Source organism: Corvus cornix, chromosome 13, assembly GCF_000738735.6.
Source record: "Corvus cornix cornix isolate S_Up_H32 chromosome 13, ASM73873v5, whole genome shotgun sequence".
In the NCBI taxonomy this organism is placed as follows: domain Eukaryota; kingdom Metazoa; phylum Chordata; class Aves; order Passeriformes; family Corvidae; genus Corvus; species Corvus cornix.
In genome coordinates this window covers 12,434,093-12,495,040 of record NC_046343.1, presented here as the reverse complement: position 1 = coordinate 12,495,040, position 60,948 = coordinate 12,434,093, and the positions used below count along the sequence as shown (strand labels likewise).

At 51.9% G+C, this 60,948-nt stretch overlaps 2 protein-coding genes across 2 annotated transcripts; one reads left to right on the top strand and one right to left on the bottom strand.

Moving 5' to 3' along the window:
* Window positions 1-3,334: 3,334 nt before the first annotated feature.
* PCDH12 (protocadherin 12) lies at window positions 3,335-13,848 on the top strand. Its single transcript, XM_039559605.1, is given in 6 exon segments — window positions 3,335-6,100; window positions 6,102-6,296; window positions 6,298-6,453; window positions 6,894-6,988; window positions 8,159-8,358; window positions 13,052-13,848. Coding segments are annotated over 6 exon segments (3,564 nt in total). The 5' UTR covers window positions 3,335-3,547; the 3' UTR covers window positions 13,417-13,848.
* Window positions 13,849-16,402: 2,554 nt separating this feature from the next.
* On the bottom strand, window positions 16,403-33,240 carry DELE1 (DAP3 binding cell death enhancer 1; the record flags this gene model as incomplete). The annotated part of the gene is made up of 11 exons (XM_039559855.1): window positions 16,403-16,816; window positions 17,713-17,869; window positions 21,181-21,273; window positions 22,140-22,298; window positions 23,133-23,275; window positions 23,992-24,085; window positions 25,811-25,866; window positions 32,283-32,426; window positions 32,745-32,865; window positions 32,986-33,082; window positions 33,164-33,240. Coding segments are annotated over 11 exons (1,392 nt in total), but the record flags the coding sequence as incomplete, so codon positions are not given.
* Window positions 33,241-60,948: the final 27,708 nt, after the last annotated feature.

The window sequence follows — 60,948 nt, the reverse complement described above, 5'->3', positions numbered from 1 at the left end:
ACCCTCAGACACCATTTCTCACCCCACAGAGCAGCTGTAGAGCAGAGATGAGACCAAATAAGCCCTGAGCACTCCAGTGAGGCCCAACTTTGGTTGGGCACCAGTGGTGCTCATTTTGAACTCTTCTCCTTTTGATGTTTTTTTTGAATCACAGAACCACAGAACGATTTGGGTTGAAAGGGACCTTAAAGCCCATCCAGTGCCACCCCTGCTATGGGCAGGGACACCTCCCACTGTCCCAGGCTGCTCCAAGCCCCAGTGTCCAGCCTGGCCTTGGGCACTGTCAGGGATCCAGGGGCAGCCCCAGCTGCTCTGGGCACCCTGTGCCAGGGCCTGCCCACCCTCCCAGGGAACAATTCCTGCCCAAGATCCCATCCAGCCCTGCCCTCTGGCACTGGGAAGCCATTCCCTGTGTCCTGGCCCTCCATGTCTTGTCCCCAGTCCCTCTCCAGCTCTCCTGGAGCCCCTTTGGGCCCTGCAAGGGGCTCTGAGCTCTCCCTGGAGCCTTCTCTTCTCCAGGTGAGCACCCCCAGCTCTCCCAGCCTGTCTTCATCAGAGAGAATTATTGGATTTGAAGAAGTCTCTTCCCTCTCACTTGAAGCTGCCCTCAGCTCCCTGCTGTGTCATGGCACAGCTCCTGCTCCCAGGCCAGCACCGTGTCAGCCCAAAATGACAAAGTTTGAAGATCTCCAGCTGTGCCGTGGAGCTGGAAATAGCCTGGTGGTGCTGCTCTCTGCCCTGTGATGGACAGGGAGAGCGGTGCCTCCAGCACGGCTCTGCACCCCTGGGAGCTCGGGGTGTGCCCATGTCCTGCTCTGGAGCCTGGGGAGCAGCTGAGCTGCAGAGGAGCCAGGTTTGCACTCCTGGAAATGGCATTTCCAGCTGCTCTGGGCACCGACAGCACCAGGCAGGAGCTGAAGGAAGCACTGCACACAGTGAAGGGAGGAAGCACCGCAGTAACTGAATGTGGCTGAGGCTCTTTCTGAGCTTTAAATGAAAGGGTTCAGGTGCAGCCTAAACCTTGGCGGGGGAATTTTGTGTTCACAGGCACCACATAATCCATGGAGGTCCTGAAGCACGCTGGGAGCCGCCGGGGTGTGAACAGGAAACAGGAGGAGACACGTTTTGTTTTTAGCACCAGATCTCATTTCCCTGCCTGTGCTTCTGGCAAGTCTCAGCTCAACCCCGTTTTTCTTTCCTATTTTCTTGCAGCACTACTTTGTCCATCTCCCTCCCCGGCACTGGTTTGCAGCTCAGCGATGCTTGTGCAGCATCCTCCTGCCAGCTGGGAATGTTCTGATGGCTGGGAGTCACAGGCCTGGCCTGTGGGGATTTATTCCTGAAGAATCATAAATAATTCATGCAGGAGCTCCTCCAGCTCCTCCTGGGCAGGCCAGACCTGTCACCAGTGCTGGGATCTGTACAGCCTGGCTGGGGACAGTGCTCAGGCAGTCACAGCCCGGTGACAGTGGCTTCTTCTCCCAGCCCTTCCCTGAGAAAACTGGTGCTCAAAATCCCACCTGCCTTGGGGAGAAAAAAAAGTGGTTTGGAGGTTTGGAATCCTCCCAGCTGAGGGGTGGGGACGGCAGCAAGCGGGGTCTGGCAGGTGCGTGCTGGTGTGGGGGGAATTCACCTCCTGCGGTGTCAGCGGTGGGCTAAACATGGGGCACTCGGGGACATTGGCTTGTTCTGCAGTGGGAGGTGATGGGAGAAGGAAATCCCACGCAGGGCTCCTCGGGGAACCCCCCCAGCCCCGGGATATCACATTTATTTCCTTTCCCTTGTGATGTTCCAGCGCGGTTCTTCTGTCCCGCTCCACCCCTGGAAAGGAAAAGCATTAAAAAGACGCGAGGCGGAGGGATAACCTTCCCAGCAGAAGGAAGTGGCCTTCCCACCTCCCCTCCCAAAATCGGGGCACGGGCTGGGAGACATCCGGCTCTCCGCCCGCAGCTCCGCGGGTAGCAGGAGCGAGCGGGAGGGAACGGGAGCGAGCGGGAGCATCCCTCCGGGAGAGCCCCGGGCTGCGCGGGAGGAAGCGCGAGCACAAAGCAGGGAAATGACTTGGCAAAGGTCACCTGGAGCTGGGGCCGAGCCCAGGAATAGCACCGGGGCTCCGGCCACCCCCCGCGGCACCGTCCCCTCCTCCCGCTGTGCCGAGCGGTGGCACCGGCCCAGCTGAGGGGACGGCTCGTGGCACTGGGGTGGGGTTGATTTTGTTGCTCTTTGGGGCATCAAAATTCACCAAGACAAAGAAAAGTGATGACAGCAGCGATGCAGGAGCCTCACCTGGGATGGGAATAGGCTGGGGGTACAGCGGGTGCCCATCAAGGCTGGAAAAGCAGGAGGAGAGGGCGAGGTGGGCACAGGACACCAAAGGAGGCTGCCTGGAAGGTGTGGGGACACAAAGGTGACGTGGCTGGTGGGGCTTCAACCACACCTTGAGGATGCTCCACAACGGCCAAGGAAAATTCCACACGACCCTCCCTGTCCGGAATGCCTCCAGTCACCTCGAGAGCAACGTAAACCCAGCCCGGGCTCCGGGGGCTCTGCAGGCTCAGGAGGAATACATGGAACAGCTTTAGGCTGTGTGTGCACAGCTGGCCAGCTGTGGTGATACCGGTGCAACAGCTGGGCAGCCTGAAGGTGGGGGCTGGGGGCTGAATTGAGGCGGTGCAGGAGTAACGGGGGCTGAATTGAGGCGGTGCAGGAATGACGCCAGGGACATCAGTGCTGAGCCAAGCTGGGATGGAGAGCGTGCCAAGACAGGGAGCGGCCGGGGCAGACGGATGCAGGGATGGGGAGAGGCCGGAACGGACACAGGTCGTGTCTGCCAGCGCCTCCCTCCTTCCCCCGTGCCCTCCCGGCCGTGTCTGATGTGGCCACGCTCCCGCTGATTCACCAGCTCGTTTTGGTGCGGCCAGCTGGAATTGGTGACATCATCAAAAGCTTTGTGCTGGGAAAGGTGACTTGGGCACATCGCCCTCCAAAGGCAGAGCAAGGAGCAGGGATTGCCCTTGGATTTAGGCAAAATGGGAATAAGTCAAAGCCTGAGATGTAACAGTGGGGGAACAAGGCTTTGAGTCAAGGCAAGAGCGGGAGTCCATCACCTCTTCCTGAAGCATAAGAGGTTTGTGGTGGGTCAGGGAGTGCAGGAATCACACCTTGTGGGCAGCGTGCTCTGCAGGTGACAGCAGCGACGGTCCCTGCAGGGTGGCAGCGGAGGGCACTTCCACACCCTGTCGCAGCTGGGCCCGTGCCGCCCCACGAGCCGCCACCCCCGCCCCGGCATTGTACCAGCCCGGTCCTCCCTTTTCCTGTAGGTGGGGTTTCCATAGGATGTCGGCCGGTCCATCCCCAGCCCGGCCAGCCGGCCGGTGGCTGCTCCCGGGACGGGCCCTCCGCTCCGGGCTGTCGCAGCCCGGGGAGCACCCGGCTGCCGCGCCGTCCCCGGTGATGGCAGCGCGGGGGACAAAGGCCAGCCCTGCTCGTGATTTCCCCTCTTTTCCAAGCGCTGGCTGGCGCCCACGGCTCTCGGAGATGGGAGAGGATGCCGAGGCCCTGCGGTGGCCGTGAGGACTCTCCGGGGATGCGGTGGCCGGCGGGACAGCCCATGGCAGCGCGGCGGGGCCGCGGGGGCTCGGCCAGCGGCGTGTTCGGGCTGAGCCGCTCGGCGCTGCAGCTGCCGGCGCTGTGGTGGTGGTACCTGTTCCTGAGCGCCGATGCCCAGGAGGTGGCCACGTTCACGGTGCAGTACCGGGTGCTGGAGGAGGTGCCCCCGGGCACTGTCATAGGGAGCCTGGCCGAGCACTTCGAGGGCGGCGAGAGCGGAGAGGCTGCGGAGACGTTCCAGCTGATGGAGACGCCCGGGAGGTTCCCGCTGCACGTGGGCAGCGGGGATGGGGTGCTCAGCACGGCCGGGCGGGTGGACAGGGAGCAGCTGTGCCGGCACAGTGATCCCTGCTGGGTGTCCTTCGACGTGCTGGCCGCCCAGAACCCGGCCCTGATCCACGTGGAGGTTCAGGTGATGGATGTCAACGACAACGCGCCGCGGTTCCCCACGCCCGAGCTGGAGCTGGAGATCTCGGAGAGCGCGTCCCTGCGGACACGGATTCCGCTGGATCGAGCCCTGGATGCTGATGCTGGCCCCAACGCCCGCTGCACCTACGCCCTCTCCCCCAGTGAGCACTTCGCTCTGGATGTCGTCTCCAGCTCCGATGGGACGAGGCACGCGGAGCTCGTCGTGGTGAAGGAGGTGGACCGGGAGCTGCACTCCTCCTTCGACCTCGTGCTGACGGCCACTGATCACGGGGAGCCACCACGATCAGGTACTGCTTTGATTAAAGTCATTGTCCTCGACTCCAACGACAACAGCCCCGTGTTTGCAGAGAGCTCCCTGACGGTGGAGGTTCGGGAGGACGCCCTGCCCGGGACCCTCCTCGTGATGGTCACGGCCACCGACCCTGACCAGGGTCCCAACGGGGAGATCGAGTACAGCCTGAGCAGGCACGCGCCCCCCGAGGTGCTGAGCACCTTCAGCATCGACGCCCGCACGGGCAGCGTCCTCCTGAGGCTCCCTCTGGACTACGAGGAGACCCACGCCTACGAGCTGGATGTGCAAGCGCGGGACCTGGGTGCCAACCCCATCCCGGCACACTGCAAGGTCCTGGTCAAGGTCCTGGACGTCAATGACAACGCTCCCGACGTCCACGTCACCTGGGCCGCGCGGGTGCCCGTGCTCTCCGAGGCCCTCCCCAAGGACAGCTTTGTGGCCCTGGTGACAGCCAGCGACCCCGACTCGGGAAGCAACGGGCAAGTGCTCTGCTCCCTCAGCCAAGGGCACGAGCACTTCAGGCTGAAGAGGACCAACAGCCACAGCTTTGCGCTGCTGACCAACGCCTCGCTGGACCGCGAGCGGCGTGCTGAGTACAACCTGACGCTGGTGGTGCGGGACATGGGGGACCTGTCCCTGGCCGTGCTGAAGCACCTCACCATCTGCATCAGCGACGTCAACGACAACGCCCCAGCCTTCGAGAAGGCCGCCTACGAGGCTGCTGTTGCCGAGAACAGTGAAGCACCTGCCTTCCTGCTCACCGTCCGTGCCACCGACCCCGACCTGGGCTTCAACGGGAAGGTCACCTACAGGATCCTGGACCCCTCTGCTTTGGGGCTGGTCTCAGTCGACCCCACCACTGGGGACGTTTTTGCCCTCCAAGTTTTTGATTATGAGCAGGTGAGGAGCCTGGAGTTCCTGGTGACCGCGGAGGATGGAGGGCATCCCAAGCTGGCATCCAACATCTCCATCAGGCTGGCTGTGCTCGACCAGAACGACAACGCTCCCATCATCACCACGCCAGCGCTGGTGGGAGGGGTGGCCACGCTGTCTGTCCTGGTCAATGCGGACACTGGGTGCTGCTGGGTGGTCCCCGGGAATGGGAGCACCCAGGGAGCTGCAGCAGTGACCAATTCCACACTGGTGTCATGCCCTGGCAGTCCCCTCCTCTTCACCATCGTGGCCAGGGATGTGGACTCCGGCATCAACGGGGCTCTCCGGTATGATCTGGTGGGTGGGGATGATGCCGGGCTCTTCATCCTGGACCCCCTCCTGGGGCAGGTGTCCCTCAACACCAGCAATGCCAGCAGCCTGGCCGGCAGCCTGCGGGAGCTGCTGGTGCGGGTGAGTGACCAGGGGGACACCCCCCTGCACACCCTGGCCCGGCTCCGCTTGCTTTTCCGGCACCACGGGGCTTTCTCCAAGATGTCAGCCCGGGATCCCGGCTGGCCGAGCCTCTCCGTGGTGGTGGTGATCTGCCTGGCCGCTCTCCTGGGCGGGTGCCTGCTGCTGCTGGCGCTGACCCTGTCCCTGCGCAAGAAGGACAAGAAGGACGGCATGGCCTACAACTGCCGGGAGGCGGAGGATGCCCGCAGGCAGCAGCAGCTCAAGAAGCCGCACAGGCAGATCCAGAAGGCCGATATCCACCTGGTCCCGCTGCTCCGGGGCCGCCCCCGGGAGCCCGAGCCCCCCCGGCCCTGCCAGGAGGAGCAGCCTGGCACAGCCACCCCCGCGGCCGGGGGGTCCCCACAGGCTCCGCTCCACCTCACCCCCCACTCTCTACAGGACCCTGAGAAATCAGAGGACACAAAAAGACTCAGAGGAGCAGCAGGGCACCTTCGACCTGCCCATCCTGCAGCGCCGGCCCTGCCAGCCCCACAGACCCAAACACTTGGTGAAGGAGCCTGGGAGCCCCCCGGAGGCACCGCTGCACGGCAAGAGCTTGGTGAAGCCACCCATGGGAGAGCCCCCAGGTGCCACCCGAGCATCCCGTGGGTGCGGGGGGAGCCGGGCAGCCCCAGCCCCACCAGCAGATCCTCAGGAGCCTGGTCCGGCTGTCGCTGGTGGCCCTGGCGGAACAGAGCCCGACCGGGGAGTTCGCGATGGAGTCACCCCCAGTGCAGGTAGGAGCTGCCCCGGGCGTGTGGACACCCCCAATCCTTCCCTGCCCGGGCCTTGCCCACCCTGGGGGGGTGGGAATGTGCACCCTGATGGTCTTCGGTTGGTCTCTTCCCCCAGACTGGGCAGCGATGCCTCAATGGGCTGGGTAGGATGAACAACCCTCCCCGCCCGGCAGGGTCACCCCAGCAGGACACTCGGGAGCGGGGCTGTCACGGGGAGAAGGGACAATCCCGTGGGCAGGGAACAGCGGGAGGGGTGCGGGGGGAGCTCGGGGCCAGGTGGGCTGCCCAGGGCTTGTTTTTCCCCCGGTGTGGGGATGCTGAGCCATCTGCAGGAGGAGGAAACGCTATAAAAAGGCCGGGGGGGGGCTCGGAGGGACGTCCTGGCAGGAAGCAGCTTGAGTGGCCAGCCCGGGGCTCAACAGGCTTTTCCTGCCTTGCAGCAAATCTCCCAGCTGCTCTCCCTGCTGCACCAGGGCCAGTTCCAGCCCAAAACAAACTACAGGGGAAACAAGTACACGGCCAAGAACGGCAGCAGGTAAGGCTGGCTCCCAGCACTTCCCTTCCCCACGCCCCCTTCCCCTGCTCCAGTCCCACCAGTCCAAAACCTCCGAGGGCAGGAGACACCAGGGCAGAGACTCAAGGGAAAGGCTCATCCCCTGGGGTTGGAGGTTGTCTCTTCAGGGGATGGGTCTGCTCCTCTGGTCCTGGCTCCCAGTGGTATCCAGCTGCTCTTTGCCTCCTTCCTGGGGCACCTTTGGCAGGTCCCTCCATACTCACCTGAGCTCCTCCATGGCCATGAACCATCATCCTTTGCCAAGAACTCTGACAGTTTTGGGTGCGCAGGAGCACACAGTGGGCCAGCTCTGGTGGCAGCAGCACAAGGATGAGTGTTCTCATGGCTCTGGGCAATTCTTTAGTGCCTGTCAACATGAGTTTGGGACACCTGAACCTGTGCCAGGGGGCAAAGGAGTGAGGAACTGCAGCAGGGCTGGAAACACTGAGATATCCCAGCTGTGTGCCAAAGATATCCCCAAACTTGATGGTGTTCCCATTAAATGATGCTGCTGACCTCTGGGTGCCCACTCCTGAGGATGCCAAGGCTTCATCCCTGCTTTGCCATGTCCCCCTGTCCCCACCTGCCCAGGCCAGGGGCAGACACAGCTTTCTCCACCTTCCTCACCTGCAGCTGCAGAGGATGGAGAGGGAGGGAGAGCAGCTCCAGGGCTTCTGGGGCAGGGCTGGGCTGCGGTGCTCCTCACCTGGAATGCTGGAGGGAAGCTCCTCTGAATTCATGGGGAGGAGCCAGCAGGTCCCTGTTTGCTCAGGATATGCCCCTGGATCCCTGGAAATGTCCCAGGCCAGGTTGGATAGGGCTTGGAGCAGCCTGGGACAGTGGAAGGTGTCCCTGCCCATGGCAGGGGTGGGATGAGATGGGCTTTAAGGTCCCTTCCAGCCCTTCTGTGGTTCTGTGATCTTGCTGCAGAAGGATAAAAACCCTCTCAGGCAGGAAATGTGGAGCAAAACCGCAAAACTCACTAACTGAGGGGCACTCAAAGGTGCCTTTGGTTCTCAGAGTGATGCATGGGGAGGGTGCCCACAGCCCCTGTCGGGGGCATTTTGGGGGGATAGAGACCCTTCCAAGGGCTCATTGGGGCAGGGCTGTGCTGGGAGCTGGAGTGACCTGGGTGTTGTGACCCCCTGGCAGGGCTGCAGGGCTGGACACGGGGCTGGACACAGGGCTGGACACGGGGCTGGACACGGGGCTGGACACTGACTGCCTGAGCACCAAGGACAGCGGGCACGGCGAGAGCGAGGCCGGGGACCGCGACTGCGACAGCGCCTTCGAGCTCTCGGTGCAGCAGCTCGTGGGAGAGGAGCTGGAGACCCTCCTGGAGCCCCAGGCAGGTGAGGTGACCTCGCTACGGGCACAGGGTGGGGCTGGAGGGGCTCCAGCAGCGGGATCTCCTCAGGTAACACACCCTAACCCCAGCCAGGAGGTGCAGCTGGCTGGAGGGGCACTGGCAGGGGCAGGGCTTGGGGCAGCACGTCTGGACCATCCCAGGCTTTTGGGATCAGGCAAAGGGACTTGCTGAGCTTCACGTTGGAATTTTCCACGTGTTTATGGCTGCTCTTCCCTGCCATGGATGTGTCTGCTGTGGTTTAGGGTTTAGCGATGTGTGAGCTTGACCTCTGTCGTTGCTGAGGGGTGAGGTCCAGTTTCACACTGCAGCTGGGGAACTGCTTCCCACGCTGGCCTGAGCCCTCCCTTCATGGTGTCCTGGTCCATGCAGAGTGAGAAAGGTGGACACTTGTCCTTGTCAAGCCCCTCAGGGTGTTATGTACCCTCAGAGCCCCTCTGGGCTCCTCCTTCCTCTTCATCTCCGGTGACCAACTTAATTTTAGTGTATCCTTTTTGAGATGTGTGACCAGAATTGTGTGCAGTGTTTAGGGTCCACTGGGGATACAAGGAGGTTTTCTGGTTTGTTCCTCATTCCTGTCCTGGCCAAGCTCCACGCTGAGCTCTGTTTGTGGTGACTCCCAAATCCCTCCTCTGTGTGGAGGGAGAGCCATCAACACATGACAGGTTGCTGTTCCCTGGGACAATTATCTGACAGTTGGTGACACAGGAATTCACCAGCCACGTTTTGCTCATGGCACTCAGCATTATCAGGTCCTTCAGCAGGCCTCTGCTTTTGGGTGTTTTAGTGGAGTCAACACCAACATTGTCCCCTTTCCGTGTCATTTATCACTGTGTTGAGCAGATACTCTGGGACTCCACTAATGACCTCCCTTGGTGGGGAAGATTAATTATTCCTACCCTCACTTCCCAGCTTTTAACACATATTAGTCCCTGCAGAACCTGGCTGTAAATTCAGGCACAGCTCAGGTCCCCTGCAAGCCTGGCTGGTGCTGTTCCACCAGCTCAGGTGACCTCTGCCATCACAGAACTGAATCCTGGAATGGTTTGAGCTGGAAGGGACCTTAAAGCCCATCCAGTGCCACCCCTGCCATGGGCAGGGACACTTTCCACTGTCCCAGACTGCTCCCAGCCCCAATGTCCAGCCTGGCCTTGGGCACTGCCAGGGATCCAGGGGCAGCCCCAGCTTCTCTGGGCACCCTGTGCCAGGGCCTGGCACCCTCCCAGGGAGGAATTCCTTCCCAACCTGTCCAGCCCTGTCTGTCAGTGGGAAGCCATTCCCCCTCATCCTTCACTTCAGGCCCTTGTCCAAAGTCATGCAGGACTCTCCATCCAGCCCTTCCAAATTTCCAGAACACAATTCCCCATCTGACAATGTCAGGTGGTTCCTTTGGGAGCAGCAGTTCCGTGGCTCTCTCTGCTAAGCCTTGCACAGAAGGATTTCTCTGACTGCCTGTGCTGGATTCACCTTCACTTAAAAACTCCTGTCACCATTTCCACCTCCCCTCCCTCTGATCCCGCATTCATTTGAAGCAGTAGTTAATGAACAGCAGCTAATAAACCAGGCAATTTCATATCTGAGTTCCTCTGGCACTCCGGGGTGAATGCCATCTGGGCCTGACATTTTCTACATGTTCCTTTTATTGATTTGTTCTAAAAATCTCCTCTCCTGGCATTTCAATTTGAAAGAGTTGGGCTGACTCATGTCCTGTAGCAGAAATTTCATTGTGGAGCCTCTGTGCTCGTCCACAGTCAAGAGAAACTCATTGAGCTTTGCTGCTGGGGTGGTTTGAATTCCAGAGCTGGGCTTTTTTGGTGCTCTTCCTTAAGGACAATACCTGCTGCTTCTCCCCCTTTGCCTTCCTGCTCTTTTATTCCAGTAAGGAGCAAACAAAGGAAAGGCTGAGACCTAAAAGCTTCCTTGGATTCCAAGGTCCTGCAGCCAGGAGCAGGGAGCAGCCAGGAGCCCAGCTCCATCCCAGGTGCACTGGCATGCCCTGATGCCAGGAAAGGAACTGGTGGACCTGCCCAGCAGCTCTGCCTGGATCCAGTCCTGCCAGGACTGGACCTGTCTACTCCAGGGAGCATCCTGGAAAATCTGGGCTATGGTGAGGCTGATCCATGAAGTGCCATCTCCTGTGATTCTTGGATCTAACAGGAAAAAACCCCTTTGGCCAAAGTCCTGGAGTTCCATAGAATCATTAGGGCTGGAAAAGCCCTCTCAGAGCATTGTCCCCTGCACTGCCAGGTCCACCACTGGCCGTGTCCCCAGTGCCACATCCCCATTCCCGGGATGATGATTCCGCCACTTCCCTGGGGCAGCCTGTTCCGTGCCAGCAGGGAATGCTGAGGCTGTGGCTGGGTGGGCTCCTGCTGGCCGTGCCCAAAGAGGCTGCTCTGTTCCAGGGGTGCCAAACCTTCCCCAGGAGCCCAGACCTTCCCGCAAAGGCGGCCGAGCGCAGCCGCCGGAGCTGCCGGGCTCCTTCCTCCTCTCCCAAACACAAACAGAGCCGTGGACTTGCATCCTGAGAGGGAGGAAGGAAGCACTGCTGGTGCTCAGGAGGATCCTAACAGCTGGCTGAGGCTGGCTGGGCCTTTGTGCTGCTCCCAACGGAGGGACTGCAGTCCCAGGCAGCTCTGGGATTGTTGATGCTGCGGGATGAACTCCCAGCACCGTCTGTCAGCGCCGATCCCCCACCAGCCCAGCGCAGCACTCCCAGCAGCAGATGAGAGATAGAACTTTATGGATGATAAAAACAACCCCTGCTCCCCAAACACCATTAAAACAAGGCAGTAAAGAGTTATTGGTCAAATTAAACATACATAATTATGAGGTTTCATGGCCACGGGACTGTCAGCCTGGCTCTCCCTGCAGAGAGCAGACCAGTTGTGCCCTGCTCCAGAGATGAGGCAGCCAAGTACTCAGGGAATGAAGTGGCTTCTTGCAGGCCGGGGAGGAGAACGCTGCATGTTTTACAGCAAAACCTGCAGCACACTCGGGTGATGTCTCCAGGAACAGTCACTGCGACTCAAACACTGAGACTGCAGAGAGAAACCCTGCATGTGAAGCAACACAGAAGAATTTTGGGGCTCCAGCTGAAACAAAAATCTGAGGGCTGTACCTGCCCTTCTCTCCTTACCAGGCTGGAGTCCCAGCTCTTGTCCCCAGCCCATGCCAGGACAGTTGTTTTCCAGGGGAAAGGCCAACTTGCTGCGTGGGCTGAGGAAGGAGCCGTGTCTCAGTCACTGACTGCAGATCCCATGTCCCAGCTGTGGCAGGGTGTTATTGATGACCCTCTGGAACCAGCAGGGTAAGAGCACTGCAATGGGGACCCTCCTTTCAGATGCCACGTCTTGTGTCAGAGCCACACAATTGTTACAGGGACACCAGCCCTCGCTACCCTGCCACTGCTGGGTTTTGTTACCAGGGAGGTTTTGCTGCTCCCAAAACCTTTCCCAAACCCGGCGGTCGCTCCAAACCCCCCCGAGCTTCTGGGATGTGCTTTGGGAAGGAACAATGAGGGGCTGGAATGCAGCCTCTGTGTACCACAGCACGGACTCTTGTTTACCAGCTACCTCAAAAAACAAGAATCCCTGTTTCCCTTCCTGCTGTCTGACAGGGAAGCTATTCCAGGCTCCCTCTGCTATGGGGTCCTTCCTTTATTTTCCAGGAGATGTTTATTCGTGGACAGTTATAATCACTTCTTCTCTTGCCAACACTATTTTAAGCATAAAGATTTCCTCTGCTGGTGCTTATCTCCTCAAAATAATGACAGGTTGCAGTCAGATCCCTGGAGAGCACTCGCTTCCTTAGGAGCAGCCCCCCCCCACCTCTTGGGGTCTCCATTGTGTTAGCCTGGATCACTCCTGGTTTCATCTCCAGAGTTTTCCCTGCTGGTGTCATTTCAGCTCCCGCTCCCGCAGATGGATCATCTGATTTGTGTGTAATTCCCCCAGTCACACCCAGTAACAATCCACCCTGGCTGTGCCTCCCTGCCAGCAGGGAATACCCCAACCAATCCTCTGTGTGATTCCAGTCGCCCATTTTGGGCCACAATCAAATTACTGGTGCACTAACGAGCCTGCCCCAGCCCCCAGCCCAGGCTCCCCCTGCTCCTCAGCTGTTTCCAATCGAGGAACAACTACTTTAGAGCTCAATTGTTCGGTCCCAGTCTCCAACCACCCAGCTGTGCATTTTATAATCCAGAATTTCATTCTGGTATTATTGTTTTCACAATAACCCATTTCTTTTCGGTCTCAATCTGCCTCTTTAACAGCACATTCCCACCCTGGAGTGACCCTGAAGGGAAGTCCACTATCTTTGTGTCCAACACTTCCCTCTGGAAAGCTTTTCATTGTCTGCTCCCCTTCAGCCAGTCCTAAACCCTCCCTCTCTCAGGCTTTGCTAACAATATAGTGAAGTGCCAACTGGGACTGCAACAAATGAGAATGAACAGTGATTCTAATGGTTATTTTATTAAAACAAACCAAACCAAAACCCCCAATAGTTTCAAACCAGTTCTATTGTGTTTGGCTTTGTTAACCTGCTGGTTTGCGTGGTGTCACTGGTGACCTGTTACAATCACTGCTCTCAGCTGATTTTAGATATTTTCATTTATCAATATTTTTATTGATTTATTCCCCTCCCCCCCCCTTCTCTGCTGTGCTGTCCCTCCCCAGAGCTGGCCCTCAAGAGGCTGACAGCTGCAGACCCAGCGTGGGTGGCCCGGCTGTCCCTGCCCCTCACCAGCAGCTACAAGGACAACGTCTTCTCCCCCGACTCGCCGCGCTCCCCCGAGGACGAGGAAGCTGCGAGGCAGGAGAAACCAAGGACCTTTGAGACCTTTGGCAAAGGTGCTGGGGCTGACCCCAGTGGCACTGGGACCAGGCTGGCCAGCACGTTCCTGTCGGAGATGAGCACCCTGTTTGAGATGATCCTGTCCCAGAAGGTGCAGGTGCACAGCGAGACGGGCGCGGGGCTCCTGCGGCAGCTGTCGGCCCGCGGGCAGAGCCTCGGCCTGGGGGACACTGCCCCAGGGCTGTAGCAGCTCGGTGGCTGAGGCAGGGAGAGAACAGTCAGAGATTTGGGGTGCCCAAGGTCGCCCCCAGCTCCAGCAGGGTCACTGTAGGACCGTGTCTAGACAGGTGTATTTCCTCCTTTGCCTCGCCCCATTGAGTTTCTCCACGACTGATTTCACCTTGTTTAGCTCCCCTCTGCCTGCCCGTCCTTGCCTTCCTCCTCTCCCACCCTGCTCTTCCAGTGCTCTCCCAGTGCTCTCCCAGCCTCCCATCCCACCCAGCAGCGGGAGGGCCCTTTCCTCCCAGGACAGGCCCAGGGAGGGGGTTGTGAGAACAACCACAGCACAGTGAGATACATCCATGTGATCACAGACTGTGAAAGTACCTGTCACGGACACTGCTGCAGCTGGACCCCAGGGTATCAGTTATTTAAATAAAACTGTTTTTTTCTAACACTACCCTCTCTGTCAGCAGCGTAGCTGACACAATCTATGTGCAGAAAGCCTGAAGTGGCAGCTGGGGAAGGGGAGATGTGCTTGTCTCCCACTGGTCCTTCCAGCTTCTGTGGTTCTGCCACCGTGAACTTGGCACTTTGTAGAACCCCCCAAAATCAGCCCTGGCATCTCTCCTACAGCTGCTCCAAGTGCCCACCATTTCCTTCTCCATAAGGACTGGATGTGGCACTCAGTGCTCTGGGCTGGGTGACAAGGTAGGGATCAATCACAGGTTGGACTTGAGGATCTCAGAGGTCTTTTCCAACCTCAATGATTCCGTTCTATTCTGTTCTCTCCTTTGAGGCCATTGGGTTTTGGAGCACAGTCCTTATCCAAAAGCAGACACCAGATGGCTGGAGTCTGCCACAGGTAACCTGGGAAAAGGGAAGCGTGAAAACACTGTTTTGAAATATTCAGTCACAAGTTTCACCCTTTTTATGGGTTTTCACTTTGATCCGTCTGTCTGGGAGCTGTAAGACAGTTTTGGGATAACAGCACGGGTGGGAAAAGGAGGATACTGGTGGCAAAGGAGGAGACACACAGGTGTTTGTGCCTCTGCACTCCTGGAGAAGGGAAGGGCAGTGGTGACCCACAGGCTCATGCAGCAGTGTGGGGATGGCAGGTGAGGGCTTCTGGGCTCTCCTGGACCATCTCAAGTGTCCTACCCCTGTTCTTTTCCATGGACCTGGAGGTGACAGTTCCCAGCTTTAGGTGTGTACACACCTGAGCCACAGCACCAGACAACCACACAAGTAATTTAAAGCGGAGTAAATGAGAAAGTTACCCCTTTCTGTTGCTCTTGGGACCCAGTGACAAGAGCAATAGAGTGAGATTTCCCCAGGTGGACTTTTTAATATCCAAAATGTTCTGTTTTATTTGGAGTCTTCAAAATGCTTGCACCGATGAGCCCAGGTCTGGCATCCATCCACAGATGGGTTTGGCCTGGCCTGCTTGTGCTGCTGCTCTGCTAACACAAATCTCTTGCTGGTTTGTTTTACAAACAAAACGAGTTCTTGCACCAAAACAATGTCAGGGAGCCAAATTCTAACTGAGATGCAGCTGTGCAAACCATGAGGGAGGCATTTGTGACTGAGGAGCTGCAGCCCTGTGGGAATTCCTCTGCACCATGGGAGCACAGGCAGAGGGACAAACACCCGGCACAACCTCACATCTCCCTCTGCAAAGTTGCTTTGATGTGCCTGCTAGAGGACAATCCATACACAAAAATACCTTATAACAAGCAGGTTTAAAAGGAGACAAATTCCTCCCTCTTGGTCCTGTTTCCTGATTCTGCAAACTGCTTTCAGCCCCCCCAGCCCCTTTCCCATCCCGAGCACAGCGTAAGCACGCTCTGGATTATCACAGCATAGGAAATCCACCCCAGGAATTTCCTGCTACTTGTATCCTGCTTGATAAAGGAAATGGTCTAAGAAAGTTTGGTCTGAGCAGAAGGAGAGAGCAGACCAGAAGAACAATCAGATGTGTTGAGGGGTGGCTGTGCCCCTCCCTTGCTGCATGGAGAAGTTCAGGATGGGGCCATTGCCTTTGTTTGTGGAGCCTGATCTACGCAGAGCACCAGAGCACCACGGCCACAGGAAGCTGGACAGTTTGCACAGATGCCCTTGAACCAGTTTAAACTGGTGTGAACAAATGCCTTTTTCCGGATTCAGCTGCCCCAGTGGAAGAAATTATCACACCAGCTGCCTGCTGCTGCTGCCTGCCAGTGGTGCCTTCCCGCTGGGAGCATCCCTTATCCACTCTGCTGAAAATGAGCTGGCGTGCTCAGCAAACAGGGACAGGATGAATTTTGAAGCAAACCTTGCTCATTGTGTCTCAGAGAGGTGTGCCCATAGGAGCAGCTCACTGCTAGGGCTGCAGGTGGGGACAGAAGGACACTGGCACGGTGCAGGATGGCCAGGGACAGCTGTCACTCTCGCTGGTACAGGTGGATCCGTCACATCCCATAAAAAACTCTGTCCTAATGATGAGACTTCACTCGCTTGCCCAGGTTTGCAAGCAGATTAAAGTGCCCTAATGGCAACACAGAGCCAGCCCAGACTGTGCTGTAGCAGGGGCACTGTAGGGACTTGCCCTGAAGAGAGCAGACTGCCTCAGAGGGAGAGGGCCAGGCCAATCCCAGGGTAACTTGCTAATGTCCCCATATGGTGGCTCGTAAACCTTCCTGGGGGACCATGAGCAAGACATGCAGGGCTACTGGAATTACAACCCCAGATCACACCACTGTGGTGCAGAACAGGATGGTTTGGGCTGGAAGGACCTTAAAGCCCATCCAGTGCCACCCCTGCTATGGGCAGGGACACCTCCGACTGTCCCAGGCTGCTCCAAGCCCCAATGTCCAGCCTGGCCTTGGGCACTGCCAGGGATCCAGGGGCAGCCCCAGCTGCTCTGGGCACCCTGTGCCAGTGGCATGGTGGGAGTCTGTGCATGGCTCTCATATGGAAATGCAGGTGCAGAAGCAACGTCCCTGTGTGGAAGGTAAGAGGAGCGGAGGACTTGGTGGTGTAGGAGACATGACAACGTTTATTCTCAAACCCCAGGGATTTAAAAATGCCTCCTGTTCCATGAACAGAAAGCTTTCTCTTCCCACTCACTGCCAGCCTGCTGCCATCCACACCAAGGCTGCCTTGCCCTCTGCCTGCTTGTCTCACTTACTGCCTGCTCTACTGGCAGCAGTGCTGGGGCTCCCAGCCCCGCAGCTCCACTGGCACTGTCCTGGCTCCGAAGGCACGGCTCCATCCCGCACTGCTGAGCAGCATCACGTGCAGCCTGTCTGTGCTCCACGAGTGGGGCAGGGGTAGGGCACACTGTCCTGGCTGGGTGCTGTGGAGACCTGCAGGCTCAATAGTCCAGAAATTGGGGCTGGAGGATGAGGCTCTTAATCCCGAAGGGAAGGGATGCTTTGTGTGCCCAGCTGGAAGTAGAGAAAAACAAGGTATTAATGACACTGTCATGGGCTTGATCATTCAACCACAGAATCACAGAATATCCTGAGGTGGAAGGGACCCCTAAGGATCATCGAGTCCAACTCTTGGCCCTGCACAGACACCCCAACAATCCCACCCTCCCTGAGACTGTTGTCCAAACACTTCTTGAACTCAGCTTTGGTGCTGTAACCACTGTGCTGGGAGCCTGTTCCACTGCTCAACCACCCTCTGGCTCAAAAACCTTTTCCTGGTATCCAACCTAAACCAGCCCTGACATGGCTCCAGCCACTCCCTCAGGTCCTGTCCTTGGTTACAGGGAGCAAAGCTTGGAGCTGCTCCCGTGCTGCCCCTCCGGAGAACGCTGAAAACCACAATGAGCTCTGCCCTCAGGCTCCTCTTCTCCAGCAGAACAAACCAAGTGCCCTCAGCTGCTCCTCACAAGGCTTCCCCTCCGGACCCTTCCCCACCCTCGAGGCCTCCTTTGGACACTCTCTAACGGCTTCTTTGTATTGTGGTGCCCAGAACTGCCCCCAGGACTGGAGGTGAGGCTGCCCCAGTGCAGAACAGAGCAGGACAATCCCTCCCTGGCCCGGCTGGTGATGCTGGGCCTGGTGCCCCCCAGGACACGGTTGGTCTTTCCAACAGAAATGATTCTGTGACCCATCATACGATGGGAACCGCTGATCCACTTCAGCAGGACTGGAGAGAGCTGCTAAGAAGTGGAAAGAACTAAGAAGGAAAAGTGGTGCCTTCCCTTCGGTACAAAGAACTCCTTTGTGCCGTGGCCCTGTGCAACCCCTCCTCTGGCAATACAGGCCCCACCTTCACGGGGTCACTCCCCCAGGCAGTCCCGCAGCCCCTGGTGCCCTGCTGCCCCTGGTACCTTGCAGCTCCTGCTCCCACGCCCGCAGTCTCTCCCGGGCCTGCCTGTTCCCAGCAGCTGCCGACTGCCGGTAGTGCCTCAGTGCTTCCGCCAGGTTCTGCTGCACTCCCAGGCCCTGCTCGTAGCAAACGCCCACGTGGTACCTGCTCTGGGCGTCCTGGCACAGCAACCAACACAGGGACAAGTGACAACAGCACAGGGAAGGAAACAGAGAGTCTTTAACACCTTCTTTAGGGTTTACTGCTCTATCCTTGGTCACCTCCTTAAGTTTACCCCTCTATCCCTCAGTTTGTATCTTCAGTAATTCAGCCCCCTGGAGAGAAGCACAATCTCTGACTCTGCTCCTTCCTATCCCTTTCCAATTAAATGCACTGATTTCCCTTCAACACCCAGGGCTGTGTCAGGGGAACAAAGGAGCAGCTGGCTCTGCAGAGCATCCCAGCTGTCTCAGAGGTCAGAGCTGAGGTGTCTTGGGCAGCCCTGACTGCACCACATCCTGATCCCACCCAAACCGAGCACGCCCTGGGACTGCCCTACGACAGTTCAAGCCCAAGTCTTGTAAAAACATCACAACTGGCACAGAGGTACTTGCTGCCAAGGGCTGGGAGATTGCTCTTTAACACAACAGTGCAACACTCTCCTGCTCAGCCCCACCTCATTCTATTCCAGAAGAAATCTCAGGCAGCAGAAATGAGGTAAATGAAGCAAATATGCACTAGAGAAAAAGCACCTGAACCACTCAGACATACGTAACTGCTGGGAATGAAGGGGAAAGCAAAGGTTGTCACTGCAGTGAAGCTAAATCCAAACCCATGACATGTTTATGTGTCAGCTGTGCACTTTATCTCTGAGATCCAATGGGAGGCAAAGGGTCTCAGATAGCAGGAGAGCTCCTGAAGACATTGAAAAGACTGCACAGACTCGTGGTCACACAGACCTTTTCAGCAACAAAGCCAGCAGAACAACCTGAGGAGTGTGACTGCCAGAAACATGATCTAACCAAGGCTTTGCAAAAAACAAAAAAAACAAAGAAGAAAGAAATAGAAAAAAACCCCTCAAGTAAGTATCAAGTTTTAATAAAGCCACGAGAAAAGAACATATTGCAAGTGTTGCTGTCTGGGATGTAGCTGGTAGAGGCAAGTGAAGAACTCAGTGAGTGGGTGCTTTGCAAAATGTTGCAAGTCTGAGTTTATGACAGCAATAAACTCCTTTAGAGATGAGATAAACACATTGAAGGATTGGCACTTCAGCTGTGACAAGAGATAGGGTTCAATCAGAAGTACTGCAGCTCCATCTCTCACAGGATGAGCGCCTCAGAGCCACGACTGCAGCGAGAGGAGATCCCCAAATTAGCACGGCAGAAGTGACTGCGACACCCTTGGAAACCTGGAGGTCAGGCTCAGTTCTCCAAGAAAGCTCTTTAATAGGGGTTTGTATTCTGTGGCTGCACGTCTGAAATAAGGGAGGATAAAAAATGGGAACCAAAGTAGAACACGGTGTTGGAAAAACACTTGTCAGAGTTGCCTGCTTGGCTCTAGCAGAGAGGAACGACCAAAGAAATGCTGAATCCAAGACTTCTTGTGCTGTTTTCCTTTTTTCTGGAGTTGCACTAAACGGTTCTGTCCTTGCCTCATCCATACCCAGCGTTCTTTCAGCCACCTAAACATAAATTCCAACTCCAGGGTAATGGAAGTGAACCTGTCTCTGGAGCCCTTCTCCCAGGAGAATGGGTACATCCCAGGGAGCCCAGGATCAGCCTGCCCTCAAGGCAGCATCCACAGCCAGCATCCACTGAGCAACAGAGATGGGGAAGGATGCCTGGGGTCTGAGAACTGCCATGGCTGGGACCAAAGCATGCCAGGGATGCACCCCAGGACCTGCAGCTACCTGACAGATTTTGTGTTGTTAAGGCATTACCAGTAAATGACAATCATCTATTTAACGGGGTAACTCAGTGTGATACTGTTCAGCATAAACATCTGACTCCAGGCTGGAATAAAGGAGCCAGTGATGCATCTTAGGAGAGACCCTTAGCAGATCTGGAACTAAATACTGTGTATTGTGATGTCTGAGCTGCTGTGGCAAGTCAGGCCCTGTCCCACCAGACTGACAGTGTCTGCATTCTGGAAAGAGGGTGAAAACCCAAGTGGCAAAGTTTACAGTGATGTTATGCCAATCGAAACGGTCAAACTCACTATAAAGAATTAATTAAAGAAGATCTCACATGACTGAGGAGTGGGCAACACAATGACAAAGGAAACAGTATTGCCAAATTGCAAAGCAGTGCTGATAGCAAGAAATTTGGGTATCACACTGTGAGAATTCCCTGAGACCAGCTCATCACCGCTCAGTGTCAGGCACAGGGCAAGCAGCATTAGGAATCATTGGAAGGGAATGCAGAACAAAGCAGAGGATCTCATTATGTGAGATCCATGGCATACATCCATCCCGAGTCCACTTTTAGTCCAAACATCTTAAAATGGTCAAAGGAGAATTAGAAAAATGGAGAGAAGACTGACAAGCAAAGTAGAACAGCTTAACTACACGGAGAGACAAACTAAACCAGCACTGTGCAGCCTGCGAAAGAAATGACTCAGAGAGGACACACTAAAGGGCACCACGACCAGAACTATTAGCCAGCAGAACAGGCAATAGCTATTCATTATTTTCCCTTGCACAAAAGCTGTGGGAACTGAAGTTAAAATGAACAAGTTCTTCAGAAAAAAAGCCCCAGCCATTACAATGCAGCTGAAAACAAGGGGACAATGTCGCAGTGCTGGAAAGAAACAGAACTGTGGGATGCAGAAACCTGGCTGCGAGACATGGGATCCTCCCTTCTGCTCCTCTAAATGCTGGTGGGGGTTCAGGAGAGTGCTGTGCCCACATCGTGGCACTGCCTTTCGAAAAAGAGAAGCCTGGGTCACTTGGAGAAAGTGCAAGCAAGAAGATTCTTGGGGATCTAACACAACCTGTGAAAAGAAACAGCAACAATGGGGAAAGGCTGCACGGAGATTCAAGTGTTGAAATATGTTAAAGGTGCCTGAATTAAAAAATAAATCCAGAAATAGTCTTTTCATCCTCTCTACAGAAGGAAAGAAACAATGGGCCAATTTTGAAGCATAGATTTGAGACAGACACAACAAAGTTCTCAAAGTGATGCAGTAGTGAAAGATTTTGACTGAAGAGGGTGTTGATGCTCCATAATGGGAAACGTGTACAATTCTGGAAGCTGGATACAGGCCCTGGTGCTGTAGGAACTCCTCCAGCCCAACAGGGCTGCCTCTGCCTCTGTGTTCTGTAAGGGTCTGTGCCCAGGGCCTGTCTCCTGTCCAAGAGGCACCAAGGCCACTCCGTCCTTTTCCACTGTGCAGTAAAATCCTGCCACTCGCTCCCATTTCCAAGAAACCCTGAAATCCTCCACCTGCAGATCCCAGTCTGAGGACAATCCCTGGCAGAGGGATTACTCACACCACTGTTTGCTGCCAGCAGCAGGTACTTCAGACCTTTCTTCTCCTGTGGTTGCAGCCCCCTCATGTAGAACACTCCAAGATAAGCCTGTGCCTGCAACAAAACCACATGGTCCAGATCAGCCAGGATTTTAATTACTCCGTTCTTTTACTCATTTTGCAAGCTGCTCAAATGCTGGGGTTACTGTGGCAGTGTGGTAAGGACCCTGCCTGTGCAGGGGCTGCTGGGAGAAGCAGGGCTGCCCTAGGAAAAATCAGCAGGACATGGTAAACACAAAGAAATCACATTTGAGACCCAGAGTATCATTTCAAACTTCCCTGTGGGACTCAGAGCCAGGGAATGGTTCCCACTCATGACCTGTCCCTGAGATCCAGCAGATGCACCACTGGGGCAGTGTGCTCCAGGAGGCACAGGCACTGCCAGCCTGGCATTCCCAGGACAAGATGGCACACGCCTAAATGCATCTCCTGGAGAGGAAAAGGAGGGCAGGATACACAGATCTGCACAGATGAGTCATCTCAGAAAGTCACAGATACAAAATGAGGATCTGTTCTTGCTTCAAGCACTGGAATTTCCTCCAGCACAGCGACCTGCACTCTTGGAATTGAGAGGAGATGAAAACTGAGCTGTGTTTTCAACCACAGGTCAGCTCTCCTAAGCCGCAAGTTTAATGCAAGAGCCACATTAACAACAGTGTGGCACAGTGGCTCCCGTGTGCAGGCAGGGCTGTCTCCCAGACACTGCCAGGAATGTAAACAGAGAATCAGACAATGGCTTGGATCAGAAGGGACCTTAAGGATCCTCTAGTTCCAACCCCCCTGCTGTGAGCAGGGATAAATACATCGGAAAGCTTTTCCTTGCAGTGCCACAGATGCTGCTTTCTAGGCTGTGGCTCCAGCCCATCAGTCAGGGCTCTCTGCTGGCTCTCTCCTCTGCCCTGCCATGCTGTGGACACCAACCTCTGTAACGCCAGCCACCGCTGCTTGCTCCAGGAGTGCCACAGCCTTGTGATGCCCGTCCCAGTGGCTGCCAGGGCCGTGCTGGAGCAGGTACCTGGCGTAGCGGTACTGGGCCATGGGGTGACAGCTGCTGGCTGCCTGGCAGTAATAAAAACCTGCCTGAGAAAGAGAAACTCAGGTAATGCCTGCCCTGAACGTGACGTGGCTCCCTTCAAGCTTCACCTCTCTGTCTAGACCCATCACAAGCTGCATCCCTCCCCAGAGCCCTCCCACAATCAGAATATCAGCTGGGTTAGGTCAGACAGTGGACTGTGACCACCCCAGAGCCCTGGAACCACACTGCCTGCTCCACACAAACTCCCCGAGCTGAAGGGGGGGCACTGGGCCAACAATGACTCAAACCAAGCTACCTTTGCTGCTCTTCCCAGCTCCAGCAGCTGCTGGCCAGCTTGCACTAGGTGGCAGGCTGGAGTTACAGGAGCCAAAGCGGAGATCTGAGAAGCCCTGGGATGTGCAGTGGTGTCTTAAATACAGCAACATGACAGGTTTCTCCTTGGAACCCCGCTGGGTGCTGGTAGCACAGCCTGTGCACCTGGAGAACCCTCGGAGGCTGTGGGAAAGGGGAACTCAGAGCACCTCTCTGAGGGGACTGGTGACACTGAAAGCAGCTCTGCAAAGCTGCAATTTTTATTATTTCCAGCATTTTCTACCCAGTCTTCAGAGCTGGGGCACTGCCCAGGCTCCCCAGGGAATGGTCCCGGCCCCGAGGCTGCCAGAGCTGCAGGAGCGTTTGGACAGCGCTGCCAGGGATGCCCAGGGTGGGGTTGTTGGGGTGTCTGTGCAGGGCCAGGAGCTGGGCTGGATGCTCCCTGTGGGTTCCCTGCAGCTCAGGATATTCCATGACTTTCCCACCCATGTAAAAGAACGAGCACCCAGCACAGAGCCCTCTCCTGGTGTGTGCTCCCCACACCCCACCCCACAGGCCCTGGGTACCTTTTCCAAGTCCTTCTCCGTGCCCCTGCCGTGCTCGTAGCACAGCCCCACGTTGAACTGGGCTTTGCTGTAGCCCCGATCCGCCGCCAGCTTGAAGCAGGTGAAGGCCACCCGGCAGTGCCCCGCCCTCATGCTCTCGATCCCTGAGGAAAACACAGCCTAAAGCCAGGGAAAACAGGGAAAAGCACAGGGCCACAACCCAGCCTCCAATGCAGCAACCTCCCCCACAGCCACTGGGCCTTCCTTGGCTCACGCCAAGCGCTCTGGGCCACTTCCAGCTGGCTCACCAACCCTCACTCCACAGTCTCCATAAGAAAAATGGCAACACTGCATTTTAGGGATTTTTCTAGGCTTGTGGCAGAGAGGGATCACAGGCTAACACAGCGTATGGCTCACACAGAAACAACTTGCTTTTCAGTGCTGCAACTAGTGGTGTATATAGGGCAGGGACTTTTCTTAGATCATTGCATCTTCCTTCTGCTTTTCTTAGAGTTGCAATCCTGCAATTGCTTTTTCAGCTTGCCAGGAAAGCTGTGAGCTCAGACAATAAAAGAAGGATACAAGGATATGACATCTTATGTTGCAAAAAAGACAGAGATGGCTTAATTTCCAACTACAGATGTCAGGACAACAGTGCAGGCTTCAAGCAAGCCTGGATTGAAATATGCTGAGGTAAATCAGGTGGCATGATAGGACAAAGGGCAATAAATCTCTCCAAGCACAGTTAAAATTGCTGAAAGGAGGCTTCAGCTTGGGTATTTGCCATCCCTGCCTTCGCACAAGACCTGCAACCATTTGGAGGTCCTCCAAAATGAGAAACCTGTGGTTTAAGGGCAAAACAAAACCAACTTCCCATTACCGAGGATATTCAATGCAATGGAAATATCAATTCGGAAAATCTGCTGCAATTGGAAAGCGGCTTCCTCTAAATGCCCTCGCTGAGCTGGGTCACCCTGAGGAGTCAAAGAAAACAGCTATTAAAGACAGCTAAGTCATATCAATCCTAGAGGAGATTCTTGCTTGGAAACCAAGCAGTGAGACCTGTTTGTATTGTGGTACAGTCACCAGGAGGGTGATGTCATGTGTCCACACAAAAACCTCCCTGTCCTACACAGCCACCTCGTTGGGGAAGCTGTACAGACACTGGGCTGGCCAGGGAGCTTGGTGCAGCCTCTCAGGCATCATCAGACCTTTCAGAATTCAGCAAATACCTGATCCTACTCAGAGCAGTCTGCAGCTCCTGCCCAGGGCAGCGCAGGGACAGCTCCGAGCTCTGCTCCTGGGCCAGGGACAGCACCCAGGGAGCGGCTGGAGCTGGGGCCAGGGCAGGCTCAGGCTGGAGAGCAGGGAAAGGTTCTTCCCCAGAGGGTGCCGGGCACTGCCCAGGCTCCCCAGGGAATGGGCACGGCCCCGAGGCTGCCAGAGCTGCCAGGGGTGCACAGGGTGGGGTTGCTGGGGTGTCTGTGCAGGGCTGGGACTGATCCTTGTGGATCCCTTACAAATCAGGATATTCCATGATTCTAAGATAACTCCCCCCTCCAAAAATAACATTACCCCTTGTTCCCTGTTCCACATCGTGCCCACACACAAAACACCCTCACACCTTTGCATGTGCTTTACCCAGTTCCGGCTGAGCTCACCCCTCAGCTGGACTGAGCTCTGCCCAGGGCTGCTGAAACCCTGCAGGGCACAGACAATTCCTTTCCTCCTCGTGATGAACAGAGGGGCTCAGCCCAGCCCAGCCCAGCTGCACACCCCGAGTGCCATCGAGTGGCAGCAGAGCTCAGTGCACACGGGGAAGTTGGGAAAATGCCCCTTGGCACACCCAGCTCCACTGCTGAGCTCGGGGCTACTCCCAAGAGGCCAAGACAGGGACCAAGGCCCCTCCTTGAGCTGCTCCATGACCTAGGACCCAGCTCCAGGCCCTTTCTACAGCCCTGCACAAGTGGCACCTCCCAGGATGGGGAGATCCACGCTGAGCCCCCCAGCAGATCAAGCAAATGCCTCCCTGGTGCCCTTTGCAGGAACTCGCGCTGCTAAAAGCTGAATTTGCCTCCTCTCTGCTCACAGTGTCCTTGAGCAATTGCTCAACCGATTTTTTAAAAAGGGAATTATCTACATCTAAGATGTGATTGGAAAGAATTGGCAGGTTTAATCACAACAAGAACAATAATATAATTTATGGCCTTGTGACTCTCGAGCTCATGCACTCTCTTCAAGCCCCAAGTGCTTCCCTCTTTAACAGACAAGAGCCAGCCCTGATTCGCAGCGTTTGGAGGAGTGACACCACCTTCCCCAGTCATGGGTTGTCTGGTAAACACCAAAATAGCAACAGCATGTAATCACCTAGTGAAAGATTGCATCAAAATGCAAATACACAGGAGCACACTGGTGCTGCTGAATTTGTTTTTTTATTTGGTTGCTTGGTTTGGAGTTTTTCCCCATCTTCTTTCAGTGCTTCCCTGCCAGCAGTCCTGTCACACTGATACCTGAAAGGATGGGGATGTCAGTTTGTAAATCCTGGAATTCTGCTCTAAAGCAGATGCCAGTATATCCCATCTCCCTTTTTTTTTTTCCAGTCTTGTGTGTGAGTGTTGCTCAGGCTGTGCTTGGAGCAGCTCTGGGATGAGTTCCTGCAGGGAAGGTGCAGACACAAAGGGTAGAAAATCAAACCATACCTTTGCACTGTGGAGAACTGGCCCCACCCTGGAGCTCACAGGGATTTGGAACTCCCCTGCATTAACAAAAAAACCAACAAAAAAGCAAGGTTAAGCAATGCTGCATCTTTGCCTCTTCCCACCTTCTCTATTCCATAGCTCTTTCCTGAAGGGCTGATCTTCCATCCAGCCAGGGACATCAGGAACAGAAGGAATCCCAACTAATCTGACTTTTGGAGCAAGAGCAAGCACGTGCCCCAGGAATCCAGCCCTGTGGGGCCAGCTCCTCCAGAAAGGCCCCTGGTTTTGATCTGAAGACACTGAAAGTAGAGAATCTCCTGCTTCTCCTAAATGTGTGTTCCAGTAACTCATAATCACTGCTTTAAACCCCTGTGCTTCATTTCAAATTAAAGTACTTCTACTCTGGGTTTCTGCTCACAGGCACTGGCTCTTCTAGGTTTTTTCTTCTTTACTAAAAAGCCAATTCCTGCTTTTGAAAGTCCTGACACGACTAATCAGCCCCTCTTGATTCCTGTCTGTGATTCTAAAAAGACTGCACCATTCAAGTCTTTCAACTGCAGCACTTTTCTGCCAGCCTTGGTTAATTTTATGACTTTTTGCTACTGTTCCTGAATTCCCAACACTGTTCCTGAGGGGCAGCCCCGCTCAGCAGTGTCACAGGAAGGGTGACATTGCCTCCTCATGCCCAGTTTGCCTGGATCAGAATTGTGCTGCAGCTCCCAGCTTGCCCAGAGCATCACACCCGCCCTCAGCTGAGATGCTGCCTCCTTAGCTCCTTCTCCAGGTAATTTCCTTGCAGGGTACAGCTCTGCTTCTGCCAGGGGATGATCAGCCCTGCTATCAGGCTGCATCAGATGCAGGCTTAGGTTATCAGCCCCCTCTGCTCCCCCAGCTCATCCCTGCCTTCTCAGGTACACTGGGACAGCCAGTTCAGCACTGTGTGACCAGTTCCAATCAGAATTATCTGACAGAGCAGCTCCAGCACAAGCTAAGGCACCCTGCTCAGAGCAGAACTGGCAGAGGTTACAGTGGCACTTACTCCAGCCACTCTAAGAGGACAATGACCTCCACGAAGAGAACAGAAAGCCTGAGGCCAAGCATTTTTAACCTGGACCACCACAAGCAGCTGGATCCCATGGGACATTTAACTCCAGGTGCTGGAGCCTGGATCACTGCGAGCCAGAGCTGCTCACAGCAGGAGTAGCTGTGCCCTCCCTCTCAAGCTGTGTGGGAGCCAACACAAGCAAAAAAAAAGTCCTTTTAGGGCCTGATTCCTTGATTCCTGGCACTGTTTGGCCCCACAAGCAGCAGCAATGAGGTGTGCACCAGGCAGGAGTGCTCCTTGCAGTGCCTGACTGTGGCACAGTGTGCAGGAGCTGTGCCCTGTGTGCCAGCTGCAGCCTCATTATTCCCAAACAAACAATTCCCCCCCGGCTGAATGCAAATGTGTGTTATCTGAACAGGCCCCACTCACCCAACGAGCAAGATCACTATGGCAAACATGATTTCTATGCATCATTCCACCAAAAGTAGTATAATCTGTGAATTTATTAGTTGTGCTTTCCATTTCTTTGCAGAGCAGGCGTCAAATTATCTGATATTTCTCACTGTAAGGCTCTATCATGTATCTCCCTCGTGATGTAATTTGGGTTTTTGCCACACATACAACTGCAAATCCCACGGAAAAAATGGGCTGTATTAAGAATTCTCCCACTACTTGTTTAAACAGCATTAGTAAATGCACACTTTCAAGAAACTGTACATTTTGCACAGATGTCTACTCCTAAATCAGAGACTCCTCGTTTACTGTGAAAATGTTGTAATTTGGACAAACCACTGAAGCATGAAAAATAAACAGCCACTAATTCTGAATTCTGCCAGCCTGCAGAAGCACCTTGTGCCCCTCTAGCACTGGAAACCCCTCCTCACTCCAATCTCCCCACATTAGGGTTACCAATCCCAGAGAACACCTGGAAGAAAACCCAGGGATCAACTGATCCCGACACCCAGCCCCAGCTCCTGAAGGATCAGAGAGTCCCAGAATGGTTTGGGCTGGAAGGGACCTTAAAGCTCACCCAGCCCCACCCCTGCCACAGCAGGGACACCTCCCACTGTCCCAGGCTGCTCCCAGCCCCAATGTCCAGCCTGGCCTTGGGCACTGCCAGGGATCCAGGGCAGCCACAGCTGCTCTGGGAGACCTGAATTCCCTCAGAATCACCTTTGAGGCTGGGCAAGCTAAATTATTCTTCAGGTTGCTTAAAAGATGGGAATAACACAGCTGGAATTGTCTACGCAACTTTATTTCTACTTCTTCAAACCCAAGCTATGATGCAACGTGACTGCCCATCCCTTTTTCCATGCAATCCTGCAGCTTTCAGCGTTCTGGATGCCCAATGCTCACATCTTCAGCAGTTAATAAATATTTTTGTCTTTCCCCACTGTTCATCCTGGACTAATCAAGTGTTGCTCACAGCTAGCTCCAAATGAGGAATTAATAATCTTCTCATAGACAGCCTAGATTGCTCATCCCAAAACATCCACAAGAATGAAGTCACAACAAGAGCTGGCCAAAATCCAGCATTTCTGCCTCATGGAAAATTTCACTGTTTCCAATTGGTTTCATTGTGCTTTGAAATGAAAACACACTTTTGCAATGTTTGTGATCTCAGAATTGAAATAACGAATTTTACAGTTCTGCCAGGGGTAAAATACAAGTCCCCAGGGCATCATTCAGCTGCTGTAACACTGAGACTGGCTGTAATCACCTGCTTGCTCACTCTGTGCCTTTAACTTCCAGCAAAAAGCCTCTGAGTGAGGCAGGAATTGCACAGAAAAAAATAAGATGTGAACACAGAGCTGAGGACTTGCTGGTAGCAATATCCAGAATGCTATTGAAGGCAAGTTTTAGGTTAATTTCCTGACGTTTTCCTTTTAAACAAAGGAGATTTTTATCCTATTGTGCTCAGTTAAAGCTGGAATGGCTCCTGTGGAAAGCTGGGATGTTGGGATCCATCACACAGATCTTTGCCACAGCAACAGCAGATTGTCACTGTACAGGGAGACCAGCACCAGCAAGTCTGGCAATGAGCTGAACACCCAGAGAAAGGGTAAGGACATGGAATTCTCTCCAGAAGATCCCTTGCCATTGCTGGCAGCAGCAAACTGGAGCAGGGAAGGTACATTCTGCTCCACTCCGAGGGCTGTTCTCTCATGGCAAGACTTTGCTACCAGATTCCCCTGCATCATCTGCCAGGCGTCTGTCCTTCCCTTCCTTCTGCTCTCCCCAGCTTCCTGCTGCATCCTCATTTTGCCAGCCTCACCCTCCTTCAGTGGCTAAACACCAGGAAAAAAAGAAAAATCCTGTACCTCAGGCAGGTTCTTCTGTGGAAAGCAAAATGTAGCGAAAGAATGGGATCATCAAGCTTCACTCTCCACGGAAAGATTCCCAGGACTTCTCACATGACAAAACCCTGCATTTTGTCAGGCTCTTCAGTGCAAATTACCAAATCTCTTCCCCCTGACTTTTCTCCATAAATTCCCACAAAATGGATGCACAGCATAACGTGGAATGTAACCCGAGGACTTATGTATGGAGCAAAATCAAATTATTTCTGACATATATTATCTCTGACAAGTGACAGTTGGAGATGCTTGGGCAGAAGGGTGAGGAGCAGGGATTATAAAGTCACGCTCTCCCTGGCAGAACTTTCCAGCAATCAGCTGTTCTGTGATCTGAGCAGGAGGCTTGGCTGGACCAATTAAGTCTAATTTCAATGTGTAATTTTACTTTAATCACTTCCTGGAACCCACTTGTACTTCTGGCCTGTAGCAGAGAGTACCACAATTTCCCTGGGCACTGGCCAAACACAAAATGCCTTTTGCTTTTTTCCAAACTTGCTACCTGACCCTTCTGTGCTGCCTCTTAATATGAGGATTATGAAAGAGATGGTCCCCATTCCATTTCTCTCAACACTTTTAGTTTCACAGAGCACCAGCACATTCTCTGTCACTTCTTTTTCTTAAGTTGAAGAGTCAGTCTCTGTTTGGATGTAATTGTCTCCTTGTCATCTTTTCTCTGCAGTTTTGTCCCTGTTTTTCAGACACTGTCTTTTCCTTAAGTGTTGAAGACGTGGCTGCATCCCAGACTCACACGAACCCTCGGCACTGCCTTGTCCTCAGTTCCTTCCTTCACCATAATTAACATTTAATTGGCCTCACTGCTGCCGAGCACTGACTTAACCTTATCAAAAGCACATCCACAGTGACTTTAAATGTTCCCTCTGCAAGACAATTATTAATTTGACACTGCTCATTCTGCATGTGTATTTACAGCCACACTCCCTTGTGTACACTCGCTTAACCCACCTGGGGATTACCCTGGCTTTAGCTCTTGTGCAGTTCTTGCCTGTGACTTTCAGATTTGACTGTCCTGAATAATTTTGTACCATTTGCTGCTTCTCTTGCCTCACTCGTCACCTCTTTTTTCCAAATCACTGCTGACTGTGCCGAACAGAAGAGGTTTAGCAAAGGACAAGGGAATCCTGCAGTAATGGCTCTCCACTGTGGAAACTTTCCTGTGCTTTAAGGAGTTACCAGCCCAAGAGTAACCCCTCCATGTTCCCTCACATCAGCTTTAATTCTTTAGATAGCTTTGGTTTAGGTCCTGTCTGGATGGTTTTCAGAAAGCTAAAAGCTGGATTATCTTGCTCCACATGCCAGTTGACTTCTCCAAAGAAGTCTTAATAGATTTACAACTCTCTCAAGTCTCTGCACAGGAGCAAGCTGGCCTGAGAAATGGCTTCCTAAATCCTTCCAAGACCTTTGATCCCAGCCCACTCATCCCAGCATCTGACACCTCTATCCTGTAGCAGAGTTTCTATCAAATCAGAATCACCTTTTTTGCAGTTCTGTGCCTCAAACAAACACCCACCCACCCCTTTTTAAAAGCCAAGCTGTGCAATCTGTCAGTGCTCATTCCCCTGGTCACAGAGCAGGTTTGAGCATGGGATTACAGACCATCCTTGGAGGCTCAGTGATTTCCCAGCTTCTGAAGAACATCTGAACGAAGACCACGTGGCCTTAGAGACTTGTCACTGTTCAATTTATCAGTTTGCCTAAAAGCTCTTCCTGTTGACTCTCACTGGGAGCTGTTTGTCAGACACACATTCACTCCAGGATGTTCAGCTGTGCCAACTGGAGGCATTGCTGTCTCCACTTCTTCCCACCACTCCTCCCAGAGGTCCGTGTCCAGTCACCTGCCAGTGCTGGAGTGCTTCTTAATGTGCTCCAGGCTAAAGCAGATGGGTTAAACAGCCTGATTGGCAGTTTAGGTAAATTAACCTGGCTGTTTTCCTGGAGTTAATTAGGAGACATGGAAACAAAATGCTCCATTTGCCAACTGATGGGAATGGTAACCTCTGGCAGGAGATGGTTTGATAAGCAGTGATGGGCATGGCTGAAATCAGCACAGAAGGAAGCCAAAATTCTGAAAGCAAGCAAAAAATGGGGAACAGCTCTGACCTTTTATGCAGCACCTTTGTTATTTAAATTCCTCCCTGGGAGGGTGGGCAGGCCCTGGCACAGGGTGCCCAGAGCAGCTGGGGCTGCCCCTGGATCCCTGGCAGTGCCCAAGGCCAGGCTGGACATTGGGGCTGGGAGCAGCCTGGGACAGTGGAAGGTGTCCCTGCCCATTGCAAGGAACAAGATGAGCTTTACGTTCCCTTTCCAACCCAGCCCAGTCTGTGATCCTATGATTTAGCCAACATCTGTGGCTGGTTTCCTTGTGTGCCTCTCTACACCATTACTGAATGCTGTCCCCTTGCCACCTGTTCCAGCAGGCTTCCAACAACTTTCCTGGGGCCATTATCAGTGTTTCTATATCTAGTGACTTTTGGGCTTCATCTGATCCTCCTTGGTGTGACTTTAAATTCCCTATGTAGGACACGCTTTCCTGGGTGAGACTTCAATTTTGTTGGAGTCTATCTTTCTATTTTTATAAAACTCATTTTAATAATGTCTTTGATACCTCCTTCCACTGTCTCATCTATGGCATAAGAGCTCAGCAATGCATCCTCATCTTGCAGGAAGAGAATAATTCCTTTAGTTTCACACCATGTACACCAGTGTCCCAGATCAGTGGTGCAGCATCCTCCTGAATCCTTCTGGCTGCAAACATCTGTCCACAATAAAAGAACAGGACTGGATGCTGTAATCAGTCTGCTAAGGCAGAGCAGGGTTGGGAAGGCCATTGTCACCTGCAGTTACAGCACAGCCTTGTCTCTGCCTTCAGGAGGTTTTTTTTCCTCCTGTCTCTGACTCCCGATTCATCCCCCTAAAATTCTGCCTTTCCACTCTGACCTGCCTCCTCAAGTGTCAATAAATGGCTGCACACTCCCTGGCCCTGAGCTTGCCTTGGGGGAACTCCCAAGTCCTTCTGCCACAAGTATCCTGCCCCGCAGCACATGGCACATACCTGCTTCTGCCCAGGGCTGGCTCTCTCCTTCCCCTGAGGGGATGCCTGAGGATGAATTCTCTGGTACAGCCTCTGGACTTGCTTTCTGCAGGAACTGGGAGCCCAGCTGCTCGCTGGGACAGCTGGTTGAGGCTTCAGTCACCACTGTAATATAGAGCACAAAAACTCTGTCGGCTTCGGGGGACAAGGGCAGTCTGTGGACGTACCCAGTGTCCTCTGACCACACAGACAAGCAGAACAAAAGTTCGTGCAGCAGAATTCAGAATGGAAAACAAAGGTAAGGGCACACAAAGTGGGATTGCACCAAGCCGTTTAAAAGCAGAGACTGTCCTGACACTCTTCCCAGGGCCCGAGAGCGGCTCTCAGCCTCTCCCAGCTCTCTTCCAGGCTCAGTTAACACACCACAGGCAGGAATCCCACCCGGCAGCCCCGCACCGCCCTGCCCAGGCCACAGCCGCTGACCTGTGGGCTGGGTGGGCAGCGAGGAGAGCCGGGGAAGCCTTCTCTCTGTCCTGGCGTCCGGCAGCGACCTGAGCCACGCGATCTGCCTGAGCAGCTGCAGCAGCAGCGCGCCCACGGCTCCCTGCGGAGAGGGGGCACAGTCAGCGAGAGCAGCCCCGCTGCCTCTTCCCGCTCCCATCCGGCCCCTGGCCCCGGCTCTGTTCGGGGACGCGCCCGAGGTGTCCCCGGCGCCGCTCCTCACCCAGGTGACGGCCTCCCGCACGGAGTAGCGGGGCACCAGGCCGGGCAGCGGCTGCCGCCGTCCTCCTCGCTCCGGGCCATCCTGACACGCGGCCGCCCTGCAACAACCACACACACGCGCCCCGTGAGGCCGGGCCGCGGCGCGGCCCCGGGGCGGGGGACACCCGAGCCGCACTCACCGCTCGGGGCTGTGGCCGCGGCCGCCGCCCAGCCCGGGGGCACAGGCGGGGCGGGCGGGGTGGGCGCGCAGCGGCCCCGGCCCAGCAGCAGCCGCCACATCCCGCCCGCCCCGCCAGCAGCGCCGGGGGCATAGAGACGGGCGGGCGGCGGCACGGCGGGCAGGCGGCGCCGCGCGGCGGGGCGCGGCGGGCGCGGGCGCGGGGCCCGGGGCTGCGGGGACAGCGAGGACAGACGGGACAACGGGAACAAGGGCGGCTACAGGCGGCCGGGGCCGGGCGGGCGGCGCAGGCGGAGCGGCACCATCGCCGCGGAGCGGGCACACAGCGGCGCGGTCGCCATGGAGCGCGGACGGAGCGGCGGCAGCGCCATAGAGCGCGGCTGGAGCGGCCCGCCGCCACGGAGCGCGCAGAGAGCGCCGCCCGCCGCGGGAGGTCCCGTGTGGGCACGGCCGGGGCTGAGGGGGCACCGAGGGCCCGAGGGGGTCGTGGTTTGCAAAATGTGGAATACGGGAAACATTTCGGAGGAAAGCGTGTTCACTGGTGTTTGATCTTGGTATAGTTTCCAGCCTAGTCAAAAAGAAGGGGGGTTTTATGCGTGAAGCAGCAGCTCACAAGCTCTATGTGATGTCCAGGTGTTCGGAAGTCCGATTACTTGTTGGTGGAATCACCTTGCTGATGATGCTGATATTTCAAGAGTCAGAAAGAGTTAACAGTTTGTCCAGAGTGTAACAGGGAATGAGAAGGGGATTATGAAACAGGACGCTGCCTTATTGTTGTAAAATGTGGAATAAATTAAAATTACGAAAGGATGTTCTTTGTGTGCTTTCAAGCCACACCAACAAGAAGGGAGATTTAATCCCTGGAACAAATAGCACCTAAAAAGCTCCAAGTGATGTCCAAGTGTTAGAAGGACAAATAACTTGGAATGGCCTTGCGAAGGTTTAGGGCTGGACATGTTTTGATGATCTCAGACCCCAGGGAGGTTGAAGAAGCTTGGGAAGAAGGGTGTACCACTGATGGTGGACACAATGCAGGATTTATAGACCACAAGGACATTCGGCAGGACCCACGAGATAAGGAAGAAACTGATAAAGCCAACTCAGCAACTGGGCTGAAATCAGCTCCAATTGGGTAGAAGGTAATTCCAGCAGGGGCAAGTCACAACCACTGACCCATGGCCCAGGAAACCACTGACCCAAAAGAAGAGAAGGACTGAGAGTGGGACTAATTAGCATGAGAAGCGAGAGACTCATTAACCAATAGAAGATAGAATACTAATTAATAAGAGAACTAGGTGACATGCAGCCAGTGAGCACGGATGCCTTTGTTTGCTAAAACGTATAAACAGTGACAAGTTTTGGTTGTGGCTGTGCTGGCTTTGGGGATTTGCCACCAGCCCCCTTCTCTGCACAGAACTGTCAGGAAATCAAACACCTCGACTCTGTGTGGATCAGCCCCTTGCACACCAGGGAAAGAACCTGTTTTGGGAGAACAGGGAGAGTCCCTGGGGATTGCTGTACTTCGGCGTGGGGGGATAATTCCTCCTGGGGAACATGGATAGGGACACACCCCAGACTGGTCATACCCAGGTTGTTCCTGCAGCTTTGGGGTGTCTGTGAGTGTTCCCTGAGCCCTGGGGGTGACAAAATGTAAGAACCACGTTAATAGTGGGGAGTGCTGAAGGATTTCTGTGGTTGCATTATAGATGGAATTAAGTGCCTTTTCTTCACCCAGAGCTGCACCCCACAGGGGCCACGCCATGCCAGCCTGAGGAAAAATCATCTTCATGTCCTCCTCACCCTGGGTTTCCATGAGGAGTGGGATTACTGCCCTGCTCATTCCAGCTGAACACTCTCTTGTTTATTCCTTTGCTCCATAGGCACAGAAATTCTTGGCCATTGCAGCAATTGTCTCTCTTTCTGGAATATGGTGTTTTCTGTGCTGGTAATTCCTGTTATGAGCTCAGAGTTCTTGTTCAGTATTAGCTGTGGTTTATGCTTGAATGGCTGCTAGTTTAATTCCAGGTATGGCTTTCCACAAGATCCATAATCACTCTCCCTCATCAGCCTAAACACTTGCTTTAAACTATAAAATTTCTCTTGGTGTTCCACAGCTTGTATTTTTTTTTCCTTTGGTAGTGTCATATGGGACACAAATCCTTTATCCTTTTCACCCCAGATTTGGCTTAATAGTGTAATTACAAAGTCATTTAGTTGCCTGTTTCACTAAATGTGTCTGTAATTGTCTCATGTTAGTAGACTGGTGTTTGCTAAGCTACTACAGTTTGTTTGGGGATGAAAATTACATGCAAAATAGAAATATCAGCATCTCCACTCTATAATCTTGCCTTAATTTTCTTGCTCATCAGGTTGATACCACTAATTAATGCTCCAAAAAATGAACCTGCGTTTGTTGGTAGTGGTTCATCCAAGGTCTTCTCAGCTGATCACTGAATTTTTAATGCTTTGGTCCTGGTTTCCTTTGAAGTCCCCAGCCAGGTGGTGAGTGATACTCTGTCTTTTCTGTGACTGGCAAGGCAAGAGCAGAGCTGGTGTGTTTGGATTCCTGTTGAGGGGATTCCCCAGCAGCTGCACGGTGTCCATGCTGCAGTTATGTGCCTGTGTCTTTGACATTGGAGAAGGAAAACCACTGGATGGAGGTGAGGGGATGCTGAGAGATGAGAAAGCAGCTCTGGACGGAAGGACCAAGTGGCCAGGGAGGCCAGTGGGATCGTGGGGTGCTTTTCCAGCAGGTCAGGGAGGGATCCTGTCCCTGTGCCCAGCCCTGGGGCACCTCTGGGGTGCCGTGCCCAGCTCTGGCTCCTCAGCCCAGCAGGGCCAGGGAGCTCCTGGAGCGGGGCCGGCGGAGGCTGCGCAGCTGAGGAAGGGCCTGGAGCAGCTCCGTGCCCAGGACAGGCTGAGGGAGCCGGGGCTGCTCAGCCTCGAGAGGAGCCCCAGCTGAGAGGGGCCCTCAGCCCTGGGTGTCCCTGGCTGCAGGGAGGGCTCAGGGCAGGGCCCGGGCTCTGCTCCGGGGCCCAGCAGCGGCCCCAGAGCACCGGGCAGGGCCTGAGCCAGCAATTCCCCCGCCCAGGAGGCAGAACTGCTGCCCTGGGCAGGGCCCGGCCCCGAGCAGATTGTGCAGAGAGGCTGTGCAGTGTCCCTCGCTGGGGATATTGCAGAGCTGTGTGGGCACACTGCTGTGCCCTGGGCTCTGCCATGGCCCTGCTGGGGCAGGGAGGTGCCGCCGGCTGAGCCCCTGTGGGCCCTTCAGCCTCACCCACTCTGGGGTTCTGGGAAGGGAACTGACAGAGCAACACAAAGCTGAGCTGGCGAAGCTGTGCAGGAATGTGGCTGAAGGAGGGAATGTTGAAGAGAGAATGGCTCAGGTGGAGGCAGAAGGATGTTCAGAATGTTCCATATGAGGTTCTGCTGCTGGGGTTGTCCAGCTCAGCCAGTTTGTGTCCTTGCAGCTTGAAGGCAGAGTGGAAAGGACGTTGAGAAGGAGGAGGCCATCAGCTCTGAGGAATTGCTGCAGGTGCAGTGTCTTGCTTCAGCTTTTCTGCCTGCTGGTGCTGGGACTGTGTTCCCTGCACCCAGGGGTGGTGGGGGAAGTGGCCAATGTCACTGCAGGGTCCCTTTGCAAGGTCACAGCAATCAGGAGAGGATTCTGCTGACTGAGAAAGGACAAACATCATACAGTCAGTGAAGAATTGTTCCCTGAGAGTGGGCAGGCCCTGGCACAGGGTGCCCAGAGCAGCTGGGGCTGCCCCTGGATCCCTGGCAGTGCCCAAGGCCAGGCTGGACACTGGGGCTTGGAGCAGCCTGGGACAGTGGGAGGTGTCCCTGCCATGGCAGGGGTGGGACTGAGGAGCTTTAAGGTTTTTTCCAACCCAAACCATTCTGGGATTTTATGAGAAGGGTAAGAAGAAGGATTGGACAATTCTAAAACATTCAATTTAACCTGACTCTGGAAGGTGTTGGGGAGCTTTCTCCTGGAAACTGTTCTACACAAGATGGTGATTGGGAGCAGCCAGCATGGATTTAAGGACAATTATGCCAAAGGAACCTGATTGCCTCTGTGATGAGACTGGCTCAGAGGGGAGAGCAATGGGTGGTGTTTACTGGACTCTAGCACAAAGGCACCCCTGGTGTCATTCTATGAGCCTGGTGGGTGAGGTGTGGAGTGGGTAAATGGGCCATAAATTGGATGGAAATCAGCCTGGGTTGCTGGGCTCAGATGCTGGTCAGCAGTGGGTTAGCAGCACACAGAGTGTACCAGAAGGGACTGAGAAAACTCTGCTCGTTATCATGATAATTTTAGAAAAATAAATACTTTGCTCCTGGGGGAAATAAATACTGTGCTCCTTAAGAAATATATTTATTTTGGTTGGAAGAGGGAACCAGGCTGGTTATGGAAAGCAAGCTAAAAATAGACACCGAAGTTCTAGAAGGTTATACATGTTCTGAGTTCTTTTAAAACCTGTGCAGTTGAAATCACTCTTTCAGTCACTGGTTTAAACACTCATTGATGCCCCTTCCCCCTCAAAGTGCAGACAAAATGAAGGTATTTCCAAGTTTTTGATTATTTTTTTGAGGCACATTTGGCACTGGAACTTTATTCTCTGGAGCTGGTTCCTCTGGTCTTGTGGTGGCCTCCTGCTAACTTGAGTTTTCATCTGCATTTTTATTTTTCTGCATCTTGAGCAAAGTAACTTAGTGGGCCATGTAAGCTTTGATAGATAATAGTTGTTTTTTTAATCTAAACCCAGAAATTTATGGCCAAAAATCTCACCATCCCCCTTTGACCAAACAGACTTCAAACAGTGTAATTACAGGGGCTATCTCGTTTCACAGCTCACAGACAAAGCAAATGTGTTCGTTTTACTTTATTAGATTTCTTATAATACATTCATACAAACCCAAATGTGCATATACACACTCTGTCAATACTGCCAACTGCAATTTATTAAGTTTTATAAATTTTTTCCACTAGGTCACTATGTTGTTGAACAGAGAGTGAAGGCAGGATCAATGCAAAAGATGGGAAGGCTGAATTTCCAAGTAAACAATCTCAGCTTTCTCTTAATAAGTTTATAAGGGATATTTTTGAGGAAGGCTAATTAATCATATGCCTGAAACCTCTCTTAAAGCAGCTGTAGAATAAGAAAAGAGAAGAGTATAAGCAAACAAAGGTATTTGGGCATAGCTGTAGCTCGTGCTGCTGCTTCCCTCTTCCCTGAGTGCTGCAAAGCCCCTCAGTCAGTCACAGTAATCCAGAGCTGGAAGTGGGAGCAGGCTTTGGGGATAGATCTCGTTGCTTTGTGATGAACTCCGAGGCCCTGGGAGAATCTCTTGGTGTTGACAGCCCCTGACAGTAAATGTCACATGGATTCGGAGGGAGCTCAGAGCCTTCTGGTGACTGCTATGAGAAGAGACACGGTGACAGCAAACCTGATTGATGAGCCGTGCCACGAGGACAGGGAGCTCTGGGTGGTGATTGTCTGTAATTGAATGGTCCACGGAAGTTATTTCTGGGTTTCCACAAACACTCCAGGAGAGTTTTCACAGGGGAGGGGTGTGAATTCAGAATGAGGTGCTCAGCAAGTCCTTGTTAACTCAGCCCTAACAGACTTTAAAACTTAACGGGCTGCTTTAGCTCCGTGCCCAGAGCTGTAATGAAGCAAACAGCACGTGGAGATGGCCGGTCCTGCAATTACCTTGAGGAATGTTCCTTTGTAGCTTTTGCCTCCTCTTTTCAGTGCCCTCTCCTCGTGGCCGGGCCGTGTGATGTTGGCGATGGAGGCTGTCCCTGGCTGTGACACGGCTGTGCTCTGACACCGGCTCGTCCAGTGACGCTCCGGGCGTTCACCGGGAGTGTGAGACCTCGGAGCCCCTCACCCAACGGAGCATCTGCTGGCACTGACCAATTAAATTGGCCTCTCTCTCATTAAAACCCCTGTGCAGGCTCTGGTGTGTCACAGATCTTTAAAATCTCCATTATGACTTCCACTTTCTTGTGGGTATTTTTAGCTTCTACTTGAAGAAGTGATTATTGTCTCTTGCACTTAAACATATCAATTTCGGCTCCACAGACATCTCCTCTGGGCTATAGTCAAAGACCTGATCTGACTCGAACTGCTGAGTCCTTAGGGAGGATTTCAACACAGCTCCAAGCGCTCGGACATTGGAACTGTGCAAGCAGGAAGAGGGAAAGAAATTCAAGCCCTCCCCCCTGCCCTTTGGATAGGCAGGAGCACATCCCTTACAGATTTACTTGGTTGTGCCAATTTAATGTGATTTCTTCTGAGGGCCTGGAACCACTCAAGGAAGGCTGACAGGTTTTATCAACAGAATGGAAACTGAAGTGATAAGGTGAGAGTTGTTGACCTGATAACTAACAAACAGAAAACTCCAGTGTCCCTCCAGCTAAATATTGCACTCCTCAGGTAAGTAAATGATGGCAGCAGCTGTGGTCTTGTCACCGAGCGAAAGAGTGTTTGAGTGTGGAGGAGCAGGAGGTGAACTGTGAAAACAAACACATTCAGTTTGCCACAGACTATTTCCCTCTATTACTTTTAATGAGAGCTAAACTCCAAAATGCACAATGGGACAATAATATTGTGGGGAGAAGGAACTCTGCGTGCAGCTCCGAAATTCCAGACACCCGGTTGCAATTAAAAGGATTGCTGGTGTATTATTAATGGCTCGCCAGGAGTTTGAGGCTGTTCCCAGGTTTGGGACCAGTTGGTACAAGTCAGTGCACAAGTGACTGAAAGGCAGTGCTGTCCCTGAAGGAGCTGAGTTAACAGCCTGAACCCACAGTGCTCAGAGGAGCTGGGAAATGAGAGAAGCGTGAAAAGGTGAGAGGAGCTGTGTCAAAACACATCCCTGAAGGGGCTGGCAAGAAACAGCTGGGTCACCGTAGGCAGATGTTAGTAAATACAGCCCAAGTGTGTGTGTGGGGTTATCACTTTTATTTATTTTAATTCTGAAATCGTGGTGGGGGAGGACAGCTGGGAAAGGAAGTGGAGACCTCTAATGAGCGATAATTTTGAGGTAATGGACACAAAAAGCACTGCAAGTCTTTCATTCCTCCTTCCCCCCTTGTATCTCCCTGAAAGCGCGCTGGGATTATGTAGCAAACGGAGCTGTCACAGTCCTCCCAGAGCCCTCGGAACTGTTGCCTGACAGGATATGAAGGCTTCAGGCAGCTGAACAAAGAGGCACACGACAGAGCTCGTGTTCGGTGTCCGTCTCCCCTTGCTGGCACCTGGCCTGCTCGGCACAATTGGCAACGACAAATGCCAAGCGATCCCTTCCTATTCAACCTCTCATTCATGCTCACTCTGTTTCTCACATGAAAGCAGTTTTGTACTCACCATGTTTGTCATCCTGCCATGTACCTTTTCTTTTTGCTGTTACAGTTTCTTTTTGTCTCAGGTGAGGGTACCAGAGATGCGCTGGCTGCTGGAGAAGCAGAGTCACTGTTAATGTGAGCAGGGGCTGGGCCGTACTTTTCTCTCCTAAGAATTCTAAACTTTGGGATGTTTTTGCCTGCTCTTGAGCAATGGGGTCATATATTCATAGAACAAGCTGTTATAATGTTGAGATGCATTTCCTAAATTGTGCAAACTAGCTCAGAGCCCATCACTCTGCGTGTAAAGTGTTGCTTTTTGTGGGTAACCAGATTATAGTTGTCAGGGCTGAAATTCATCTTCCACTTCACCATGAGGCTTGCTCAGTGTTGTTGCATCTTGAACTTTCTGCAGTAACTAGTATCCTAATTAACTTCGTTTTTATCAGAAAACTTCTTCACTGTTCCCCCAACCTTTCAAATCATTTCTGAGCACACTGAACACCGTGGACCTTAATCCCCACGGGACTCCACTGCTGATCATCTTCCACTGTGAAAACTCATCCTTTAGGATAATCTTCTATTTCCAATGCTAAATTGTAACTCTGTGAGGTCCTTACCTGTAGTCCCTGGCTGTTTTAGTTTATTTAAAAGCCTTTGATGAGACCTTCTATGCATGAGGTTTCTGGAAGCTTGGGGTGAGTTGGAAATGCAGGGAAAAATTCTCAGCTGGAGCTCTGCTATTTACATGCTTTTGACTCCTTCAAAGAATTCCAGCAGATTTAGAAGGCTTGGATTCCTTTTACAAAAGTCATGTTTACTTTTCCTTAACATGTTACTTTTATTCATGTATTCACTAATTCTGTTCTTTACTGAAGCTTCAGCCAACATGACCCGTATGGACATTGAGCTTAGTGGTCTGAGGCCTCTCGAATCGCCACTGGATTTATTTTAAAAACCCCATTTCTTATTAGTTACCTGCCAGTCCTTTGATAATCACAGCAATTTTCAGCAAAAGGTTACGCACTGAGGGTATTAGCTCAGATGATTCATATTTAACATTCTAGAAAAAGCTTGTGTGAATTCCATCGGGCGCCTGCTGAAACGCCGTTATTCATTTTATCGGCTTTGTAATCGCCACTTAACACCCTTAAATTAAGACAAGCCTTCTGTGAAGGCCTTATAAACAAGATCCTGGTGCTAGAGTTTCCAAGATTCTCCAGGTGAACAGAGGTTTGGAAAAAACCCCCAAGAATTTGGGATTTTTTTGTGATTGCATCGTGTTTTCTGAGTGCTCCTTCCCCACCTGTGTCGTTCTTGCAAGCTCCTTGCTCTTGATGTGTTCAAGAAGGATTTATAACATTCTTTTCTATTTCTTTAGCAAACTGCTTCTAAACTCTTTCTTCCATCTATGTTATAGTGCTTTTACATTTAGTCTGCCAGAATTTATGTTCTTTTTAGATTTCCTTTTTCAGACACAACTTCAGCTTTTTGCAGGATACCTTTTAACTTCCAAGAGCCTCCCTGATCCTGCTGTTTTATGATGCAAGCTTTTTGTTTTCCTCTCAAGTCTTTTTTTTTGACAGGTTATATGCATTTGCTTTGAGCCTCCAATATAAAATCCTAAAATAGTCTACCTGCCATCTGAAAACATTTTACCTTTCTGGCTGCCACTCTGAGCGTTTTTTGTAACAAATTCCTTCATTTTCCAATTTTCCTTTCGCTGGAATCAGGCACAACCACTTCATTTGCCAGCATTGCTTCATTTCAGAGGATGCAGTCATGAGTCCGATAAAAGGATTAAGGGATTGGCCTAACCCAGTCTCTGGGAGGGCTGGAAATACCAGCCCATTAACATTTCACTAATGGTAATTTCCCTGATTTAGTTACCTGAGGAACAGGCAAGGAAGCAGCTTGCCAAAGCTGGTGATGGTGGGAATTCCTGTCCTGGAACATCCACTTCTGTCTGCAGCCTACGATGGGCCGAATGACAGATAAGTGGGGAAAAACAATCAATCTGAGCTGATTTACCACCACTTCACAGAAGTTTGGTACTAATTAGTGTGAGTGATTTGGGGCAGGGTGTTGGTGGGAACCAGAGTGAGGAGCAGGGTCACAGTGACAATGTCCAGCTGTCACATCAGCAGATCAGGAATGATCGGAGTGTGATGGACAAGGTGTGAGAGGAAGTCGAGAATCACAGAACCATGGAATCCCAAACTGGTTTGGGTTTAGGGTGCACCTTAAAGCCCATCCCATTCCACCCCTGCCATGGCAGGGACACCTCCCACTGTCCCAGGCTGCTCCAAGCCCCAGTGTCCAGCCTGGCCTTGGACACTGCCAGGGATCCAGGGGCAGCCCCAGCTGCTCTGGGCACCCTGTGCCAGGGCCTGCCCACCCTCCCAGGGAACAATTCCTGCCCAAGATCCCATCCAGCCCTGCCCTCTGGCACTGGGAAGCCATTCCCTGTGTCCTGCCCCTCCATCCCCTGGAAATTGTCTCTCTCCATCTTTCCTGGGGGCTCCCTTCAGGCCCTGCAAGGCCACAATGAGGTCACCCCAAAGCTTCTCTTCTCCAGGCTTGGGAACAATCCCAATTCCCTCAGCCTTTCCTCACGGGAGAAGTGCTCTGTTCCTCTGACTGTGCCAAAAGCTTCGCAGAAGTCCAAATAATCAAGAGTTTAGACCTCATGGCTTCAGTTCCCATCTAACACAACCTTGTGGGTGTGCTCTGAGCCACAAGCCGGCACAGCCTCGTTTGGTATCCACTTCTTTCCAGGTCTCTTCAGCTGCTCCTTGCAGAAATCAGGAGCTGCTCTTGGACAGCTCTGGAGCTGTTTGGGATCAGCAGTGAGGCCAGGCAGATGAGTAAAGCCTTCTCTCAGGTGAGAAACCCCTGTGGGGGTGAAAGGCAGCAGCACTCGGGCACTGCAGAGCACCTTGAGCCACCCCACACCGTGACAGTGCCACTGCTGAGTGGCACTGAGTGCTTAGCAACAGGGAGAGTGATGGGGATACAGATGAATTGACTGTTTTCTGAGCAAGCTGGGTAGGAACAGAAGTAATTAGCTGCTAGCTGATGAAAAGGCATGCTTAATTATTAGTATAATTATAGATATAATAGACCAGGAATTATTCAGTAAAAGTAAGAAGGCCAATATGTTACGAAGAAGGTAATGGGAATGGAGGAGAGAATGACAGCGCTGTGAATTCTTGAGAGGAGATGTAAAGAATTAAGATGATAAATCAGGAATCTTTTGGGTTTCTAGTCTCTGACATACCAACTCAATTTAGCAGTGGTAGAAGGGTACACAGAGCTAACGAGGTCTGTGACTTGCATGATTTCTTTTATATAAGAACCCCTATATATAAGGGTTTATATAATGTTGATTTAACTGATGGAATGCCAATGAAATCGAGCTGTGCTTTCATAAATCTCAGAACCTGCACAATTTCACAGGGATCTTTGCTCTTCTTCCAGCACAGCCATTTAATTCAATGGGTCCTGCAGGAAGCTCGGCTGTAGCTGCTTCTGATCAATATTGGTAATTGATTATAATTGTTTGATAAAGCAGGACTGCTTTCCCTGACACCCTGAGAAATCATCTGGCTCAGAAGGTGCTGTGTTACTCAGCCTGGCCACTGCAGCTTAAATTGCTTTCCTTGGGAAAATGGCTGGAGAAAACAGGCTGAACTGCACTGACATCAGGAATACATGGCTGATGTAGGATGTAGAATCACTGAAATGGGCAATCTGGGGAGGATTAAAGCAATTTAAGATTCTTTTCCGATGTCAAGATAGATACAGGGAGAGCTGGTCCTGCCTTTGTGCCAGGGGTTGGGCTGGATGCTGGTGGCAGCAGCAGTGATCTGGTGTCCTGTGAGAAGCTGCAGCTGCAGGCCCAAGGTGTCTACAGTATTTTCTAAAATTGAAGTAGTTTCTAAAATTCTGTCAAGTGGGATGGGAGACTGGCACCAGCAGCTCTGATCCAGAGCCTGAGAGTCTGGGAGCAGCAGTGCCAAAGGATTCCGAGCCCTTCTGCCCGTTGCGCTGGCTGGGGAGGAAAATCAAGATAGGAAGATTTTATCGAATTAGTATTTGAGGGCTAATTATTAAAATGGCTTTTGATGAATGAGCTGTGAGTCAAGCTGGTCTGGCAGACAGCATTTTGATGAGGTGTTTGTGAGACAGATAGTCCTAAGATGGTAAGATGAACACAAACCACTAACCTTAATGAGGATGCTAATGCAGAAATGATACAAATGTCCAGGAGCAATTGCTGTGTGAAGCCACTGTGGTGCATCAGGGCAAACAGGGGACAGACAAACCGTAATCAGCCTCAGCTGGGCACAGAATCCTTGAAAAGTGAAGCTGCATGAACTCCCAGCTGAGCCCTTGGTCCATCTCCTCCTTCCACAGCAGAATCAGAGCTGCTGGTGACATTCCTGGCGTGTGCAGAGCAGTTGTTTCATTCACAGGCATTTTGCAGCAGACTCTGATCTGGCACAGGGCTGCTCCTGCACCAACCCTGCACCATCAGGGCTTTTCCTGCTCCTCTCCATGCTTTGCTCTCTGTTGGCACCTCCTGTTCTCAGTCTCTTCATTCAGCTCGTGTTTTCCGTTGTCTTGCTGCTTTGCCTGTCAGCCTTTCCCGAGGAGCAGCACCCAAACCTGGACGTGCCTCTGCACTCAGGTGTTTCAGAGGACAGCAGAGGAGCTGCAAGACGTCTGGCAGGTATTTGTGCTGCTAATAGAGTCACTCAGATAATAAACTCTCTCTGCTCAGGATAACAACCCCTGTGCAGCCTGTGATCCAGCAGAACCTTCAGATTGTTCATTTTTCCAGACTGCTTTCTGCCAGCTGGTGTCTGTCCTGTATTTGTGCACTTTACTCCTGCCCAAGTGAAACCACTCTGCTTTTCTTACCAGTGAGATGGCTCCTGTATTTATAGACTTGTCCAAGTTGTCGAAAGTTTTTAACACTGCTCTCCCCCATGTATTCACAGCCACTCTTCACAGATTTAATCTTGGCAGATTTAATAAACACGCAGTCCGTTCCCTCATGCAGGCTATCAATAAAATATTGAATGGATCTCATGAGCAGCTGAGTAACCATTCAATTTGTCCTTTGCATTGCACAGTGAGCCATTGGAAACTGCAGATTCCAAGCAGATTTGTGTCAGGACTTCAGCCAAGGCACTCTTCACTTGGGGATGTCATGTGGGACGATGCCAGGAGCCTCAGGTGTGTGGGATCTGCTGCATCTTCCTTATCCACAAAGTCTCATCCATTGGAGAGCAAAATTGGGTTGGGTCAGCTTGTTTTGTTCCTGAGGGATTCATGTAGACAAGGATTCGCCTCCCTGATAGTTTCTATACACTTAGAAAACATTCTGATTATTCTGCTGTTTTACTTTGCCTGGCTGTTAAATCTTCTGATATCTTACTTATTCTGTTCGATTTGTGGACAACTCCCAGTGCTGGAAAGTGTAAGAACTTTGTGGGCAGTTGGGAAGGCAACAGATCCAAACCTCTCACTGGGAGAAATACTGTGCCAAATGTGAAATTCCTGTGATAATTCACAGAGTCACAAGTGGTTTTCAAGAGAGTGGTGGAAGGAATGTTTTGACAAAATGAAATTATTTCATTTCAGTCTGAGAAATGATGATGCAAATCAGCATGACTCAAAAAAGAGATTTCAGGGAGTCTTGAGAGAATTCTGAACAGTTTGAACTGCAAGTCTGAGCAGCCTTGTAGAAATTGTCTGGTAGATTAGAAATTGAGAAGAAATTCTTCCCTGAGAGGGTGGGGAGGCCCTGGCACAGGGTGCCCAGAGCAGCTGTGGCTGCCCCTGGATCCCTGGCAGTGCCCAAGGCCAGGCTGGACATTGGGGCTTGGAGCAGCCTGGGACAGTGGGAGGTGTCCCTGCCCATGGCGGGGGGAGGAATGAGGTGATTTTTGAGGTCCCTTCAACTCAAACCAGTCTGTGATTCTACAATAAATATGGCCAGGGTCACGTAAAAGAAGAATTTATGAAAGAAGAGGTTGGGAAACCTGGTTTTGGGGTGCACTGACTTCCTTGCCTATAATAGATTGGTAGTGAACTTCTAAGAAAATAGAACTAGAGATTAGACTAAATTTCATAACCTTTTAACCCAGAGAACCTGGCTCTTGTTTGCAGAGTGTTTTCTGAGCTCTCCTACAGGCTCAATGTTGACAGGAGCTTAATCACAGCACAGGGTGACCTTTGCACAGCTCAGTGAGAAGTGCCCCTGCGCTGGGCTTTAGAATCTCCTGCTCACTGCACACACGTGGCTGCTGGTTTGATCCCTCCAAAACAACGGATTATCCTGTGCTCTGTAGCACCTGTGGAGTGTTTGATACTGTGTGGGTGGGAAGTGCATGCATATTTATGTGAACACTCCAGTGGATGAGTGGAGGAAGAAAGAAAAACCATTGCAGTTGGGATGAATGATTTGCTGTTCCTCAGAAACACTGACTTTGCCTGAATTCGGTGTTTCACAAAGGAATACCACCCAACAAACTCTTAGCTCTGTGTGCTTTTACAAGCCTTTGGGTCAGTGCCTTTTCTGCTCTGCATTTTTGTTACGTGGAATTATTATCATCATGGGAATGCCTTGAATTGTTTGGGATAACCACAGAATCCCAAACTGGTTTGGGGTGGAAGGGACCTCATCCAGTGCCACCCCCTGCCATGGGCAGGGACACCTTCCACTGTCCCAGGCTGCTCCAAGCCCCCATGTCCAGCCTGGCCTTGGGCACTGCCAGGGATCCGGGGGCAGCCCCAGCTGCTCTGGGCACCCTGTGCCAGGGCCTGCCCACCCTGACAGGGAAGATGGAATTACTGGTGGAGAAGAGAAACCAAAAGTGTCATCAAGCTCCCAAAGCAGAGGCAGATGTATTCTATGCAGGAATATTGAAATGTGACCAGGGGTTCTGTAACTACTCTTCCTCCTCTTTATCCCCCATCTTCTGCAACACTGATCCCTTCTGCTTCCTCATCCGTACAGCTTAAGGAGCTGCACAAGTATTTTAGATGTCATTTGTGTGCACAGAAGTGTTCTTGCTTGCTGGTATCCTTCTTTTTTAATGTCCCCTGCACAGGCAGGGTCGGGAATGTTCCTGGTGACGAAGCAGATCCATGGGAATGCTCTGAAGAGAAGGGTACAAGGCAGTGTAGAACAGATTTGTGACACTGAGGTGAGTCAGTTCTTAGCAGAGAGGGCTTGGGAGTATTAACTCCCAGTGACTTCCACTACAAGGCAGCTGTTAACATATTACTGTGAATTGGTTTAGGGGAAGAAAAAAAAAAAAAAAAGATTAAAATTGCATAAGTAGATAAATTTTAAAGCGACAGAAATAATAATGACACGAAAATTGGCTGCAAGACCTGAGCGACAGTAACAATGGAACGTGTTAAAAATAAATGGGTAGCCAGGAAAGGGTGCAGGGAGAGAGGCTGCCTGCAGATCACGGAGGCACCTGAGCTTGACAGTTTCTATGACTGCACGAAACAGAGCCACAGCCAGGCCCCCGCTCTCTCCCAGCACATTCTCCTGCACGGGAATCAGCCCCAGCACCAGGCTGCTGAGGAGAAGCCTCCCACTATTTAGTATTCATTAGAGATGACATCTTTCAGATTGCAGTGCAGAGTGTAAACAAGCCACGCTGGAGGGAGAGTGGAGAGCAGCCTTTCTCCCAGCTCTGATTTATTTCTTGTTGATATTCACTCACTCCACAAACCTGTGGTAGCACCAATTTGAAGGAGCTGTCAAGCCAGCCCTGTTTTCCAGCGTTCTTTGCAGGGAGCCAACCCACCAGGAGGCAAAGCACAGTCCCTGCAGCAGGACAGGCGTGTGGCTCCCTCGTGGGGCTGCAACATCTGGCAGCTTTGTTTGTGGCTCTGCCTGGGATGTGCCAGCTGCCTGCTCGGTATTCCATGGCCACTGCAGCTTGGAACCTTGTCGGCAGGAGGAGGGAGCCTGTCCCCATGGCTGGGCACCTGCAGCTCTGGGCGAAAGCTGCCTGGACACATCTTTTAGTTTGTTTTCACTTCAATATACACACACTTCCTATCCACACAGGGGCAAACACTCCAGAGGCTGCCAGGATCCCAAGGACTCTGAGGGCGACCACTGCTGTCCCATCCAGGCAGGGACAGGGCACCTGGAGAGCCCCTGGTGCATCCATGGCGTGGCCCACGCTGCATCCCCTCTTCTGTTGGTGTGAGATTGGCTTTTTCCGGGGGAGCTGGATGCCAACCACCCAGAAAAGGTCCAGGGATGCTTTTCCAGCACCTCTGAGCCATGAGGCCCTGTAAACCGTAATTCCTGAGCACGGGGAGCTGTGGTGTGGGGGGGTGCACACTCACCCCAAGCTTCCCCCAGCCCCCCCAGATCCTGCTGCTAAAGGCAGACCTGGAATGCTGAGGAGAGGCCGCGTGTGACAGCTCTGCCCAGCCCCGCTGCCTGCGTGAGTGTGGGGAGCCTGGAATTCCAGGGGATCCTTCCAGCTCCGCCCTCTGAACATCGGGTTCCCATCATTCTGCTGGCACAGGTGCATTCCTGCTTTCGAATAGGAATTTTCCTTTGGGAATCCCTTCTCTGAATTCCCTCCCTGCCTTTTACCAGGCCCTTTTGCAAGCTTGGTGCTAGAAATTCCTTTGCCCACCTGTCCCAGCATCCAGGTCCCCGCTCCCTGCAGTGCCGGGGCAGAGTCCTCCCCATCCTTCCCTCTCCAGCTGGAGGTGCTGCACGTCCTCTTTCCTCCACAGCCTCCCTCCTCTGGAAACCCTGGTGAATACCCCTCTCTTTTTCCAGAGGGATTCATGACATTATCTGAGGAATATTCGCTCTCCCCCCCAACTCCCTCACAGTACCACCTAACTTAAAAATGAGACCTATTCAAAAGTGCAGGAGCTTCCTAAAAGGAAATTAAAAGCAGCTGCTCTAAGGATGCAGAAGATGAGAAACCAGATAAACCCACCCTATCTGAAGCTCAGAGCAATATATCACTGAGTGAAATAATTCTACAAGGGACCAAAAAGGCAATATTCTGACAGCAGAGTGGAAGAGAGTACTCAGAATCTGGGGTTTCTGAGCAAATAAGGAAACTATGGGAAAAAAAATTTAAAAACCCATTAACTGTGAAGCTAAACCTGTAGGGCAGGCAAGGGAAATTTTTAAGCTGCAAACTCACTAAAGGAATCATAAAGATATTGTAAAAATGTATTCAAAATCGCCAGAATCGTATTTTTTCAGTGGTTTGGTAAACAGATGACCAGCCTCTAACAGGATTTCCTGTGAGAGAGGAAAGCAAAGTGAATTTTGTGTTGGTGCTGTCTGTAGTTGAGGTAGGTTGTTCTCCCATGAGAGCCAAACTTATGGGGACAAGTGTAAGGAACCGTCTCAAATTAAATGACAATAAAATTCATTTTAGGACTAATTGATAAGATGAAGAGTCAGAAATTACCAAGACCATCTGGTAATCACTCAAGAGCTCTGGAGGAAAACAAATATGCAATTATGGAGCTACAATAGTGTGTAACCTGTCACTTAAATCAGTTTCCCTGCAGGAGGGATGGAAGTTGGGAGATGTGACAGCAATCCTGGAGAAGGTCCCCAGGAGTGAAGGGCAGAGCTGCAGATGGGCTCGGTGGAGGCTGTGCTGAGCAAGGGAGGAGAAATGATAAGGAGAAAACAGAATAAATGGATAAACCCCAACGTTATCTGGGAAATTTTTTCTAGTGAGAAACCACAACTCACAAATTTGTTGGAGCTCGTGAAAGGGTCCTGAAAGGGCACTAAAGGGCCTACTCAGAACTTCACAAGAAATGATCTGGTGGGTGAGGCCATGGTTCCTCTGCCTGCACTGCCCACCTGTCCTAGATATGACCAGAGAATCCCAGAATCCCAGGATCACTGAGGTTGGAAAAGCCCTCCCAGCCCATCGAGTCCCAGCTGTGCCTGGTCCCCACCTTGTCCCCAGCCCAGAGCACCGAGTGCCACCTCCAGCCCTTCCTTGGACACCTCCAGGGATGGGCACTCCAAACCTCCCCTGGGCAGCCCCTGCCAAGGCCTGAGCACCCTTTCCATGGGGAAATTCCTGCTGCTGTCCACCCTGAGCCTGCCCTGGCCCAGCCTGAGGCCATTCCCTCTCCTCCTGTCCCTGTTCCCTGCCAGCAGAGCCCGACCCCCCCGGCTGCCCCCTCCTGTCAGGGACTTGTGCAGAGCCACAAGGTCCCCCCTGAGCCTCCTTTGCTCCAGCCTGAGCCCCTTTCCAGCTCCCTCAGCCGCTCCTGGGGCTCCAGCCCCTTCCCAGCTCCCTTCCCTGCCCTGGACACGCTCCAGCCCCTCAGGGTCTCTCTGGCCATGAGGGCCCAGAGCTGGATACAGAACAGGAGTTGTGGCCTCACCATAATTTTATAAATCTCACTCACATCCTCCTTGCTCTCTCCAAACTGAGGAGCCCGTTAGTGTCTCTTCCAAAGCAACATCCGAAAATCAGCATAATGTGGTTGATGGTTCTTGACAAACCTTGTAATGGAGCTGTAAAATCCCTTGCCACGGGATATTATGGATGCTCAAAGTTTACTTGTGCTCCGGGAGTAGCGGGAGAAGTTAATGGAGGGAAGTTAAAGCAGAACCTGTTCAACAGTAAAACCAGGGATTGTGACTCGGAAAGTCCCAAGACACACATTGTTGGGAAACAGAATAACATTCCAGGAAAGCTCTGCTGCGTTCCTAGCGTGTTCTTAAACCCCTTCCCTGGGCATCTGGATTGGGAAGCTGCTGCTGGAGCAGGGGAACCTTCACCTGACCCAGCGCAGCCTCTGCTGTGCTTTGCTGTGTTCTGTCAGGAGCAAATGAAACACGGCTCCGAATGTAAACACTTGCGGTGGCTCCTCTCCCCACTACACAGGCAAACAATGAATTTTTATTCGAATGCTAATGAAGATCTCACCACGAGGCTGCCGGGGCTCAGCGAGCACTAGAAAGAAGAAAGCTACATGGGAGAAATAACGAGAGGGTCTTTAGAAAGGGATGAATATGTATTGGAGAGATTGATGTCATTAACCACTCACGGGTCAAAAATACACTTGAAGCTACTGATGTAATTTGAAGTAGGTAAACAAGTCTAGGGAAGAAAGTTTTCCTACAATTGGTGCATCTGTTGTGATCTGAAAAGGAGAAATTTGTACTCCTTGCATCGCTTTAACTCCAAACGATCTGGGCTTTGTAGTCGAAAAGCAGATCTTTCCACAGGCATCTAATCTGGATCTCTTTTGGTTTCTGGATCAGAGCTGAGACAAGCTCCTTTTACAAATTTGTGCTGCAGTCTACTAAAAGAGCTGTTCCTTGCCAGGAGAATATTACACCCAGTTCTGAGAAAAATGAACAGAGTCAGCTCGTTTGAGAGCGAGCTGATGCTTACTCACAACACTGATAAGGCTGACATTTACTGAGGAGTGCCACAATTCTCAGGCCAATCAACAATCCCGAGAGGATGCGGGGTTTTTTTTTTTGCAGTGATGCTTCACATCCTATTGATTCAGGAGGAGCTTCACCCTTCTGAAGTGTTTGACTAAAAAAATCCAGCGATGTTGATCCCAACTCCTCCGCCCGAATTCCTCGCAGCTGTACCAGCCTGCCTTGGCACATTCGTTAATGGCTGTGGTGTGGTTAATGATGCTCCACAACTCGTCAGCGCCTTACGTGTCATTTTTCATTCCTGTAGTGTATTAAAAGCACTTGTGCGAGGCTTCTTGGTGCCTTGATTGCAATTAAAAATGATACTTGGAACGATGCCACTTAACACCTTCACGGAGGAGCGCGGGCTCGCAGGAGATTCCTGTTGGTGACATCGGGGTTCTGCCCGGTGCCCTGCCTGTGCTTTTGGGAGCATCCGCAATTTCTGGCCGTGCAGGATTCCTCGGGATTAGCCCTGCCTGAAAAACACTATCAGAAGGCTCTCGAGTGCTCAAGTAGATTATGTCAAGCAGTTCCCTTTTGATCATTATTATAAAGAAATGTTCAAATAGTTCTGGAATATTAGTGATGCAAAATTTTCATTACAGTCACTGTGATAATTAACTCCTGCCATATCGTGCTCCTTATCTAGGAATTCCATTATTCTGCTTTTATTATCATTTTGACCAACTTTCAACGTACAAAGCTGTTTCTCTGCCTCATCTTTTATCTTTTTTGAGTAGACAAGAAACCCGAATAGTGGCGAAGAATTTTCTGACAAAATTATTTCTCAGGGAAGAAAAAAATCCTTATTTATCAAAACTTGAACTTTTCACAGGAACATGCGCTCCAGATGTCAAGAGTTGCAAAATCCATCACTTCAGGTAGTAGTTTGTTCCCAAATTTAATCATCACTGCTGCTAAAAAATGTGGGTTTCATTTCTGCTTTGAATCACTTTCATTTTTCAGTCCTCAGTCTTTCTTCTGTCTCGGCGAGATTAAAAAGCCTTGGTTGATATTTCCCCCTTGTGAAAGTTCTTATGGAATTGCCCCACAATTGAGCTGTTTAAGCTTCCCAGCTACACATTTTCCTCTCCTCATATACTTTTTATGGCTCTTTTCTGCCCCCAATCCAATCTTCCCGCGGTGTTCAATGGGAACACCAGACCCTGGATGTGCCGGGGCTTTCATTGCTGCTCTCGAGGATCTCAAAGGTCTTTTCCAGCCCAGTGAATTCCCTGATTCTGTGGGGTTCTCTTTCAGTGCTGCTGGGAAGGAGCAGATTCCTTATTTCTGGTCACTCCTCCCATTTCATCTCACTTTGCCTTGAACTGTGGGGAGCTCTGTGCCCACTTGGACTTCTGAGATCTGCACTCCAAGAGGAGCTCTGTGCTCCAAGAGCAGCCCAAACTCTCTGCTGGTTCATCCCCTGCCTCTTCTTGAACTCCCTCCTCTTGTAGCTCGCAGGAGATGAAGCAGGAGCAGCCTCTTGGTGGCTGCTCGGGGTCTGCGAGCTCTGCACAGCTCCTTGAAATTGCTTCTCTAACCTTTTTCTTCCCTTTGTGCCATTACATCCATTTATTTTATGAATAATAGCAGGGCCCACGTTTAGTATTTCACCTCTCAGCACTGAGCACTCAGTCTCCTTTCTCTGGTGACTGATGGGATAACTCTGCTCATATATTTACATTCTCACTGCCAGACACTTCCAGTGTATGGTCTTTTCCAGTACGAATTTTAGTCTGACTAGATTCCTTAAAACATTCCCTTTCATATAAAAAAAGAATCTTTCACTTTTATGACTAATACTCTCTTTTCTGTAGTTTATGGCCATATATTTTAGTACACTGTTGGGTTTGTCACTGGCATTTGCTGTTTGCTCCGATTTTATTACCTGTGTTTTATTTCATCTAGCTTTTTTTCCTCCTTTGATTTAGCACCGCCCCCATTTTTATATACACATATTTATCGTTCTTAATTAAGGGAGCAGCTTTGTTTAGCTTCTTAGTCCATTTCGATAAATAAAATCTCACCTATTATCTGTTCCTCTCCCTGCACTAAGCTCTTCCTCTGCACTGGCTCCATGCACAGAGCATTTGCGTCGTCCCAGCCCTCAGCAATCTGTTTACCCTTAGCTCATGACAGATTTCCCCCAGCTCCCACTTAATTAAACACATCCTATATGTTTTCCTGAGCCTGATTTTCCAAAGTCTGATTTCTGTGGAGTTCTGATGGAGCCCATCACCTCCGGAGAGCATCTCCTCCCCCTGTGCCTAATTGGAGCTGTGTGTGTAACTGGGAGGATTTCAGAGAAACTGCCAACAGCACCCTGGGGCTAAATCTTCAGCCAGCAGCCTGACTTTGCCTTCCAGGATCCTTCACTTGCAGTTCCCTTCAGGATCTGTGACATGCAGCAGGACCTCGTGCTCCTCCCCAGCATTTTCCGCCCAGGTGTCTCAGGAGGGGCCCCTTTGTGCTCTCCCTGTAAGTCAGCAAATCTGTCAGCACTTGTGCAGCTGCTCTGTGCTCCTGGTGTTTGAATCCCCAGCAGCACAACCCACCAAAAATTCTCAATTTAAAATGGATTTTCAGACAGAGCCTTCCTGGAGCTGGCAGCCTGCTTCTCCTCAGCTGGAAGGCAGCTTCCTGCTAATTTGCCACCGTGTTCCGTGGCTGCCCCGTCCCTGGGAGTGTCCAAGGCCAGGCTGGACAGGGCTTGGAGCAGCCTGGAAGGGTTGGAACTGTGGCAGGGAGTGGAACAGGGTGAACTTTAAGATCCTTCCAACGCAACCCATTCCGTGATTCTGCACTGGCCTAAACTATTTATTGTGAGAGGAGAGCAGAGTGTGAGCGAGGCCCCGTCCCTCACGCCCTTTGACGCTGGGTTGGTGCTTCAGATCTGTTCTCTCTTCGTCTTTCCAGATTAGCAGCTCTGGCCTCAAACTGCTCTGGGGCTGTGCTGGCAGAGCCGTGTGGGCAGTGCAGGCAGGAGCTGGAGCAATTATTGAAGCTTTAGTGGCTGCCCTGGAAGCTCCTGCAAGGCAGGTGAGATCACTGAGCTCTGTCCAAAGGCAAACACAGTTTACTCCTTTGAAAAAGAGAAACCAAGGGGCGAGAGACCACTCTTCCCAGAAATAAGTCCGAAAAAAAAGATTACATGATCAATTTAAAGCACACAGGAGATAGAAAGGAGGAGACATAGATTTAGCAGGAATTAATCATGCAAGCTCACTGTAATGTCTTTCCTTGAGAAAATAATGTCTAGGAGATGAAGAGGAGGCAGCAGATGGGACATATTTTGCTTTAGGAAAGCTTTTGAAACTGTTCCACATGATTCTCTGAGAAGCAGACTAAAGAAATATGGTCTGTATCAGTGTGCCCAGTATTTCTGGCTGGGCCAGACTCTTACCTTGTTTCTGTGTGAGGCAGAGCCCATCTGCTGCAGCCCCTGCTCTGATGGATGCCAGTGCCTTGTGCAGGCACAGAAACTGGCCTGGGGCAGAGATTTATTGCTTTTGGGAGGGCAGAGGCACTGGGTGGGCTCCCAGCAAGGCTGGGCTGCACTTGCCCAAAGCAGCCCCTCTGGCAGCCCTGGATGCAGGGATGAGGGGAGCACAGCCAAATTCCTCGTCCTGGCAGCTCAGAGCTGGCAGTTCCTCATCCAGAGGTTTCTGCTGTAATGTGGGTGCCCTGTCAGGCTGGAGTTTCGACTGGAATCCTGCTGGTGTGTCCTGGTGTTCTGTTCAGTTGTTTAATTAATCATCGATGTGGTTTAACAAAGAAATCTGTGGTAAAACCAGGATACGCGTTGAAGGTCAGGTTTGCTGAAGGTAGATTTTCTGACCTGGAGAAAGCGATCAAAAATTCCACAGATAAATAGAAACAAGTGCTCTGTGCCACATTTATGAAAGAGGAAACAGATACCAAAATATATAAAGAAAGATCCAACTGCCTGCCTGAAGCGTGCCAGGAACAGACATGGGAATTAGAGAAAATAAAAAATTTAACAGGAGTGAGCAATCACCAAAGTCTCAGACCAGGAGGTGTTAATGAAATGTATTATTGAAACATGGGGAAAAAAGCCTCATTTTCTGCAGTGCTTTGAGCTCTGCTGGACTTCTGTGTCCACACTTGGTGCTAGAGGGAGCTGGTGGTGTGAGTGATGTGGGTACCAACGTCAGCAGTGAGTAGGAAAGAGACTTGGAAGTGAAATCACTGAGTTATAAATTGTCACAGCAGCAGATGAGCAGGTTCTGAGTCGTTGGTGAGGTAGTTTTTACAGGGGAGATAAGCTATATAAATCAGCATTGCAAACTGGGCTTGAACATTCCAAAGCAAGGAGGGATTTTTATGGCTGGCAGTTGTGGAAAGTCACCGAACGAACAACTGCACGTGGCTCCAGATCACAGCTCCTCTTCAAGAGGAATAAGAAAATTCATGTAATTTAGCAAAAATGGAAGGAGCTGAAATCAATAACATCAAGGAAGGAAATAGCAAAGAATGGGCTCAGCAATTAAAGTCCCAGCTAAGCAGGTCCCATGAAAAATGGGCAGTGAGATCAATAAAAAATGTAAAAATATATCTATACAAATGCTGTAACTCTGCAGCCCCGAAGAGGTGAACGAGACTGATTTTAAAGGAAACTATTGACATAATAAATGCCTCAGAAACTTGGCAGAAGGGTAGGAAACTGTAATAATAGGGAACAAATTACAGAGGAAGCTGGGAAGGGGTGCATTAGTGGTGGAGCAGTGGAGGGCATGAGGAATTGTCCCTAAATGAAGTTCCAGCAGAGGACATTTGGGAACAAATCAATAACAGGAGCAGTCGGAAAGCAACAAGATAAGATGCTACTCGATCAGGAGCTCTGAAAGACCTCAAACAGTAGATTAAGAGGAAGCTAAATGTAGCATGAAAAGTGTCACTCGAGTTGACCACGCTGCAAGAGGGATGGACAGTGGCAAATGTGTCTTCAGCCTTGAGGAAAAGGTCTCCAGGACAAATGGGGAAAAGCAGGGATCAGTAAGTCTCCCTTCAGCCTGAATAAGTGGGTAAAAACGACAATAATAAAGAAGAGAACCAGGAGGCAATTTCATAAATGTGATTTATTTGGAAGAAGTCATTACAGTTCTTGCAGAAGGAGGCCGTGTCTCATAAATCTCTTGGAGCTCTTTGGAGTTGTCAGCAGGCTCGTAGGTGAGGCTGATGCAGCTGATGAAGTGCACATGGACTCCCAAACAAATGTCAATAAGTCTTTCTCTAACGACTCTTCGAGTGCTTGGGCTGAGGTAATAAGATGTCCTCCGTAGGTAAATAAGACGGAGACAAAACGGGACAAAAAGTGGGAGGAAAGCTGGGTTTTCCCAGAGAGAAGAGCTCTGCGGCTTTGCCGTGGTTAGGAACTCCTCCGTGGTTTGGGAAGAGGGGTGAAGGTGGCACTGACAAGGTTTGGGGGTGGCACAGAATCAGCTGGGTTAGCCCAGCGTGGCCCTGGGAGGAGAAGCAGATGGTTCCTGTGGCTGTCAGGAGCAGCAGGTGAAAGTCAGAGCTAAGAAATGCAAAATAGTTTGGGAATATCCATATTCAATTATATCTTATCCTTAATTATGGCTTGAGCAGAGCATTATTGTCACTCAGAGCTGCTGCAGGATAATTCCATGAAAACATTGGAGCAGTGGCCCCAGCACTAAAATATTCCAACTGAATGAGAAAGAAAAAATTAGCAATGGGAGAAGAAGGAAAACATGATGATGTGATCATGTCACTGTATAAATGTTTGGCAAACCCACCTATTGATTAATATCTGCAGTTCTGTTTCTCCTGTCTCCATAAAGAATAAAACAGAGCTAAAAAGGATGGGTGGGAGTTCTTCAACTCAGAGATTTAGACTCCTAAATTTAGGTTTCTACCTGGAGGTGTCAATCTATGAGGTAGAGAAACTCCAAGAGGAAATCAAAGCTTTTTAATCTGAATTCCACCCTCAGAAAGTAGGTGAGGACAGAATGGTATTGGGAACAGGACAGGAAATAGGCAGGCATGGGACAGAGACCTTGGGATCTCCTAGCTAGGAAAAAGTAAGGGGAAACAGGAAAAGTTAAGATAAGAATAGGAAAAGTTCAGGATACCCCATGAAATTCGGAGGCATCAGGTCTAAATCAGAGTCAGCTGTTCTCATGTAACTGATTATTAAATTGTACTGCCTCAGGCTGCTGTGTAGGTCAAAAGTAGAAATGAATTAACAATTCCTGGGAGGCTGATGGGGACCCACTGTCCTGCCAAACGGAATTAGGGAGGCTCCTTCAGCTGTCAAAAGCCAAGCAGAGGGACCTGGGAAGGACTCGGAGCAGGTGAGGACGACAATAAAGGCAGATTTTAGGGCAGAACAGGCGCTGTGAGTGAGGAACTGGGGAGCATCCCACCAGCAGCTCTTCCTGTGGACACCAGGATGAGCGAACCACAGCTGGGATGTCGGGAGCGGGAAGGGTGGGATGCTCCAGCACAGACTGTGGGGAAGGAGAGGCAAAAGCAGAGAGAAATCCTGGGCAGAAGTTTTAGAAAATGAAGGAGGGGTGATGACAGCCACAAACCAACATTCCTTGCGCAGGGAATATCCAGAAGGTGGAATCAGCAGTGTTTGCAGCCAGGACCTTCAGCACCTCAGGGCTGCCTGGACCGAGAGCATCCACGAGCAGTGCAGCTGTTCCCAGGGCTCCTGCCTGGAGCTGGAAATGCAGGCGCTGGAATTCACCTGCTAAAGCTGGGCTTTGCCAGATGCTTTTTGAAGTCTGAAATTGCTCAAACCCACATCCAGCCCAGTTTATCTCCCTCTGTCCAGACTCCCTGGGATTCTCTGGCGAGTGGTGTTTCATTATCAGAGAATCACACAATCACTAAGGGCAGGAAAGACCTCCAAGGTCATCAGGTCCAGCCTTTGGTTGAACACCGCCATGGCCACATCACCAAGTGCCACATGTCCTCATTCTCTGAACCCTTCCAGGGCTGGTGAAACCTGGGGAACCTGTCCCAAAGCTCCTGTCACTGAAGGGAACCTGAGTCCAGTCCATAATGATCCAAACACGGGGAGTTTGGATGGATTGGCTCAGAGGAGCAGCTAACAAGATGTGCAGGGCTGTGGAGAGTAGGGCTGGAGAACATCTCCAGCTCCTCGACATGGGGGAGAACTGAATTATGGATGTGGCTGCCACTGCAGCTCGGTTGGTTTAGTGTAAAACCGTGTTTAGTGATCCCAAACTCTCCTCTTTCCATCCCACTTTTGTTCTCCATGTTGTTCAGCTGTATTTTCATCCTTCATTTCATGCTTTAGAGGAACACTTGCTGCCGTTTGGAGTTTGTGTGCCAGCTGTCCCCAGGGGGATCCCACCTGCTCTGAAATGGTCGCAGGTATTTGCCGTGTGCTTGGGCAGCCACGGGGTTGGCTCACGGAGCTGGGAAGGACTCGGAGTGCTCTGGGAAGCAGGATTCCTCATCTGCAGGGTGCAAACTCGGGGAATGATGATTTAATTAGATGGGGAGCACAACTTAAAAGCGAAATTGGGATCTAATGCAGCTGCCTTTAAACTGCACTTACATAAGAAGCCCATTATAACTTCACAAGTGGAAACCTCGACATGAGGGGAAATCGGATGGCAACTTTGTTGTAAAGTAGGTCGAGCTGCAACATGCTAAAATCACAGGATCAGGGAATGTCCTCAGCTGGAAGGGACCCCAAGGATCATCCAGGCCAGCCCCTGGTCCTGCCCAGCAACCCCACCCTGTGCACCCCTGGCAGCTCTGGCAGCCTCGGGGCCGTGCCCATTCCCTGGGGAGCCTGGGCAGTGCCCGGCAGCCTCTGGGGAAGAACCTTTCCCTGCTCTCCAGCCTGAGCCTGCCCTGGCCCAGCTCCAGCCGCTCCCTGGGTGCTGGTGCTGAAATCAGAGCTGCCCCTCTGTTTTTCCAAAATCCATTAGTACTTTGAGGATCTTTTTTTTAAGTTGGGAACTATTCATGGTGGGATTCTTGGGGTTGTCCTGTGCAGGGCCGGGAGCTGGACTTCGATGATCCTTGTGGGTCCTTTCTGACTCAGGATGTTCTGGGGGATTCTGGGATTCTATGCATTAACTCAGAGTTAAAGTTCCTGTACATTGTGCTGGAAGTTGCTGGTGCTGATGGAGGAGGCACCAACCTCTCGCAGAACACCCCAAGTCCACGAGCCTGGGAGGAAAACACCGCAGCTTCCCTGTCCCACAGGCAATTCCTGCTTTACTGAGCACCTCAGCCAAAGAGCACCATTGCAGGTGCATTTCTTCCACTGCAGGATGAGACTTGAGCAGTTTTCACTTCTGTCCCCTGTCCCCTTTGACCACGATGGGGCTGCCCAGGAACCTGGCACAGCTGGAGCTGCCCAAAACGTCCTTTTCCCCAAAAAACGGGTGGGATCCCACCCTGATCTGGTGCAGCCCCAACACAGCTGAGCTGTCACAACCGTGGGGGTGTTGTGGAGCTTCTTACACTGACGAGTATTTCTTGTAGAGCCTCTGAAAGGGAAAGGTTTGTAATTACAGGGAAGAAAGGGAGTGCTGGGAGTAATCTCGGAGCTTTGCTATGCATATGGATGTGCTTCAGTCTCTGGCTGGGGATGATCTGCTTTACATGAGGACTTGTCACCAACGCAGGACTCTGAGCTTAGTGCCGGATGCTCCGAGCGAATCCTGGGACTGCAGGACTGTTCCTGCCATTTCTCGCCTTTTCTGACCTAGAAAATATTTATTTCTTTTTTGAAATTTTTTTTTCTTGCTTCCTATAAATCAGAACGGCTATCCCTAGAAAAAAAATTTAATAAGGTATTTTGGTGCCTGTCAGGGAGTTGCCAATTGAAATCGGGGTCAAACTGGTAGCATGGTTCTGGACTTAATTAGATAGGCTGCTGCTTTTGGGGAGAAGTTAT